This window comes from Amblyraja radiata, chromosome 3, assembly GCF_010909765.2.
Source record: "Amblyraja radiata isolate CabotCenter1 chromosome 3, sAmbRad1.1.pri, whole genome shotgun sequence".
NCBI lineage: Eukaryota > Metazoa > Chordata > Chondrichthyes > Rajiformes > Rajidae > Amblyraja > Amblyraja radiata.
Window position 1 is genome coordinate 91738946 of NC_045958.1, and position 72089 is coordinate 91811034.

General features: G+C 43.6%; 1 long non-coding RNA gene across 1 annotated transcript; it reads right to left on the minus strand.

The window, feature by feature from the left end:
• Nucleotides 1-24934: 24934 nt before the first annotated feature.
• On the minus strand, nucleotides 24935-38528 carry LOC116970695. The gene is made up of 3 exons (XR_004411271.1): nucleotides 38491-38528; nucleotides 30884-30885; nucleotides 24935-24944 (listed from the first exon to the last, which is right to left on the minus strand). It is a non-coding gene; the product is annotated as an uncharacterized LOC116970695 (long non-coding RNA).
• Nucleotides 38529-72089: the final 33561 nt, after the last annotated feature.

The following is a 72089-nucleotide window of genomic DNA, read 5'->3' on the forward strand; positions in this document are numbered from 1 at the left end:
AGCGGTAGAGTTGCTGCCTTACAGCGCCAGAGACCTGGGTTTGATCCTGACTACGGGTGCTGTCTGAATGAGGTTTGTATGTTCTCCCTATGGCCGTGTGGGTTTTCTCCAGGTGCTTAAGTTCCCTCCCACGCTCCAAAGACGTACAGGTTTGCAGCTTAATTAGCTTTGGTACCAATTGTAAATTGTCCCTAGTGTGTAGGATAGTGCTAGTGTAGAAATTAATGGGCCGAAAGGCCTGTTTCCATGCAGTTTCTCTTAACATAGAACCAGCGTAAACGGGTGATCAATGTGCAGTGCGGACTCTGTGGGTCGAAGGACCTGTTTCCACACTGTATCTTTAAATTAAACAGAACTAGTGTGAACGCATGATCACTGTTCGGCGCAGACTTGGTAGGCCGTAAGGGCCAATTTCTGCACTGTATCTCTAAAGTTTAAAGCCTCAGGGTTTTGCTGAGGTGTGATAAGGTGTGCTGTATGAATGCAAGGTCATTCTGTGCTGTGCTTGACTACTAAGTGCAATGACTTGGTGAACTCGACCAGCTGCCTAATGATACCAGGTGTTTGTCTGCTTGCAACATTTATATTGCACAAATATGATTATGACTAAGCAGAATAACATTTAGACTCATAGATAGAGTCAGAGAGTTATACAGTGTGGAAATAGGCGCTGTGACCCAACTTGTCCACACCGATCAACATGTCCCATCTACATTGACCCCACCTGGCTGCATTTGGCCCATATCCCTCTAAACCTGTCCTATCCATATACCTGTTTCAATGTTTCTTAAACGTTCCGATAGTTTCTGCTTCAACAACCTCTTCCGGCAGCTCGTTCCATGCACTCACTACCATCTGTATGAAAAAGTTACCCCTTAGGTTCCTATTAAATCTTTCTCCCCTCACCTTAAACCTATGTCCTCTGGTTCTCGATTCCCCTACTCTGGGCAAGAGGCTGTACCCGATCTATTCCTCTCAAGATTTTTTATACTTTTATAAAATCACCCCTCATCCTCCTGCACTCCAAGGCATAGAGACCTCTCCAAGGCCTGCTCGACCTCTCCCTTTAGCTCAGACCCTCAATATCCTCATAAATCTTCTCTGTACCCATTCCAGTTTGACAACATCTTTCCTATAAAATGGTGAACTGAACACAATACTCTAAATGTGGCCTCACCAACGTCTAACACAACTGCAACATGACCTCCCAACCTTTATACTCAAATATATTCTATGCTATACTTTGTAGCAAACAAGCAGAAACGTACGTTCAGAATCTGGTTTTATGGATTTTTTCACAAAAATAGATGAGGCTAATTGCTTAACCTGCAACAGTTCTGTGTAGCCTTATTCCTGGTTCCTTGATTTGTTTTAGTTTAGCTTAGTTTAGAAATACAGCGCAAAAACAGGTTGTGCAATCCCGTACACTAGCACTATCCTACACTCCAGGGACAATTTACAGAAACCAATTAACCTACAAACCTGTACATCTTTGGAGGGTGGAATGAAAAAGGAGCACTCAGGGAAAACCCACGCGGTCACGGGGATAAAGTACAAACTCTGTGCAGACAGCGCCCGTAGTCAGGATCGAACCCAGGTCTCTGGCACTGTGTGGCAGCAACTCTACCGAGAGCCCAGTATTTCCAAATTCCTGAAACAACCGAACAGCACAGGTGGAGTTTGCACGTCCTCCCTGCGACTACGTGAGTTTCCTCCGGGTGATCCGTTTCCTCCCCCAACCCAAAGATGTGCGGGTTTGTAGGTTAATTGTAAATTTCCCCTGGTGTGTCGGGAATGGATGAGAAAATGGGATAATGGGTTATCTAATTTGTACCGGTTTTTGATGGTGAGCCGAAGGGCCTGTTTACAAGCTTTCAACAACTTTCATCTTTCAAGATAAATGTCATAAACAGACCACCATTAAAAGCACACAAATAGAGTTATCATGTTTGTGCCTTACACGGCTCTGTACGATTACACATTGGATTATTTCAGTAACAGTTGGAGCGACACTGATGCTCAGGGCAACGACTGTTAATTAAGCAACAAATTCTTAGAAGAAACTCAACGTGCTGGAGATCAGGCAGGGTCTATATTTTAAACCTGCAAAGCCTGCCTGTCTGCCTGAGATGCCGGCTCTTTATCACCTGGTTCACATTAATGTGAAGTAATAAATTGGCTTGAATCAGTCGGAGAGGTTATTTTCGTGCGCGGAGATCACTCATGCAGACGATCACCACCCACCCCCGGTGTGGAGAGGTTCCCTAGTCTCTCCCTTCATGACCACGGAGGCTCCTGCAGCAGACAACACCTGACGACATCTTCTTTCATCTAACGACACGCCGCTTATTAAATTAGCGGATCTGGCACAAGAGCACTCCAATCGCAACCTGACATCAGTACGCCCGGGCGTGATTGATTCTGCAACAGTCAGGAACATTATTGCCATCATTTCAACTCCCTGAAAAAGTCCAAGGCAGAGTCTGAGCCCAAGGGAGTATCGGAATCATCTTTCTTTGAACTTTGATATCACACTTGATTAAGCTGTAGTTTTGGTTCTTTTTATATAAAAAAAAATCAAAGGCATAGTTTATGTGTAATACTCCTGTGACCATTACAGAGAATTAATTCCCATATTATTACACCAATATTTATATTAAAAACAAAAACCAGTCCGTATTTATTTTTTTAAATGGGGAGGAAGGTTATGGAAAATGCAACTCATTGTCATAGTTTGAGAAAAGCTCGCCTGTGATAGAAGGTTACAGGAAATTAAGTGGGGAAAATCAGAGAGAGATTCAATAGGTCATAGTCATAGAGCACAGAAACAGGCCATTTGGCCCATCTTGCTCATGCTGACCAATGTGCCCCATCTACATTAGTCCCACCTGCCCATGTTTGGCCCATCTCCCTCCCAACCTTTCCTATCCATGTACCTGCCCGAATGTCTTTTAAACTCTCCTTAAAGATAGACGTTCGATCAGATGTTCCAATCTCTAGGAGAGTACACCGAAAATAGACACAAAGTGCGGAAGTAACTCAACGGGTCAGGTAGCATCTCTGGAGAAATAGTATGGGTGATGCTTTGGGTCAGAACCCTTATTCAGACTGAAGGTAGAGGGGTGGGGAGGGTGTCGGGGGGGGGGGGGGGGGGGGGGGGGGGGATGGGGGGAGTGGGGGGGGGGGGGGGGGGGGGAACTGGAAATGTGGCAGAACAAATCAAGGCCACCAACATGACCTAGGAAGGGTGGAGCCCACATTGGCTCATTGTTGGCTGGGGAAGAGGCGATAATGAGAGGGATACAGAAATGCGACTGTGGCAGTGGTAAGATGATGTGTATATGTGTCCAATTAAATTTGCTTTTACAATATTTCAAGTGAAATTCCATCATATTTATAAATGTAACTGGAAATTACATTTTGAAAGGACCCATGGATGCTCCAGCACTTTGTGTTTTTCCTTGGTAAACCAGCATCTGCAGTTCCTTGTTTCTAGACATGACATCAATGGAATGACAGCAGGTAGATGCTGTGACAAGGTGCTTTTAGCAATGATGATGGATAATCAATTTCTGGGCACATGGCTCAGGCCCAAACATGAGGACTGCAGTCATACTTAGACCTACTTAAGAGAAGTATTGAAAGTGGAATTTATTTGCCCACATGTTGTGCATTCATTACAAACGCCAATTGCAAATTTAGATTAGTTTTGACATACAGCGTGGAAACAGAGACTTCGGCCCATCAATCACCTTTAGCACTAGTTAATCTACAAACCCCACGTTTTTGGGATGTGAGAGGAAACTAGAGCACCTGGAGAAAACCCACGCGGTCATATGGAGAACATGCAAACTCCACACAGCCAGCATCCTAAGTCAGCATTGAACTAGGATCTTTGGCACTGTGAGACAGTGGCTCTACCAGCTGGGCCACTGTGGCTGGCGCAGGTAATTTCCCCTGGCCTGAGTGAGTTCATCTTTTCAGAAGGCAGTTTTTTTGTTGTTTTTTTTTAAATATTTTATTTTATTAGAAGTAAGTACAGTCATATGGCACCAAAGTGCCTAATATATATTTTCATAATACATTTTATGTACAACTTCTTTTTTTTTTTTTGTTACACTGAAAAAAGATTAGAATAAGAAAAAGAAGTTAGATAGTAAAGGATAGAAAGATGTGAAATATATAGTGTGTGAAAAAAGAAAACGAGTAAATGAAGAAAGTTGAGAGAGAGAATAGAGAAAAGAAAATAAAATAAAAAAGAAAAGGAGATCATTATTTATAATCTTGACCAACCCTCGTCCAGTCCTGAAACAGTTATTTTTTACAATTGTGTTGCACCATATGATTCCAAAAAAACGACGAATGGAGACCAACTCGTTATGAATTGGTCTGATTTATCCATTAGGAGGAATCGCATTTCCTCAAGATGAGCGGTGTCCAACATACTTGCAATCCACATTTTAAGCGTTGGTATTGATGTACCCTTCCAAAATTTAAGAATTAATTTTTTTGCTATTATTAAACCATAGTTAAGGAATAGATTTTGAGATGTGTTCAATTTATTCCCATCTTCCATTACGCCAAATATAATCATTTCAGTATTAGGTTCCATTCTTGTCTTGAATAATTTTGTAAATATTTCAAAAATATCATTCCAAAATCTATAAAGTTTTATGCAGGAAACTAAGGAGTGTGTTATAGTTGCCTTTTGGGCTAGACATTTATCACAAGTGGCGGATATATTTGGATAAAATTTGTTCAATCTTGTTTTTGAATAATATAATCTATGTACAATTTTAAATTGAATTAGATTATGTCTTACATTAATTGAACATTTGTGAATATATATCAGGTATTTTTCCCATTTAACCTTCGTAATTTTTATCATTAGTTCCCGTTCCCACTCTTCTCTAAGTACCTCTGTCGATGGTAGGTCTATATTTAGAATACTATTATATAAATATGATATTAATTTTTGTGAGTCAGCTTCAATATTCATTGCTTCTTCCAATAAGTCAGGAGTTACTTTTTGATATCCTTGTATATATTTTTTCACGAAATCGCAAATCTGAAGATATTTAAAATATTGGTTGTTTTTCAATTTAAATTTTAATTGTAGTTGTTGGATTGATAGTAAGTTTCCCATTTCGTACATATCCCCGATCCTTCTAATTCCGAGACTTTCCCATTGGTTATATGTCTTATCAATAAGAGATGGTTTAAATAAAGGGTTATTCGCTATTGGCATTAACAGTGATAGATTTCTTAATTTTAAAGATAATTTTATTTGTTTCCAAATTCTTATTGTACCATATATAATTGGGTTCTTCTTATATATTGTGTTATTCAGTTTTTTTGGGGAGAAGAGGATCGTTCCTATATTACAAGGATGGCAATCCTCCTTCTCCATTTGTATCCATTCTGTCTGTTGGGTAGAACAATCCAACCAATAAATCATATTCTTAATATGCACTGCCCAGTAATAATACATAAAATTCGGAAGTGAAAGTCCCCCGACCTCTTTTGGTTTACATAAGTGTTTTTTTTGTGATTCTATGTGATCTATAATCCCAAATATAATTAGTAATACCTGTATTAGAGTCTAATTTAAAAAAAAAATATTTTGGTATATATACCGGTATAGATTGAAATAGGTATAGTAATTGTGGTAGGAAGATCATTTTTATTGCATTTATTCTACCTAATAATGATAAGGGAAGTGTTTTCCAAAATTTAATCAACGTATTAAGTTTATTTAATAAAGGCATGAAATTAGCATTGAATTAGCAGTTGAGTCCATTTTATCGCAATGGGTCAGGAGTTACATAAAGTTCAGACTGGAATTGGTTGACAGATTTCAGTCTCTGAATGACATTTTAAACCAGACAGGATATTTAAAAACTTTGATATCTCAATGTTCAGTGTTGCAGATTCACATAGCTTGAAAACAAAACCTTTTTTTTTAGTGGCGAGGAGGGTTATAGAAGGTATACAAGGATTAGAATATGAGTCAAATGCGGGCCGATCGGATCAGAGTAGATGGTGCATCTTTTGGTCAGCATGGGCAGGTTTGGCCAAAGGGCCTGCTTTCAAGCTGAATTACTATAACTCTATTACATCTTAATTCTAGATTTGTTTATTTACTTGAAATTATACTCCCAGCAAAGTGGTAGGATTTGAACGTGTGTCTCTGGGTGAAAAGCCAAGAGCCCCAGGTGTGGTACCAATAAATTAATCACTAACTTGGAATGTTCTGGACATAAGCTTCAGCTGCCTGTAGTTTAGATTGGACCCATTGTACATTTGTGCTTGAGGTCTGCATAAGGCAGTGACTCTACTGCTGTGCCGCCTACAACTTATTCTCTGCCACTCATGCCCATCAACATTGCCAATAATGGAGTAAATTACAACAGCCAATTAACCCATCTTTAGACTTTAAACTTTAGACTTTACTTTCGAGATGCAGTGGTGAAACTGGCCCTTTGGTCCACCGAGTTCACGCCGACCAGCGATCACACACACTAGGGACAATTTAAAATTTACCAAAGCCAATTAACCTACAAACCTGCACATCTTTGGAGTGTGGAAGAAAACCAGAGCACCCGGGGGAAACCCACGCGGTCTCAGGGAGAATGTACAAACTCTGCATAGAGGTCCAGAATACTCCCTAAAGCAGACAGCAGAAAATACTCAAAGCAAGCCAACCCTTCACTTGTACAAAGACTCCACCACAGAGGTAAGTGGTTGGGAAACTGTATAGACATAAGTGACATGCGATTGAAAGGAAGGAATGTTGTCCAAGTTTGTATACAGTAATTACAACCACATTCTTTCCTTGTGCAAACGTATTTCTACAGGTGTGGCTATTGCATGGAAATGTAACAATGTACCGATCTCCAGGACCATCACATTAACTATGTGCACACTGAAATATGGCATTGTTGTTTGACTTCCTCACACAAGCTTGAAACTCCATTAAAGTTGTGCTACACCAGAGTAGCAAGTCATAGCCCCCTCACCAACAACACGCACCACTGCTGGAGCATGGAGCAACCTAGATTCTTCGATGGAATTGATTATAGGATTAAATAATGTAGATCACTACATTCTCCGGGGTGGGGGATTGCAACCTTCACGTGGTCCACCCTGTTTCGACTAATGCAATGAACCCGACGTACACAAACAAGATCAAATAGAACAACTTTAGGCCGTGCACGCCATACGTAAGAAGAAGACTACATTCATCTATTGATCATCCACATTATTTAAGGTTTAAGTCAGGAGTGTGATAGACTTGTCTCAGTTTACCTGGGTGAGTACATCTCCAATGAGGAGCTTGAGGCCCCCGACCGTGGGAGAACAAAGAATGAATGAATAATGCATGAATTAATTATTCATTCATTCATTCTTTGTTCTCCCGCGGTTGAATTTTCTTTGCCTTCCATCACAGTGAGGAATGTGGAGGAGTCATTGTGGTGGATGTTTATGTTAAAATGTATTTTGTGTGTTCTGTTGCTTTTTATTTGTATGACTGACTTGGCAAATGAAATTCCTCATATGTTGCAAAACATACTTGGCTAATAAAGTATTATTGTATTGTATTGTGTTGTAAATAGCTCTCCAGTGGTTAGGCGGCACAGTGGCGCAGCGGTAGAGCTGCTGACTCGCAGCACCAGAGACCCGGGTTCGAAACTGACTACAGGTGTTGCCTGTGTAGAGTTTGTACGTTCTCCCCATGACTGTGTGGGTTTCCTCTGGGTCTTCCGGTTTCCTCTTACATCCCAAATATCTGCGGGTTTGTACGTCAATTGGTCTCTGTGAATTTCTCCTGGCGTATAGGGAGTGGATGATAAAGTGGGATAATGTAGAACTAGTGTACGGGTGATGGGTGGACTTGGTGGGCCGAAGGGCCTGTTTCTACACTGTATCTCTAAACTAAAACTAAACTAAACTGGAGTAAACTAAACTATGTCCTACACCATGCAAAACAAAGCAACATGCTTGACTAGATCTCTATCACGACCTAATTTACGACCTCTGCCGAGTTTGCCCTTGACTCATACTCGCAGCATGGTCGTCACGAGGTCGTAGGAGGTCGTAGGTAGGTTGGTTGTAGGTAGATCGTAGCAGGCCGTGATGCTAGTCGTAGGTACTCGTGGCATCAAGTAGGTCGGGGCGTTTTTCTAGCCTGATGAAAAATGTCCATGAGTAAGAAAGGTTGTGAATTAGGTCGTGAAAGTGGGAAAGGCCCTGAAGCATTAATTCCCTTTATCACCTGGTACACCCTGCTGGAGTAAGGCAGTTACTTGGTTAGTCTAGATAGCTCCTCATGGATAAATCCATGACCTTTACTACAAAGGCAGCAGGCAGTTGGGAACATATCATTAGTTGGTTCACCTCAAAGTCACATTCCACCTTCCCTTGGAGATATATTGCTGATCTTTCTTCATTGTTGCTGTTTCTGAATCCTGGAACTCCTTCCCCTAGATATCACCTTTTCCAGAAGGACTGCAGTGGTTCAAGAGACCACCCCATTACCACCTTCTCAAACGTAGGTAAGGATAAGAATCAATGTCATCTCAGATCCTAAAAAAAAGAATTATATTGTCAAGTGCATGGGATTGACAACTGAGGAAAGGTTTGTCCTTATGGTTTGGTTTAGTTTAGTTTATTTAGTTTAGAGATAGCATGGAAACAGACCCTTCTGCCCACTGTGACTAGGCTGACCATGGATCACTCCATACACTTAACACTATCCTATACGCTAGGAACAATTTTTACACAAGCCAATTAACCTACAAACCTGGAGGGGGGGCACGGTGGCGCAGTGATAGAGTTGTTGCCTTACAGTGCCAAAGACCCAGGTTTCATCCTGTCCACGGGTGTTTTCTGTACGGAGTCTATGCATTCTCCCCATGACCGTGTGGGTTTTCCTAGGGTGCTCCGGTTTCCTCCCACACTCCAAAGGCGTACAGGTTTTTTAGATTAATTGGCTTGGTATAATTGTAAATTGTCCCTATAGTGTGTAGGATGGTGTTAATGTGCGGAATCGCTGGTCGGTGTGGACTCGATGGGTTGAAGGGCCTGTTTCCGCGCTGTATCTCTAAACTAAACTAAACTAAACCTAAACCTGTACGTCTTTGGAGTGTGGGAGGAAACCGGAGCACCCGGAGAAAATCCAAGAAGTCACAGGGAGAATGTACAAACTCCATACAGACAGCACCCGCAGGCAGGATTGAACCCCGGATTTCTGGCATTGTAAGGCAGCAACTCTACCGCTGTGCCATTGTGCTGCTCATGACATGGTATCATTGCCAACAGTTATACTTCCCTGCTGCCTGATAGCTTAGGAGCTGGAGAAGTCATGTTGGAAATACATCCAAGAAAGTCCAGAAACATTTCCAGAGTAATTGTGATTCCACCCAAATTATCGGAGAAAATAAATATCTCAGCAAAGAAACAGGTGATTTACTGTTCAAACAATCATGGAGTCCTAGTCATACTTACATGGTCTTGATTTAATTGTTCCTTTCTTTCATCTGCATATCCTCAGTGTTGCTTGAATCAATAAACTAAGAGAGAATTCCATATCCTCGTAATTTAAGTATAGAAGCTTTAAAGGTTATTAAAAAAAATCATTCTCAGGATCTGGATGTTACTGGTAAGACCAGCATTTGGTGCTCATCCCTGATTTCCATTGTGAAGCCTATGGAGAGTCGCCTTCTTGAAGCCCAATGGTCCTTCTAGTGACATTCCTTCTACAGTCCTAAAGGGTGGGGAGGTTCAGGGATAAGACTCAGAGACATAGAGCCACAGTCATAGGCTGGAAACAACACAGTCATAGACTTTGACCCAACTCGCCCACACTCGCAAATACACATATGGGCCTGCGTTTGGCCCATATCCTTTGAAACCTACCCTATCCATGTACCCTATCTAAATGTTTCTTAAATGTTGCGATAGTACCTACCTCAACTATTTCCTCCGGTAGCTCATTGCATACACCCACCACTCTTTGTGTAAAAAAGTTACCCCTCAGGTTCCCATTAAATCTTTCCCCCCTCATCTCAAACCTCTGTCCTCTTGTTCTTGATTCCTCTACTCTGGGCACAAGACCCATGCAGTCATGGGGAGAATGTACCGACACCGTACAAACAGCACCCGTGGTTACGATTGAGCCCGAGTCCATCCAAAACAAAGAATTTCACTGTATCTCACTATATGAGATAATAATGTGGCTACTGAAGTATTACGTGTAACTCTTAACCGACCACTGTGATAGATACATTATTGACTTTGCTTCTGGTGTCCATTAGTGATTAGTCCTTTGATATCTGAGGAAGGACGTGTTGGCGTTGGAGGGGGTCCAGAGGAGGTTTACAAGAATGATCCCAGGGATGATTGGGTTAACGTATGATGAGCGGTTGACAGCACTGGGCCACTGCTCACTGGAATTTAGGATGAGGAGGGCCCTAATTGAAACCTACCTGAATAGAGTGAATGTGGAGAGGATGTTTCCACTCGTGGGAGAGTCTTGGACCAGAGGCCATAGCCTCAGAATAAAAGGCCGTACCTTTAATAAGGAGATGAGGTGGAATTTCTTCAGTCAGAGGTTGGTGAATCTGTGGAATTCAGTGCCACAGATGGCTGTGGAGGCCAAGTCAATAGGTATTTTTAAATGGGTATTTTGACAAATTCTTGATTAGTAAGGAAGAAGGGCAGGGGAATGGGATTGAGAGAGAAAGATAGATCAGCCATGATTGAATGGCGTAGTAGACTTGATGGGCCGAATGGCCTAATTCTACTCCTATAACTTATGAACCTGAGCCCAACGGAGTGCCGGATAGGGAGAGGCAGGGCAGGCTGAAAATTCCACCAAATTGTCTTGTGCCTTTGGCAAATTGATTCAAAGCCTCACAATGATTTAAAAAGTATTTCAAGACCAGCACTCAGCATGTTGACCATCTGAATTTACAGTTTGTTTTAGAATCAATAAATCTTTAAAACACCTCTTGTAACACTTTTTCAATAATATACACAATTACTTGCCTTTGCCTACACCAAAAAGAGTAAATCCATCATGCACTGTGTAAATATAGCACTTAGTGCTGTAGCCTGAATGATCACCATCAGGGAACTGAGGTCTGTTGGGTCTGCCAAGATCACTCTTTACACTATTTATGCCCCATGGAAATCAATCTGTCCAAACAAAGTTATTGAAAGAGGATAAAAATGTGGAGATATGGCCAGCTCACATTGTCATTTTAATTTACCGAGTATCCATTAAAATATCCAAAATAAATTGCACAAGACTGCACCATATTGCTGCTAATTACTGTTCACTCGTTATTTCCACTGTTGGATTGTCTTTCGTTGCAAAAGCTTCATTTGAAAACATGATGTACAAATAATTGCTTATGATTTTAATACCCTCTTCATTTCCTGCAACTTAGAAAATACAAGAACATTTTATAAATGATTCACATTGGATTCTGTGAAGAAGCTCAGACTAGGGACATTGATACACATGAGATGGTGACGTTAGTAGAGGACATGACGCACTAGACCAAATGGTGGTCTGAAATATAATAAAAAGTTAAATCATGGTGTTAAACGCAAAGGCTAATACAGATCTGTATTCTTTGGCATTTAAGAGAAAGAGAGGGGATCTTGATGGAACACATAACAGGTAGATCTGGTGACTCACAGCACCAGAAACCTAGTGTAAGTAGGAACTGCAATGCTGCTTTAAACCAAAGATAGACACAAAAAGCTGGAGTAACTCAGCGGGACAGGCAGCATCTCTGGAGAGATGGAAAAAGGTTCTTGACCCGAAACGTCACCTATTCCTTTTCTCCAGAGATACTGCCTGTCCCACTGAGTTACTCCAGCTTTTTATACAATAGACAATAATAATAATAATAAAGCTTTATTTCAGACACAGGTCCATATAACACATCATACAGTATAAGGAGATACAAAAAATACATTAAAAATTGCATATTAGCCTATAAGATATACAAGCTATTGCACCAATGCCATCTTAGCCTAGAAGTGAATCTATAGCAGCTTTTCAGAGGGCTGACTAGGGCTTCAATTATGTGGTTCTCTGACTTGTCCAGGCGACACATAAAACTAAACATCAGCTGTCTTAAGAGTGCCTCACAGGTTGGCACTCTAGTGGACACAAACAATTGACTGGCACTATGTCACCTAGGGACACGAAGCAGCAACCTCATTGCATCATTGTATGCTACCTTGAGCCTCTGCATACTCTTTTTCTTATAGTTAGACCACAATTGAGCAGTATATAACGGTGTGATATAGGTTCTGAACAAGGAACACTTCACAGAGTCAGAGCACATAGAAAACTTCCTTATAAGCTTGTTAACTTGAAAATAAATTTTACAGCGCTGTCGGTAGAGGTCTTTGTCATCCTTCCAGTCATCGGATATGACATGACCTAGGTATTTAATTTCCTCACACACAGCAAGAGGACTGTCTGACAAATAAAAGGTCGGAAATGTTGATTTCCTGTCCTCAGCGCTTCTAACTATCATTATGCGGCTTTTCTTAGCGTTATACTTTATGTCATAATCAAGGCCATACTGAGAGCACACCTTCAACATCTGCTGCAGCCCAGCACTATATGGACAGAGCAGGACCAGGTCGTCTGCATACATAAGATGATTAACAATAGTGTTGCCCACAAGACAGCCAGTTTTTAACCTATTTAACTGATTTGATAATTCATCCATATAAACATTAAATAAAATAGGAGACAAAATTCCTCCTTGCCGCACTCCGTTACTAACACAGAATGGAGCAGATACAACATTGTCCCATTTAACCTGAAACGTTTGATGGGCATACCAAAACACTAAAATTCTCACAAAAAATTTAGGGGCACCTCTATCTAGCAATTTTACAAACAATTGTTCATGATTAATTCTATCAAATGCCTTGGACGCATCAATAAAACATAGGAATACAGATGAATTCAGGCTTGTGTACCTGAACACAATCTCTTTAAGAGCATAGATACACTGGTCAGTTCCATGTTTTCTTTTGAACCCAAACTGATTGTCAGTAGTAAGGACATACATTTCTAGCTTTGTTAACAGTATTCTCTCCAATACTTTAGACAAGATACTGGCTAATGCAATAGGTCGATAATTGTCAATACTGTTGAGCTTACCAGCCTTGTCTTTAAGCACAGGCACTAACATTACAGACATAATAGCATTTATAGCATATAATAGCATACAATAGACAATAGGTGCAGGAGTAGGCCATTTGACCCTTCAAGCCCTTCAATGTGATCATGGCTGATTATCCACAAATAGTAACCCGTTACTGCCTTCTCCCCATATCCACTGACTCCACTATCTTTAAGAGCCCTATCTAGCTCTCTCTTGAAAGTATCCAGAGAACCGGCCTCCACTGCCCTCTGAGGTAGAGAATTATACAAACTCCCAACTGTAGATCAGTGCATGCTCCTTTAACATAGTGACCTCACCACTACTAACCACTCCCCATTATCTCCTGTATAACTGTAGCCTCCCCACGTCTCTCTCGCTCTCTAGCTCCAGTGACAGACCACGGACAGCTAGGGCACAGTGTGTGTGTTTTATACCAGTGTCTATAATAAAACATGTAGTGAAGACATCACGTGTTTGGAAGTCATTACATGGTGTCAAGAAGTCGTACTTCGCGCCTCCTGTCTATCGGGTTTTTTTTAACTCTCCCCCAGTTCCAATTTCCCTTTTATTTGCCATGGCTAACTCGTGTCGTAAACCTGACACGCTGGTGTTTGACTCAGACATCGCGCACCGTTGGGCGGTCTTCAAACGCGATTTTGAGCATTACATCGCGATCGCCCATGCCAATGCCACCCCGGAGGTGCGGGCACATCTGCTACTTAACCTGGCTGGCCCGGAGGCCATGGAACGTTTGGAATCGTTCGAGTGTGGCGCTGGTGAGGATGCTGAGGACCCGGTATGTCTTTTGGCTAAATTCACCGCGCTCTGTGACATTCCTACTAATTGCATCATTGAGCGGTTTAAATTTTTCACCAGACGCCAAAACCCCGGGGAGCACATCGACTCTTTCATTGCCTCGTTGCGTCACCTGGCTCGGCGTTGCTGCCTTGACACGGTGACCCCCGACCAAATGATCAGGGATGTCCTGGTTCACGGTCTACAGGACGAGAAGTTACGGGCTGAGCTCTTAAGGAAGCCCGACCTGACTTTAAACAAGGCTTTGCATTCCTCTCGCATGGCTGCTGCTGTTGCCTCTGTATCTACACCTGCTGCTCAGGACATTCACTATGCCAGTACTGCTGGGCGCAGGCGGTACGATGGCCCGCCATGCCAGTGTAGCGCTCCCGCACCTGCGAGGGACGGCCCGCGCCGTTGCCCCAACTGCAACTTCGCTAGTCATCAGTTTAATGTTTGCCCCGCGCTGGGGAAAACTTGCAATTTCTGCCGAAAGCTCAATCACTTTTCTGCAGCCTGTCGTTCCATTGGCAGGCCGGTCCCTGCTCCACGGAGGAGCCTAAACAACCTTGCTGAGACTGATAGCGCTGTTGGTTCCCAGCACCATTCCAAGGTTAATTCCCGGAATGGCAAGACTGTCATATGCTGAGAGAATGGAGCAGCTGGGCTTATACACTCTGGAGTTTAGAAGGATGAGATGGGATCTCACTGAAACATATAAGATTGTTAAGGGTTTGGACACGCTAGAGGCAGGAAATATGTTCCCGATGTTGGGGGAGTCCAGAACCAGGGGCCACAGTTTAAGAATAAGGAGTAAGCCATTTAGAACGGAGACGAGGAAACACGTTTTCTCACAGAGAGTGGTGAGTCTGTGGAATTCTCTGCCTCAGAGGGCGGTAGAGGCAGGTTCTCTGGATGCTTTCAAGAGAGAGCTAGATAGAGGTCTTAAAAATAGCGGATATGGGGAGAAGGCAGGAACAGGGTACTGATTGGGGATGATCAGCCATGATCACAATGAATGGCGGTGCTGGCTCGAAGGGCTGAATGGCCTACTCCTGCACCTATTGTCTGTTGTCTATTGTCTATTATCTTTCACTCATGAGTTCAAATCTCACGTTGACGGCTGAGGACTTAAAGTCAAGTAATTAAATTAACGACAGAATTTTAGCAAATGGTCATCATGAAACTGCAGGATTGTCATACAATTCCGTCTTGATTCAGTAATGTTCTTCAGCGAGAGAAACCTGCCAACTTTACCAAGTCTAGCTTACATGTCACTGCAGGGTTGTATGGTGGTGTAGCGGTCGAGCAGGTGGGCTGCTGCCTCTCAGCACCAGAGACCCGGGTTCTGTATGTGTGGAGGTTATACGTTCTCCCTGTACGTTTTGTCCAGGTGCTCTGGTTTCCTCACACACCCCAAAGATGTGCAGGTTTGTTGTCTAATTGGCTTCTGTAAACTGCCCTAAGTGAGTAGGATAGAACTAGTGCATGGGTGGTCGCTGGTCGGCATGGACTCAGTCGGCCGAAGGAGCTGATTCCATGCTGTATCTCTAAAGTCTAAAATCTAAATAGAATATTCAGCCTTATAGAAACTTACACAATTCTTAAGGGGTTGGACAGGCTAGATGCAGGAAGATTGCTCCCGATGTTGGGGAAGTCCTGGACAAGGAGTCACAGCTTAAGGATAAGATGAGAAGAACTTTTTTCACACAGAGAGTGGTGAATCTCTGGAACTCTCTGCCACAGAGGGTAGTCGAGGCCAGTTCATTGGCTATATTTAAGAGGGAGTTAGATGTGGCCCTTGTGGCTAAGGGGATCAGAGGGTATGGAGAGAAGGCAGGTACGGGATACTGAGTTGGATGATCAGCCATGATCATATTGAATGGCGGTGCAGGCTCGAAGGGCCGAATGGCCTACTCCTGCACCTAATTTCTATGTTTCTATGTGTCTATGTTTCTAACAAGCCCATCACAGGATAAACTAAATTAAACAGTTGCACCAATATGTTGACTCCTAACTGCTCTCTGAAACTACTTGATGGATAATAAGTAACTGTTTAGCCAGTGACATCCCTTGAACGCTGAAAGTGGGTATGGTCTTCCATCATAACCAACCTTTGTGTAGGAAGGAACTGCAGATGCTGATTTACACTGAAGATAACTCGGCAGGTCAGGCATTATCTCTGGAGTAAATTATAGGTGTCGTTACGGGTTGAGACCCTTCCTTAGACTGAGAGGATGTCTGAGAGGTCTGAAGAAGGGTCTCAACCTGAAATGTCATCTATTCCTTTTCTCCAGAGATGCTGCCTGACCCGCTGAGTTACTCCAGCACTTGGTGGAGGCCAAGTCATTGGATATTTTTAAGGCAGAGATTGACAGATTCTTGATTAGTACGGGTGTCAGGGGGTTATGGGGAGAAGGCAGAAGAATGAGATGAGAGGGAGAAGATAGATCAGCCATGATTGAATGGTGGAGTAGACTTGATGGGCAACATCGAAGGTAGACACAAAATGCTGGAGAAACTCAGCGGGTGTGGCAGCATCTATGGAGAGAAGGAATTGGCGCAGTTTCGGGTCGAGACCCTTCTGAAGGGCCCTGAAGAAGGGTATTGACCCCAGATGTTGCCAATTCCTTCTCCCCATAGATGCTGCCTTACCCGCTGAGTTTCTCCAGCATTTTTTGTCTACCTTCGATTTTTCCAGCATCTTTCTTAAACAAAGAGTACTGAGAGTGCTGTCTTATCTTGGCCTTAAAGGCCCGTTGTCGTGGTGGCACTGATCCATTGACAGGGAGCAAGGTGAAAATTCTTCAGCACGCTGCAATGCGAAGCAAAACAAAGTGAGTAGCACCCCCTGTTAAAATGATGCCTGTTGCACATTTTATCTGGTGCAGGCTTTTCTGCCGTGGGTGTGGGAACCGCGAGATGCCCAGTGTCTGTTCATCCTCCAGAGTGGGTGACAAAGACACATGGAGCTTGCTGATTTATCGTGTCATAAACCAAGTCTTTACTGTTTACATAAGTACACTAATCCTCCATAAGCCTCCAGGCCCAGGACTGTAGACCTTCAGACCGCAGCCTTCCCAATAGTCTGCCTTCCCATCATCAACAACAAGCCCTTTTTATTGCTCAGCGGCACCATGCTGTCATCTGCTTTCCCCCAGCACCAAAGTAAATGCAAACAACTTATTATCGCCCAACTGATATGGTATAAACAAACAAAGATAAGTCCGGTGTGTGCCAACATTCTCCACTACCAGAGACACAAACCACAGACCATCAGGACCTCTCTCTCACCCACTCTATCAAGTAGCTGTTCAGGTTGCTCATTAGAAATAGAATCAGGGTGAGACCTTTTGCGTAGGAAGGAACTGCAGATGCTGGTTTACACCAAAGATAGACACAAAATGCTGGAATGACTCAACCGGGACAGGCAGCAACTCTGGAGAGAAGGGATGGGTGACGTTTTGAGTCAAGACCCTTCTTTAGACCATTTGGCCTGTTGTACTCGCTCTGCCATTCAATAAGATCGGCTGATCTTTTACTTCTCTGCCAATTCTGTGCCAAGTGCGGCATGGTGGCGCATTGGTAGAGTTGCTGCCTTACACTGTTTGCAGCGCCGGAGACCCGGGTTCGCTCCCGACTATGGGTGCTGTCTGTATGAAGTTTGTATGTTCTCCCCAGATGGAGGGCAATGGGAACTGGCATGCCCACCTGCAATTAGATAATTCAACACAGATCCTGAATCAAACCCAGCATCCCAAACTTCCCAAATACTCATCTTCATTGGGGCATTTTGGTTGGCATGGATCAGTTGGGCCGAAGGACCTGTTTCCATGCTGTTTGACACTATGGCTCATTGCGTAAAGCCGTGAGAAAAGTTTGGTGTTGCCATTAATTATTTTGTGGAATCAAATCATTAATAATTAGCAAATAATTAAATAATTTTCTTTAGTCAAAGGGTGGTGGGTGTATGGAACGAGCTGCCAGCGAGGTAGTTGAGGTAGGTACTATCACAACGTTTCAAGAAACATTTAGGTAGGTACATGGATAGGACAGGTTTGGAGGGATGTGGGCCAAACACAGGCAGGTGGGACTAGTGTAGATGGAGTATGTTAGTGTAGGTGGGGCTTGTGGACAAATTGGGTCGAAGGGCCTGTTTCCACTCCATGTCTAAACAGAATGGACCCCTTAATTGTGGGTTTAATGCCCCTGTCCCACTTAGGAAACCTGAACGGAAACCTCTGGAGACTGCGCCCCACCCAAGGTTTCCGTGCGGTTCCCGGATGTTTTTTTCAGTCTCCCTAATGGTCAAAAGTGGTTTCCGCTTCTTCTATGTTCCGGCAATTATTTCAAAAAATTCAAAACCGGCCATGACTAAAAATAGGTTGCCGTTTTAAAAATCGATAATTTATTAGTCGAAGCCGGTTGCGATGCTAGTTGAAGGTGGTTGCTGGAGGTTGCAGGTAGTGGGAGGTCTTACCTTCCACTACCTGCAACCTCCGGCAACCACCTGCAACCGGCAACCACCTTCAACTAGCATCGCAACTGGCTTCGACTAAAAAATTACTGATTTTTAAAACGGCAACCTATTTTTAGTCGCGGCCGGTTTTGAATTTTTTGAAATAATCGCCGGAACATAGAAGAAGCGGAAACCTCTTTCGACCATTAGGGAGACTGACAAAAACCTCCGGGAATCTCCGGGAACCGCACGGAAACCTTGGGTGGGGCGCAAAGTCTTCAGAGGTTTCCGTTCAGGTTTCCTAAGTGGGACAGGGGCATTAGGTACAACCGTGGTGCGGAATTTGTGCAGTTGCTCAGACAAAGTCTGTCCCCACAGCACCTCATGTTCCCCGAGTCCTGACCTATTACTCCACACAGAGGAAATACTAACATTCTGGAGAAAGCAGGGCCCTCGACCATTTCCTTGCGCTGATCCTCAATTTAAAGTAATCGCCACTCATTATGAAGCAGACAAGCTCAAAGGAACTGAGATTTCCTACAATGAATTATTTATTGATTCAGGCTCTGCTAAAGGACAGATCTCTGACTAAAACCATCAAGCAACGCATTGATTGCAGGAAACCACACTGCAAGGGAGGAACTTCTATTTTTCAAAGTTTATGAGCAGCAAATTATCACTCATTAAAGAACGTAGACCAAGTTCCAATTTAGCAAAACAATTTTCTGAATTAGTTTTAGGATTAAGTTGTGTGATTTGTGCTGTTCTGAAATCCCTTTGATTACAGAAAAATACTTTGATGATACTAACTATCAGATTAACAGATTTAACTACATTTGTTTGGATTTATTTAAGTCAACTATTCATTAGGGCTCAGTGTCGATGCAAGTTAAGTTGCAAGGGCAGACACAACGTGCTGAAGTAACTCAACGGGTCAGGCAGCATCTCTGGAGAACATGGGATATCATTGAATGTGGGTTGAATGATACTGACCTTTCGGTCCTGGGCCTGTTCCACTGTCAGAGTGAGGCCAAAAGCAAATTAGAGTAAGCAGCACCTCATATTTCGCTTGGGCAGCTTAAAATCCAGCATTATCAATATTGATTTCCCTAATTTCAAGTAACCCTTGCATTCCCTCTCTCTCTGTCCATTCCCAGCTCCAGTCATCCTGCTAGTTTCACTGTCGTCCCGCTAATTCCTCGTTATCACCTCGTCCACAGCCAACAATGGACCATTGTGGGCTCCACCTTTCCATGGTCCTCAATGCCGGCTCTAACTTGTTCTTTTCATGCCTTTCATTCATTTGTTCTTTGCAGCTTATCATACCTCTAGTTTCCCTTTCCCCTGACTCTCAGTCTGAAGAAGTCTCAACCCGAAATGTCACCTACTCCTTTTCTTCAGAGATGCTGCCTGACCCACTGAGTTTCTCCGGCATATTATGTCTATCCTTTGGTAGACAACATTGGATATTGTTGAATTAGAGTTGGGTCCTGAAACGTCTCCTATGCATGTCTTCCTGAGATGCCGCCTGACCCACTGAGTTACTCCAGCACTGTGTGTCTTTTTTTGTAATCCAGCGTCTGCTGTTCCTTGCATCTACATCTGAAATGGCGCTGAGGCTCATTATTGGAGGAGTGGACAGTGAAGAAATGCAAGATTTAAGGAGGATCATCTGGAGTGGGAAATGGACGCAACAACAATTTTCTTAGATGCCTGTGGTGCCTCTTTGTTGTGGGGCAGCCAGTAGAAATGCTATTCAAAAAGGCAGCCAGCATCATCAGAGACGCACACCACCCTGGCCATGCTCTCTTTTCACTCCTACCATCGGGAAGAAGTTATACTTCTTCCCTACAACCGTCAGGTTATTAATTACTACAACCTCAAATAGACTCTGAACTATTTAGAGTCGCAGCTATTTTTGATTTTGCACTACTAAAACCCCTGTCTCACAATGCGAGTCCACACATGAGTGATCCCGAGTTTAAAAAAAAAAAAACTCGTGGTAATCTCGTTGAATTAACGTAGCGGGAACGTCGGGAACTCGTAACGCTAACGGCAGGTACTCGGGAAACTTGTTAACTCGTAAAAATCTTTCAACATGCTGAAAGATTTCCACGAGTCAAATGTACTCTTGAAGTAAAAATTTTAAACTTTTAAACTCGTTGTAAGAACGTAGTAGCCCGTGAGTTTACCGTAGTGACTCGTGAGTCTACCGTGGGCACTCTTTAACTCAGCGGGATAGGCAGCATCTCTGGAGAGAAGGAATTGGTGATGGGATGACGTTTCCAAAATTCTGCTGCGTCTTTGTGTTACTCCAGCACAGTGTGTACACTTTTTGTCAACCAGCATCTGCCCCGAGTTTGCCACGAGTTTGATTTGTTTTAATCACTGTTTAATCGGAATCACTAGTGGGTGGACTCGCACCGTGAGACAGGGCCATAATTATTTGACTGGTTTTTATGTATACTGAACTTGTTGCTTATTATGGGTCTTACAGAGTACTATGTTTACATAAGTGTGGTGCTGCTGCAAGTAAGAATTTCATTGTTCCGTTTCGGGACATATGACAATAAAACACTCTTGATTCTTGACTCGTGAAGCACCAGAGATCCGGGTTTGATCCTGACATTGGATGCTCTTTCTTATGAGTTCCATGCTCTCTTGGTTTCCTTTGGGTCGTCCGGTTTCCTCCTACATTCCAAAGGCTTGGGGGTTGGTCGGTTAATTGGCCAGTTTAAACTACCCCAAACTTGCAGGCGCCACAGTGGTGCAGCGGTAGAGTCGCTGCCTTACAGCGCTTGCAGTGCCGGAGAACTAGGTTCGATCCTGACTATGGGTGCTGTCTGTGCGGAGTTTGCACATTCTCCCCGTGACCCGTGTGGGTTTTCTCCGAGATCTTCGGTTTCCTCCCACACTCCAAAGCCATACAGGCATGCAGACTAATTGGCTTGGTGTATGTGCAAATTGTCCCTAGTATGTGTAGGATAGTGTTAATATGCAGGAATCGCTGGTCGGCGCGGACTTGGTGAGTCGAAGGGCCTGTTTCCGCGCTGTATCTAAACTAAGAGTGATGGAATCTGTGGGAATCAATAGGATCAGTGTAAATGAGTGCTTGGCACAGACTGAGCGGGTTGAAGGGCTTGCTTCCTCACTGTTTGACTCCGCAACTCTATTTCTATTGTGTGGTTAATGTTGCACCAAGTGCACAATTTGTTTGGACTGAGTAGGTGTTAAGACACAGTTATTCCATGGAGATAAAAGGAAGGGCTTCAAAGTATGGAGTAAGGAGGTACAGGGTCTATGAAGAATCTTCTGGGCAGATACTGGGCTGGGTTGATGGGGAAAAAGTAAAGAGAAGGAGCAGTGGGTGGAAGGATCCAGGGTACAGAGGGAGCATGCAAGGTTCATTAAGTCCAATCCAATTTTCTAGAAGATAGAACACATAATGGTACAGCACAGGGACAGGCCCTTTGGCCCACATCGTCTGCTTCAAACATGACACCATGTTAAACTAATCTCTTCTGCCTGCACATGATCCACATCCCACCATTCCTGTATATCCGTGTGCCTATCTAAAGCCTCTTGAACACCACTATTGTATCTGCCTCCACCATCACTCCCGGCAGCTCATTCCAGGCCCCAATCACCCTCTCTTATGGTGGACTTCATAACTTCATAAGTGATAGGAGCAGTATTAGGCCATTCCGCCCATCATGTCTACTCTACCATTCAATCATGGCTGATCTATCTCTCCTTCCTAACCCCATTTTCCTGCCATCTCCACATAACCCCTGACACCTGCACTAATCAAGAATCTATATCTGCCTTAAAAATATCCATTGACCTGGCCTCGGCAGCCTTCTGTGGCAATGAATTCCACAGATTCACCACCCTCTTCCTCCTCATCTCCTTTCTAAAGGATGGATGAAGAAGTAATAAAGTGGTCTTTTCTCCGCAGGTGCTGCTTGACGGTTGTTGGAGCCGCACTCATGAGACAAGTGGAGCATATACCATCACATTCCCAACTTGTGCCTTGTAGACAAACAAAGGATTTGGGTATCAGTAGTCATTAGCCATTGGAAACCCAAACCTTGGTCCTATCCTTACAGTTACAGTGCCTGTATTGCTAATCCACTTGAGTTCATTCTCAATGGTGGCCACATTTGTTAATATTGGCTAAATTAAAGGCACCATAAAATGGAGGATCCCTGCACTTGTCAGAATTGCTTAACCCTTGTCAGCTGAACTTTACAGGCTTTGATTGGCGCCAGCCAGTCTAGGCTCAGATTGATATGCAGGATGGTAAGGGGTCCAGGTGTTCTCCAGGTTTCTCTTAAATTGATAGCATGTATAGTGGTTTTGCAAACTAACCTTAAATGCATCATTTCTATTTGGTCGCTGCAAAAGCATTGTAAAACAGTATACATAATGTTGCAAGATGGTCATCCTGTTAATTGATGATTGGTCGAACTGTTGAGCCTTGGAGAAATTGTTTGATTCCCAGGGCACATGTTTCAATGTTTGTTCTTGATAGCTTCTTTGGAGAGCTTTCTTTCTTATACAATGTATGAGCTGTTGTATTATTGGGTTAGGGAAACACGTGCTATGATGGGGTTAATCGATATCTGTAATTGGGTTATTAAGAGACCACCGTGTGGTTCGGCCCCTCGCGGTCCTGGGACATATAAAAGTCCGCGATCACGAGGCTCAGCGTCGATCTTCTGGAAGAACGCTTGTTACTGCGTGAACTTCCGGAGTGTCTCTGATTGAGGCCTAGAGGGCTTGAACAGGCAGACACAAGGATCGAATCTGCGGTGGGGTAGGTACAGTAGTTGATCTGTAACGCGCTCATGGTAAAATAAAATTTAGTTGTTCCAAGTGCTTGATTCAGTGTTTTTACTGAAACTAGACTGGGGGGAACTTAGAAACTAACAATTATCACATTGATGGTGGAATTCGACATTGTTAATACATTAAACATCGAGGGCAGGTGCTTGGACTTTGTATTATTAAAGTGCTATTGTATGAAGCCTCCACTCCATGTGATCACCTTTGCTTCTCCATGCTTGACACCCTTCTGAAGCAAAGAACTATCTTTGCTTGCATGGCAAGCTGTGGCCATACACCGACAGCAGGCCTGAGTCACCCACCATGGAACTGGGAGAGTGAAGTCACAGAGCCCAACCCAGCCCCAACTCACCTCGAAGACCAGTAACCAGAGAGGAGGTGGAGGGAGTTGGTGACGGCAGCTGATGCTGGACAAGGGATGCTGTATGAACCTGGGGGGGGGGGCTCTTATCTTCAAGGGCGGCTGTGGGAAGTGCCCCGGGCAGGAAGGTTGAAGGTGGCCGGATGAGGGGAAGGACGATAGTTCACAGGACCACCGGATGGAGGCAACATCTGCAATGGGCCTTTATAGCCAGCTGCAGTGGGGACTGTGAAATGGTGGCAAAACCTGGCGACTATTACATATAGACTCAGTGGGCTGTTTCTTTGCATTGTGTGCTAACTGGGTATTGGACTTCTGCATGGCAATAATTTCACTGATCTGAATGTAAACAAAGAATTTCACTGTACTTTGATACATGTGATAATAAAGAAACCATTGAAACTAATTCAACCCATGCTTCTTGATGTAAAAGAGAGGTATACATGAAATATGAAGAATATAAAAGTGACACTCAATTCCCAAAGTCACCAATTGTTTCGGTATTAAGGAAGAAAATTCAAGCTTTTCTACAACCCTTTGTGTGAGAAATTCCTCCCAAATTCCGTCCTAAATGGCCAAGCATGAAGATGTGTTTTACAGTACATCAACTGTTCATGGTTAAAACCGGGCCGCGCATCTTTAAAGTGAGAGATTTACCAGAATCGTGAAGTTCTGCATATAATCCCACCCTTTGTTTGCAAACTTTCCACCATGAGAATTCTGCTGCTGGTGAATTTGCTCTTTCTGATGCAGTTTTCGTCTTGAACAGTGTTTGACGTTGTTAATGTACCAGAGCCAACTCTTCTCGATTTACTTATGTCAAATTTTCCTCTCGTTAGCTTAGTTCCGATATTCAGTGCAGAAACAGGCCCTTTGGCCCACCGAGTCTACGCCGACCAGCGATCCCCGCACACTAACACTATCCTACACACACGAGGGGCAATTTACATTTATAGTAAGCCAATTGACATACAAACCTGTCCATCTTTGGAATGTGGGAGGAAACCAAAGGTCTCGGAGAAAATCCATGCAAGTCACGGGGAGAATGTACAAAATACGTACAGAGAGCACCAGTAGTCGGGATCAAACCCAGGTCTCTGGCGCTGCAAGCGCTGTAAGGCAGCAGCTCTCTCTTTGCGCCACCGTGCCGTTCTTTAGGAGACAGTGTCTGTTCCCTGGGTCATTTTGACTCCTGCTACACAACATTTTTACAGGTTTGGGCTTGTGGTTTGAGGTTGGGGCAGTGGGAATAGGGGAGGAGTGGGTGGAGGATGGGAAGCTGAGGTTAGGCAACATCACTTATGGATCCAAATGCACTTTGAGGAAAGACTTCCTCAGGATTCAGGACATCTTTAATGCCAACAGTGGCACCAACCTTGTTGTGTAATGGTTCACAGTCTATTCACTGCAGAGAAAAAGTGATTTAATCTACAGTTCAACCGGATGGTTTAACACTACTTCCTGCTTTACAACTAAATGAAGAGCAAGTACAGTTGGCAAAAACGTCAGTAAAGCAATGGCAAGGCATTTCACCTGCAGACCACAAAACCCTTAATGCCCAACTAGAATATAATCCTCCTCTATCTTGAGGAATATGAACCCAACTCCCTCATCCTTGGTCCATTAGGAATTCCTGAAAGCCAGACTCCCTTTGCGTAATTCAAGACAAAGACATAAAAATTAACAATTAAACTCTGGCAAAAGAAACATACAATGAATGCAGGGTATCTGAAATAAAATTGGTGGAAATGCTCTGCAAAATTGGCAGCATCGACGTAGAAAGAAATAGAGTTCAGGATTTCAAGTCCTGTTAGGGGAATGTTGGGGAAGTCCAGGACAAGGGGTCACAGCTTAAGGATAAGGGGGAAATCCTTTAAAACCGAGATGAGAAGAACTTTTTTCACACAGAGAGTGGTGAATCTCTGGAACTCCCTGCCACAAAGGGTAGTCGAGGCCAGTTCATTGGCTATATTTAAGAGGGAGTTAGATGTGGCCCTTGTGGCTAAGGGGATCAGAGGGTATGGAGAGAAGGCAGGTACGGGATACTGAGTTGGATGATCAGCCATGATCATATTGAATGGCGGTGCAGGCTCGAAGGGCCGAATGGCCTACTCCTGCACCTAATTTCTATGTTTCTATGTTTCTATGTTAGCGGCTTCTGAGGAAGAAATGATTTAATAAGGGCTGAGGCATTGATTAAATCGATTGAAAGATAGGTTTAGGTTTAGTTTATTATTGTCACATGTATCGAGATGTAGTGAAAAGCTTTGTTTTGAATGCTATCCAAACAGATTAGTTATCTATATTACTAAAACTCCGTTCTTGACCGGTTTTGGCGATCTGTGCTGTGATTTCCGAGAGAACGCCGCCACCTACAGCCGTCATTTTTGGCCACCTCGCTCAGAGCCCCCCACCGCCGCATGTGTGCCGAGGATTTTTCCCGTCGATGAAATATGGCAGAGGTATTAATGTTTTTACCACATTCCCCATTCTCTCTGCTGCCCCCGCTGGCAGCAGGGGGAGCGAGGGACTATAACACCCGGAAGTGTCCTGCTTCAATCACTTTGTTCCGGACCACGAAGTGAAAGGGTCACGGCTCTCTGAGCTGCAGCTCTACTCCAAGGTGAGTCCCCTCCGTATGCTTTTTCAGCCAATTGATATGCATGTTGTTCACCATTCACCATGGTCTGAAGTTTCTTGGCATTTTGTTGGAAAAAGTTTGCAAATTTGTCTGTCTATATTGTCTTTGAAATGTGTATTGAACATGAAATGCATTTGTAAATTTGTCTATCTATATTGTCTTTGAAATGTGTATTGAACATGAAATGCATTTGTTATTGTTATAAAGCGTTTGCAAATTTGTGTCTCTTGGGTTTTAAAATGGTTGCAACCGTTTTCAGGTGACTAAAGCATGATGTCTGTATTGTCTTTGAAATGTTCATGTAAATTGAAATGGATTTGTTGCAATGTTTTCAGGCGGATCAAGCACGAATAAAGCTTTTTATTTGGACCAGAACTGTGTTTAAATTTAAAATTGGCGCTCATTTTGTGATTTTGGCGGTTGAAAGATGGCGGCGATGACGTCATTTCCGGTGATCGGCAAGCCGGCGGCGATTACGTCATTTCCGGTCGGAGGCAAGATGGCGCTGCCCACAGAGTGCACGAGGTGTTGAAAAATTCTACAGAACTGGTAAGTGTTTGTTTGTTGCAGCCACAGCGTCATTGTGTTTCAGCAAAAGCTGCCATTGTGTTTCAGCAAAAGCTGCCATTGTGTTTCAGCAAAAGCTGCCATTGTGTTTCAGCAAAAGCTGCCATTGTGTTTCAGCAAACGCTGCCATTGTGTTTCAGCAACAGCCGCAATTGTGTTTCAGCAACAGCTGCAATTGTGTTTCAGCAACAGCTGCAATTGTGTTTCAGCAAAAGCTGCCATTGTGTTTCAGGAAAAGCTGCGTGTGTGTGTGTGTTTGTTGCAGCATTATGTTTCGGCAAAAGCTGTGTGTGTGTGTGTGTGTGTTTGTTGCAGCATTGTGTTTCAGGAAAAGCTGTGTTTGTGTGTTTGTTGCAGCATAGTGTTTCAGCAAAAGCTGTGTTTGTGTGTGTTTGTTGCAGCATTGTGTTTCAGCAAAAGCTCTGTGTGTGTTTTTGTTGCAGCATTGTGTTTCAGCAAAAGCTCTGTGTGTGTTTTTGTTGCAGCATTGTGTTTGAGCAAAAGCTGTGTGTGTGTGTGTTTGTTGCAGCATTGTGTGTCAGCAAAAGCTCTGTGTGTGTGTTTTTGTTGCAGCATTGTGTTTCAGCAAAAGCTGTGTGTGTGTGTGTGTTTGTTGCAGCATTGTGTTTCAGCAGGATTTGAAGATTCAAATATTCGGCTGCTTTCTCTACGGTAAGTGTGTGTTGGACGTTATTTAAAAGCAGCATTTTGTTTCAGCAAAAGACTCTACAGCAGGATTTGAATATTTGTTTTACACACTGTATTTTAGTGTTTGTGTGTGAATATGTGTATGTGTGTGTGTGTGTATATATATATATATATATATATATATATATATATATGTGTGTGTGTGTATATATATGTGTGTGTGTGTGTGTGTATATGTGTGTGTGAATATATACGCATGTGTGTGTGTGTGAATATATACGCATGTGTGTGTGTGTGAATATGTGTGTGTGCGTGAATATATGTGTGCATGGATATATGTGTGCGTGGATATATGTGTGTGTGCATGGATATATGTATGTGTGCGTGAATATATATGTGTGGATATATGTGTGTGTGTGTGAATATATATGAATGTGTGTGTGAATATATATGTATGTGTGCGTGTGTCTATATGTGTGTGCGTGGATATATGTGTGCGTGAATATATATATATGTGTGGATGAATGTGTGTGTGAATATATAAGTATGTGTGCGTGTGTCTATATGTGTGTGTGTGTGTGAATATATATATGTGTGTGTGTGAATATATATATATGTGTGTATGTGTGTGAATATATATATATGTGTGTGTGATTGAGTCTGTGTGTGCGTGTGTGTGTGAGTGAGTGAGTCCGTGTGTGTGTGTGTATGAGTCTATGTGTGTGTGTGTGTGTGGATCTTTGTGTGAATGTGTGTGTCATTGAGTTTGTGTGTGCGTGAATGAGTCTGTGTGTGAATATGTGTATGAGAATGTGTGTGCGTGTGAATACGTGTGTATATCTGTGTGTGTGTGTGTGAATATGAGTGAGTATGTGTGCATATGCGTGTGAGTGCATGTGAATATATATGTGTGTGTGAAATAATATAGTATTTCGTAGTTCAGAGCTTATTTGTTATGTTTAATAGCGTGATGGCTGTCAGGAAGAAGCTGTTCCTCAATGTAGATGTTACAGTTTTCAGTTTACAAAAGTCGGACGTGACTCCAGAAGTCGGGCATCAGTCAGTCCACAAGCCGTGAGAGTCAGTCAGTCTAAAGGGCATGAGTTAATCCCAAGGCAGTGAGTGAGTCCACAGGTCATGAGTAAATCGCTCACTGCCCCCCTCCTCCACTGACATCCCCCACCTCAAGACGCTGCCCACCGCCTGGCTATAGGATGCACCCCCTACTGAAGCCGCCCTCATCCCCTGCACGAGCCCCCCCCCCCCCCCATTTCTCATCAGCTCACGAGAACCCCCACCTGAAGCTGTGCCCATCCCTTGGCTGCATGATGTTTACCACCCCCCACCCCACCCTGACAGCTCCCACCTCAAAAAAATGTTTTGCACAAAATCTTCAGTGTTCATTAACAACTGAAATTGTCTTTCGGCTGCTTTTTCAACATCATGTCAGGAAATGTTAGAGGTCAAGGTGATGTGGCTATTGCTGTAGTATCCTCTGGGATAGCAGCTACATTTCTGCCTGGTGGAAGAACTACACATTCTCGATTCAAGATACCCATCCAAGTGGCCGAGGATACATTGTGCAACATCGAGAAGAACTCTAAGACGGCACATTTCACGAGGCAAGTGAAAGTCATTGTTTGGGATGAATGTCCAATGATTAGGAGAGAATGCTTTGAAGTTGTGGACAAAACTCTTCCAGATGTCTTCAGCAACACCAAGCATTTTGGTGCCCCCCCCCCCCCCCCCCCCCCCCTGCCAGTACAGGCCTCAGTGACTGAGCTGCCAGCCCAAAAATCCATTCCGCCCACAAACTCCATACTAGCCCTCTGGAAACCAGTACCTTTGGCCCAACACACTAGCTCAACAGAAATATGAAGGGAAATGTCAAAGGTTTCCTGAAGGATGGAACATCGCCCAAGAATGTTGTCATTAATAGCGTGCTTCGTTGACTGATGACTTCTGAGATATTCTCAGATTTTCCTTCTTAAAATGTGACCGCTGACTTTCTCTATATTAAAATTGTCTCTTTTTATCAACAGGAAATAGTTATCAAGAGGCAGTGAGCAGCAGAACACAACAAGACGCAACAAGTAAAAACTTAATAAATCTTATCTTTAAAATTTAAATTGTTCTTATATTTTAAGAGTCATTCACATTTTAAACTTTAATAAAATATTTTTGCACTTTTAATGCTGTGTGTTCTTCATCACAATAGAAACTAATAGGCAGGAATGGCTGCTCTGTGGGAGAGCCACTAAGAGTGCATGGAGGGGGGGGAGGTTGTGGGGAGATGCACTGAATGTGTGGGTGGGAGGGGAATGGCAAAGAGCAGAGTGGGGGGGGGGGGGGTTGAAGGTAGGTGGGGTGACTGAGTGAACTGCCAGCGTACCAGGCGTGAACGACTGCACTGCCAGCCCACGAGCCGTGAGTTAGTGAACTGCCAGCCCACCAGCTGTAAGTGACTGAACTGCCAGCCCAATAATCCATTCAGTCCACCCTCTTCTCCCTACTCTCTTGCAGTCTGTCACCTGTTTTGGGCAGAATTTCTGGCAGTTTCTCAGCCGCCAGCCTGCCAGGTCCGAGTGATTGTACTGCCAGGCCTCAGTGACTGAGCTGCCAGCCCAAAAATCCATTTGGCCCACTAACTCCATACTAGCCCTCTGGAAACCAGTACCTTCGGCCCACAACACTCATACTAGCGCAACAGAAAGCCCCCCCCCCCCCCACTGGCCAGCAATATTGGAATTGGTGGAGAGGTGGAATATTGTGTAGGGTGTCTAGCCCTCCCGTGTGATGCTGGGACCCAAATAGTCTAGTACCATATATAGATACATCAGTCCAAACTCAAGTTAAATAGATAGAGCAAAGGGGAAGATTCAGGGTGCAGAATATAGTTCTCAGCATTGTAGCACATTGTAGCGCATCAGTTCCTTGGACAAAGTCCAGTCCTCAATGAGGTGGAGGAAAATCAGACAGTATCCTAGCTTATGAAAGGACCGTTCAGAAACCTAGTTATGGAGGGGAAGGAGCTGTTCCTGAATCTGGTGGTGCACACTTCCAAGCTTCTGTACCTTCTGCTGCATGGGAGCAGGGAGAAGAAGGAATGACCAAATTGGTGCAAATATTTGATACAATATGGAAGCAGGCCCTTTGGCCCGCCAAGTCCATGCCGACCATTGATCGCCCGTTCACACTAGTTTTGTCTTATCCCACTTTTGCTTCCACTCCCTGCATTTGAGGGTCAAATTATGGAGAGCCAATTAACCTGCAAACCTGCACATGTTTGCGATGTGGGACGAACTTGGAGTTCTGGTTAAAGCTTGCGCTTTGATGGTCGGGCAACAAAGAGGCAAACAAACGTCTTCTGCCCATGTGTACCTTCTTTAGTCAAATGAATAATTGTTAACACAATACTGAGATCCACTCATTTCTGAATCCCAAACAACTGACATGGTGAATTAGAATTGCATACTTTGGGAGGAAGTCACTAACAGGATTTCGGCTTGTGATAAGGTAAAACAACCGCCCAGGATAAAGAAACACAAAAGAAGGCCTTCAATTAGTTGAAATTGGAATTCATTTTTATGCGGTACATCACACTCAAAATGTGTCAGCAATTAACATGCACATTTTTCCATCTTTGATCAGTATAAACAGAACAGCTCGCTGCTGAGAATTGTTTATAATCAGTACAATGTGCCTTCAGCGAGGAACTAAATATCATTGGCAAATGTTGAGATAAAAAAAATGATGACATGGAATGTTAATGTGGATTTAAGAACAATGATAACAAACAATACACTTCCTATATTACAATGGCAGCTATGCTTCAAAAGGGGTTGTAAAGCACTTCAGGATAACCTGAGGCCATGAAGGGGCTCTAGAAATGCAAGAACAAGTGTTTGTTGTGTCTCAGCTGGTAACATTCAGGCATCCAAGTCAGAATCTTCAGCACAATAATTAAAGCTGATGCTCTGGGAAGGCTGCACTGTTGTAAGTACCATCTTCCAGGTGGGATATTAAACCAAACCAGTCTTCAAAGGGTGACCGAAGGAAGACACAAAAAGCTATAGTAAACTCAGCAGGGCAGGCCGCATCTCTGGAGAGAAGGAATGGGTGACGTTTCGGGTCAAGACCCATCGTCAGACTAGTCAGGAGAAAGGGAAACGAGAAATATAGATGGTGATGTAGAGAAATAAAGAACAATGAATGAACAATGTGCAAAAAAGTAACGATGATAAAGGAAACAGGCTGTTTGTTGGGTGAAAATTAGAAGCTGATGCAACTTGGGTGGGGGAGGGATGGAGAGAGCGGGAATGCCGGGGTTACTTGATGTTAAAGAAATCAATATTCATACCACTGGGCTATAAAATTCCCAAGTGAAATAAAGATGCTGTTCCTCTAATTTGCGTTTAGCCTCACTCTGACAACGGAGGAGATCAGATTACTATCTAAATGGCATCAAGTTGGGAAAAGGGGAAGTACAATGGGATCTGGGGGTCCTTTGAAAGTAATCATGCAGGTACAGCAGGCTGTGAAGAAAGCGAATGGCATGTTGGCCTTTATAACAAGAGGAATCGAATATAGGAGCAAAGAGATCCTTCTGCAGTTGTACAGAGCCCTAGTGAGACCACACCTGAAGTATTGTGTGCAGTTTGGTCCCCTAATTTGAGGAAGGACATTCTTGCTATTGAGGGAGTGCAGCATAGGTTTACAAGGTTAATTCCCGGGATGGCGGGACTGTCATATGCTGAGAGAATGGAGCAGCTGGGCTTGTACACTGGACTTTAAAAGGATGACAGGGATCTCATTGAAACATATAAGATTGTTAAGGGTTTGGACACGCTAGAGGCAGGAAACATGTTCCCGATGTTGGGGGAATCCAGAACCAGGGGCCAAAGTTTAAGAATAAGGAGTAAGCCATTTAGAACGGAGACGAGGAAACACTTTTTCTCACAGAGAGTGGTGAGTCTGTGGAATTCTCTGCCTCAGAGGGCGGTGGAGGCAGGTTCTCTGGATGCTTTCAAGAGAGAGCTAGATAGGGCTAAAAAATAGTGGAGTCACGGGATATGGGGAGAAGGCAGGAACGGGGTACTGATTGGGGATGATCAGCCATGATCACATTGAATGGTGGTGCTGGCTCAAAGGGCCAAATGGCCTACTCCAGCACCTATTGTCTATTGTCTATTGTCTATCTGGGACTGAAAGGTCAGTGTGGGAATGGGAAGGAGAATTAAAGTGTTTAGCAACTGGGAGATCAGGGAGGTTCAGGTGATATACTAAAAAAAACAGAGACTTACCTCTACTTCCAAGCCACAACTTAAAGCTCGACTAACATTACTAAAATGATTCACAATTATAGTTTAGTTTAGGTACTATGCAGGTACTATCACAACGTTTAAGAAACATTTAGACAGGTACATGGATAGGATAGGTTTAGAGGGATATGGGCCAAATGCAGGAAGGTGGGGTTAGCATAGATGGGACATGTTGGTTGGTGTGGGCAACACTGTATTCCACGCTGTCTGACTCATAGCATGGAAACATGGATTTGCGCCGGCCAATGATCACCCGTACATGAGTTCTATCCTACACACTAGGGACAATTTACTGAAGGCAATTAACCTACAAAATGCATGTCTTTAGGAAACTGGAGCACTCGGAGAAAATTTACACTGTCACCGAGCGAGCGTACAAACTCCTGTAGTCAGGATCGAACCTGGGTCTCCAGCTCTGTAAGGCAGCAATTCTACCGCTGCGCTACCATGCTGCTCTAATATTCCGATAATCTGCTATCCCCTTATTCAAAAATCCCAATCGTTCGGCATCTGGCATTTGGCATCGGCATGGAACCTATGATGTTGTAACCATCAAGGAGTCTTGATTTCAGGAAGGACAGGACTAGCTGATGAACATTCAAGGATTCATTTCTTTCAAATGCAATAAAGAGGAATGCAATTAAACTAGTATGAGTGACATCACTGATCAGGGAGAATGTCATGGTGGTACTTAGAGAGCAGAACCTGGGGGGTTGATTCCATGTGGTCATATGAGAGGTGCTCAGGAATAAGTAAGGTACCATCATTATGATGGAGCTAAGCTAGTTGCTTCCCAATAACCCTTGGGAGGTAGAGTTTTACAGATATGCAGCAGATTATGGAAAAGTGTAAAATATTGAATCAGGGAGCAGCTTGAATAATACATACATTTCCTTTCTCATATCACAGGAGATATGTGATGGTACTCAGAAAGGTGCAGTGAAGATTTACAAAGCTGTTACTAGGACCGTGAGTTTTAACTCTGAGGAACCATGAGATAATATGAGGTTGCTTCCTTAGGAATAAAGAAGATAGAGAGGTAATTGGGTGTATTAAATTATGAAAAGCTTACAGAGAATAAACAGTAAGGATGCACTCCTTGAGTTGTGGGGTCAGAGGTTAAAGGGGCATAGGTCTAAAATAGACACAAAATGCTGGAGTAACTCAGTGGGACAGGCAGCATCTCTGGAGAGAGGGAATGGGTTACGTTTCGGGTCGAGACCTGAAACGTCACCCATTCCTTCTCTCCCGAGATGCTGCCTGATCCGCTGAGTTACTCCAGCAATTTGTGTCTATCTTCGATTTAAACCAGCGTCTCCAGTTCTTTCCTACACATACTGCAGGTCTAAAATAATTGATTGAAGAATAGAGGGGCTCTGAGGAAAATGTTTTCAACAAGACGGTGGTGGGAGGGAACACACTGTCTGAAAGGATAGTTGAAAGAAAAATCCTTAATACAATTAAGTAGTTCTTGGATGTGTAGGAAGGTACTGCAGATGTTGGTTTACACCAAGAATAGGCACAAAAAGCTGGAGTACCTCAGCGGGTCAGACAGCATCTCTAGAGAAAAGGAATAAGTGACATTTTGAGTTGAGACCCATCTTCAGACTGAAAGTCAGGGGGAGATGGAAACGAAAGATATGAAATGGTACATAGAAAAAATGGATGAAACGTATGCAAAAGAACAAATCAAAGCCAGCAACGATGATCAATGAAAGGTGGAACCCACAATGGTCCATTGTTGGCTGTGAGGAAGGTGATAATGAGTGGATAAAAACAATGAAACTCAGCAGGTCAACAGTGATACTAGTATGACGACTAGGGTGGGGGAGGAACGGAGAGAGGGGATGCAAGGGTTACTTGAAGTTAGACAAATCAATATTCATACCACTGGGAGTAAGCTTCCCAAGTGAAATATGAGGTGCTGGTCCTCCAATTTGCGTTTGTCATCACCCTATCAGTGGAGAAGGCCCAGGACAGAAAGGTCACTATGGGAATGGGAAGGGACATTAATGTGTTTGGCAACCGGGAGATCGCGAAGGCCATTTGAATAGTCAAAGGACTATATGTAATGGAAAATGGGATCAGATTTAGCAGTCCTTTTTCTACTGGCATAGACTTGATGGGCTGAATGGCCTTGTATATCATACATTTTTTATAATTGCATGGAGTGTTTAGACCAACACAAACTTAACTCAACAATGATTTAAATGGCCTGTTGCAAAATCCAATGTGGTTCTATGTGTACGGGAGAACATACAAGGAGACACAAGTAACTGCAGATGCTAGAATCTTGAGCAAAACGCAAAGTGCTGGAGGAACTCAGCACGTCAGGCAGCATCTGTGGAGGGAATGGACAGACACACTTTTCGGGTCTTTAGACTATTGTGGTAGGGAATTGGATAACTGAAAAAAGAGAGCTAGGAGGGACAGGGCAAAGCCTGAAAAGTGATAAGTGGATACAGGTAACATCACCTAATCATTCTCTCCACAGATGTTGCCTGACCCACTGCGTTCCTCATGCTCGTTGTGATTTGTATAGTTCATAAGTTCATAAATTCTAAGAGCAGAATTAGGCCATTCAGCTCATCAAGTCTACTCTGCCGTTCCCTCTCAACCCCATTCTCCTGCCTTCACCCCATAACCCCTAACACCTTTAGTAATCAAGAATCTGTCATTCTCTGCCTTAAAAATATCTATTGATTTGGTCTCAACAGCCGTCCCTGGCAATGAATTCCACAGATTCACCAGCCCCTGACTGAAGAAATTCCTGCTCATCTTTCTAAAGGGACGTCCTTTTATTCTGAGGCTATGACCACTGGTCTTAGACTCTCCTACTAGTGGAAACATCCTCTCCACATTCACTCTATCCAGGTTTTTCACTATTCGGTAAGTTTCAAAGAGGTCCCCCCTCATCCTAATCTCCAGCAGCGCAAGCCCAGAGCCTTCTATCATGAGGATAACATACTTGGGAGAGATACAAGTAAATATATGGTGCAACCTTCAAGTTGTGTGACAAAATAAGCACATCACAGCCACTGGTGGCATCGTAGACTCAATTATTTGCTTCCCTGAAACAGTCGGTAACAATTCAATAGTCAAGAGTGTTTAATTGTACCAAAGCAGAACAATGAAATTCTTACTTGCAGCAGCACAACGGATGTGTAAACCTAGTACTCTATAAAACCCGTAATAAACAAAATTATAATTAAAATATAGTGCAAAGTGAAAAAACAATGCCACAATCTATATAGTTCGGAGCCTATTTGGAGGTTGTAGTGTTTAATAGCCTGATGGTTATAGGGAAGAACTGGACATTGCTGTTTTCAGGCTCCTGTACCATCTCCCCGATGGCAGGATTGAAATGAGAGCGTGGCCAGGATGGTGTGGATCTCGGATGATGCTGGCTGCCTTTGTGAGGCAGTGACTCTTGTAGATTAATGGTGTTAACGGTGAGAGGCAGGGAAGTAGAATTTCATCAGGTTATTATGAAGAAGGGAGGCAAGTGTGTTTCCCAAAGTAAGCATGGATGCATGTGTTCCCATCAGTGTACAAGTTTGTACCTGTATGCAAGTATGTGTGCAATGACTCATGGAATCATAGGGTCATAAAGCTATAGTCATAGTCATACAGCATGGAAACAGGCACTTCAACGCAACATGTCCACTCCGACCAAGATGTGGGTCGGAGACATTAAAGTTGAATTGAATTGAATTGAATGCCCGAGCTACACTAGTCCCACCTGCCCACGATTGGCCTATATCCCTTTAAACCTTTCCTACTCTTGTACCTGTTCAAATGTCTTTTATGTCGCTATAGTATCTGCCTTAACTATCTCTTCCAGCTGCTCATTCCATATACGCACCTCCGTCTGAAAACGAGGGTGAAAAAGTTGCCCCTCAGGCGCCTACTAAATCCCATACTTAGGGTAAAATACTCTATGCATTTACCATATCTATTCCCCTCATGAACTCATGCATCTCTATAAGATCATCCCTCATCCTCCTGCACTCCAAGGAATACAGTCCTAGCCTGCCCAACTTCTCTCTGTAGCTCAAGCCTTCGGGTCCTGACAACATCCTCATAAATCTTCTCCGCACCCATTCTAATTTAATACCATCTTTCCTATAACAGGGTAATCAAAACTAGTTGCTTCTTTCATATCTTCTTTTTAGTTTAGTTTAGTTTAGAAATACAGTACAGAAACAGGCCCTTCGGCCCACCAAGTCCTCGCCGACCAGCGATCCCAGCACACTAACACTATCCTACATACGAGGGACAATTTACAATCTTTACTGAAGTCAATACAAACCTGTATGGTTCTATAAACCTGTATGTCTTTGAAGTGTGGGAGGAAGGCGGAGCACCCGGGGAAAACCCACGCGGTCATTGGGAGAACGTAGAAAGTCCACACAAACAGCACCAGTGGCCAGGATCGAACGTGGTTCCCAGGCGCTGTAAGGCAGCAACTCTGCCACTGTGCCACTGTGCCACTGTGCCACTGTGCCACTCTCTTTGTTTCTCTCACTTCTGTCATTCTTTCTTATTTTTCTGTCTGGTAATTTCTCTTAATTTTTCTCCTTTATTTATTTTTCCTTTAGTTAGTTTCTGTCTGTGCCATTGTTCTTTCCCCTTTCAGTCTTTGCCTCTCTCACTGTTTTTCCTTTTGTACACATATAAACTACTGGCATTAGTCTTAAAGCTGTCAGAGAGATGCCACTGACAATCCAACCCAGGGTGATAACTTCAGCAAAGCTCTTGACGTGGAGGAGCTGATTAATGTTGGTCCAGAATGAGCTGTCACTCCATCTTAGATGGAGACAGTTACAGAAACATTGTTACATCGGAGTCATGGCGGCACAGAGGCGCAGCTGCTAGAGCTGCTGCCTCATAGCACCAGAGACCCGGCTTCAATCCTGACCTCATGTGCTGTCTGTATGGAGTTTGCACATTCCCTCTGTGACTGCGTGGGTTTTCCCCGGGTGCTTCGGTTTCCTCCCACACTCCAAAGACGTACAGGTTTGTATGTTAATTGGCTTTGATAAAGATTATAAATTGTCTCTAGTTTGTAGGATAGTGTTAGTGTGTGGGGATTGCTGGTCGGCGCCGGCTCGGTGGGCCGATGGACCTGTTTGGCCAGTGACCATGTGGGTTTCCTGCAGATGCCCCGGTTTCATCCCACATCACAAAGATGTGGGTTTGCAGATTATTTAGCCTCTGTAAAATTGCCCCTCGTGAGCAGGGAGTGGATGAGAAAGTGGGATAACATAGCATTAGTGTGTATGGGAGATCAATAGTTGGCGTGGACTTGGTGGGCCGAAGGGCTTGTTTCTATACTGCAGCTTTCAATCAATCAATCAATATATCAGAATTAGTGTGCAGGAGGGAACTGCAGATGCTGGTTTAAACCGAAGATAGACGCAAACAGCTAGAGTACAGTAACTCAGTGGGACAGGCAGCATCTCTGGTGAGAAGGAATGGGTGACGTTTCAGGTCGAAACCTTTCTTGAGAAATTAGTGTGAGTGGGTAATTGATGGTCGGCGTGGAATTAATGAGTCGAAGGGCCTCTTTCTGTGCTATATCTTTCAGTCAAATCAATCAATCAATAAATAGGCCTCTCTAAATTGCACCTTGTGGATGCAGAAACGGGATAACATAAAAACAAGTGTGAAGGAGTGATCGCTGGTCGGCGTGGACTCGGTGGGCCGAATGGGCCGGTTTCCATGCTGTATCTTTCAATCAAATCAATCAATCTCCAAGTGGAATGGATCTTACAGTGCAACCTGGAAATAAATTGTGATGGAAATAAATGAGTTCTCCAAGGGAAAGCACTTTAAAAATCATACTGTATGTTATAACAATCATGCTGGATCAATGGGCCTCCTTTGGATAAGCAAAACTTTAATAGCGCCCCAAAGGCTTGTACATTCTCTTCTCTTGGCAAAAAAACTCAATATATTTTGGGAATTCAGTTAATGATTTCCTTTACAGATGTTTCTGTGTTACTGAAGAAATGTTCTCATTAGATCTCGCTGCAAACAAAATACCAATAAAAAGGACCATTTATTACAGCAGGATCATTTGCAGAATTTTCACCGCTATTTATAGTTTCTTTCGCCACATTCTTCTCAAGAGTAAAGCTGAGTTTTCCTCGTGCCGCTGTGCGCTAGTCTGGACCACACACTGAAGCAGACTGCATCACGTCGTATTGAGTGGAGAGAGTCCTTTGCCGGTTGAATGGAGTTCAGAAACAGGGCAGGCAGGCGTCAAGTATTAACAATTGGGGAATGGCAGTAATTAATGATGAGCATTCAGATCAATTAGGATTTTCATTTGTCTCCCTCTCTCACACATCGTAAACCGTGTACAAAAATACGTGCCAGTCGATAATGATTGAATTGAAAAAGCCAGCGGTGGAATTTTGGACAAAGCTCTTGTGGGGGGATTGCCATCGTGGGCCAGATATCGCCACCATGCACAACAACGTCTTGTATTTATCTGGTGCCACTAACATCCCAAGCCATTTTTATCACTCCTGGACAATCAGCTGTGGAGTCGTCAGCTGGAGATGCAACCGCAGGGAGCCTGATGGCCTGACCTGCACTGGACCACCGGGGAATTGACAGTATTTCTTTCGGTGGAAGCAGATGTGAGCCAGCAAGGAGCTGAACGCCTAGAGCGCACTTCACCGCGATGCACCACTTCCACCAGACTGTCACAGAAAGCAGCCATAAAGTCCGTGGACCACCAGGGAGAACACCTGCAGAACTGTTTGGCCACTGCGCAAAACAGATGTGTGGCCACTCGGCTAATGCAGCAAGGAAATGAGGTGTGCAGCCACTGTGGTTGCCACAGAATAGAACCCTTCACTGGCGCGGTGGGGCCGCCGAGAGAACAAAGGGGGACCTGGCATAAGGGGACCACCGAAAACAACAGGAGACTATTGTGGACTAAATGGCATATTTGTAACTTTATCGGTGCCCTGTATGTAGCAACTCTTTGCATACCTTGTGTGTGCAGAACAAAGAATCTCACTGCATCATGCCACATGTGATAATAAAGTATCATTCGTTCATTCATTCATTCATTCATTCATTCATTCATTCATTCATTCATTCATTCAATCATTCAATAATTCTTTCCAACTGCAGAAAGCAGAAACACAGGCACAGATATTGTCACCAGATAAGAGAGGTTGAGCAGGCTGGGGTCTCTATTCCTTGGAGCGCAGGAGGATGAGGGGTGATCTTATAGAGGAGTACAAAATCATGAGTGAAATATTGTAGATCGGGGAGACGCATTGAGTCCCTTGCCCTGAGAAGGGGAATCGAGAACCAGAGGACATAGATTGAAGGTGAGGGGGGGGAAAGATTTAATGGGGACCTGAGGGGTAACTTTTTCACACAAAGGATGGTGGGAGTATGGAACATGCTGCCAGAGGAGGTGGTTGAGGCAGGGAATATTGCAACGTTTAAGAAACATTTAGACAGGTACATGGTCGGACAGGTTTAGAGGCATATGGGCCAAACACAGGCAGGTGGGACTAGTGTAGATGGGACATGTGGTTGGTGTGGGCAAGTTGGAACAAAAGGCCTGTTTTTACTCTGTACGACACTATGACTTTATATTATAAATACCCAAAATTCAAGATGTCAACCTGGTTCGCCAATGTTAGCTATTGTCTCTGGGTCGGATGGTCATGGGTTCAATCTGTACTTCCTAACTAGGTTTTTACAGTTTTTCTGCTTTGTCAGGAAAATAGTCATAGAGTCATAGAGCACGGAAACAGGTCTTTTAGCCCAACTTGCCCATGCCACGATGCCCATCCACGCCATTCAAACCTGCCCGCGTTTGGCCCATGCCCCTCTAAAGCTCAAAATGCTGGAATAACTCAACGGTTCAAGCAGCATCTCTGGAGAAAAAGGAATAGGTGACGTTTTATGTTGGGACCCTTCTTCAGCAAATAGATCCGTAATGCCACCTATTCCTTTTCTCCAGACATGCTGCCTGTCCCTCTGAGTTACTCCAGCAATTTGTGTCTATTTCAGTATAAACCAGCATCTGCAGTAAAACCTCTTACATATATGTCCTATAATCTTCTTCTATCCATGTACCTGCCAAATGTTTTAAATGCCCGAGACATCAAAACAATGCACCGAGTGATGAGGTGGATGGGGCAACCAGCTGGTGTCCAGGCTATAGGGTTAACCCTCACACATCCTCAACTCCAACAGCGCATTTGGTGGTCTGAACCTGAAACATCACCTGTCCATGTTCTCCAGAGATGTTGCCTGACCCATTGAGTTACTCCAGCATTTTTGTGTCCCTGCCGCCATCCTGTTAAGCCACCTTCAAACCCTCCTCAGTAACAACGAGAACCTATTTTGTTAGGTAGTTTACTTCTACTGGCAGTGCAGCTGTTTTGGATATCAGTAGTATTTTAAAAATGGATCTTTTCCATTTAAAAAAAGAATACAAAGTGCTGAAGTCACGTAGCAGATCAGTCAGCATCCCTGTAGAGCATGGATAGGTGACGTTTCAGGTCAAGACACTTCTTCAGACTCCACAAAATGCTGGAGGAACTCGAGCGGGTCAGGCAGCATCCCTGGTGAACGTGGATAGATTAGCTTTCGGGTCGGGACCCTTCTTCGGACTCCACAAATCTATCTAAAAGAGAACCATTTTAAGTCCCTTACTATTTAAAATAATTCTTGACCGTTTGAGGCAATGTTATTATGTCAGGCTTTGGCTCAAGTTGTTTGAGTTGGTAAAGGCTACCAATAAATCGAAGGCGATATGTGTACCTTTAATTGGACAAAAAGTGTAAGCCCACACACTATCACAGAGCTGATTTCGGGGGAGCAGGGGTGAGGGGTGGGGAGTCTGAAATATATATTACTTTTTGAAGAATATCCATTTAAGGAATCAAACAGCATGTTTAATGAAAACCTTCCTCAGAAAGTCCAGAATCTGCTGAATGACCCATTTAAAATGACTCATAAAACAGGCATGCACATTGATGGCAATATCAGGATTAGGATATCCTGACAAGTGGCAAAAAATAAAGCATAAATCATAGATCATAAAGGAGCCTATTACAACAGATGTAGCACCAACTTCAAAAGCTACTCACAGGGAAGTTGTTATTCTTTTCCCCCCATCACACAAAGTATTTAATGGAACATTCAAATTGTACTTATTGTAAAATAAGCTATTTCTTATGTTTTCTTCTTTTTGCACAGAACCTCAGCTAATTTGCTTGCATTGAACAAATCCCTCCAAAGGATGATTTGTAAACTAAAGAAGAGGCTGCAGTCATTTCTGTCCCATTCTAGATTCAACACGCTTCATGTAAAATATGTAAGTTCTCAATTTGTATCTAACGACCAATTGAACACATGCTAATTACAAAATGTTCCACATGTTTGAATCTATTCCACATGTAAAACCCTCCAAACATTTGGATTTGTGTTCTTTAATTGGGAAGCATTAACATTAAGTGAAGACATATGAAAAATATCTGGTGATAAATCTCAGCAAACCTGCTAAAAGCAGGGACACAATACGAGGGGTGTCTTTGGGGAACTAAACAATAGCTCTGATATTGGACGCTAAGAACTGAAGTGCTCCATTTTCCCAGATGGAAATTGTTTAGACAGATGTGATTACCTACTCTTCAGAGTATAAAGGACAGAGCCCCAGCACAATGAGAGAAGGAAAAATCTGCTGCTCAATTTAATGTGACAGCAATTCTGATCCAAACAAGGCAGTGTGCACTTATGCCTGAGCTGAAGAACGTTCTGCGTCCCTACACGTTATTGTTTCTCCTTTTAAATTTATTGCGTAAATTTTTCTTAAATTGAGTAATGTCATGTCCGAAGAAGGGTCCCGACCTATCCATGTTCTTCAGAGATGCTGCCAAATGCATCCCCTCAGTTTAGGGGAATCGAGAACCAGAGGACATAGGTTTAAGGTGAGATGTAATAGGAACGAGTCCATTTCTGAGGTCGACGTGGCAGGCCCATATCCCGGCATCTTGGCTGCCGAGGCGAAATGTTCTGGTATTGTTGGACTCCTCTCCCCTGGCAAAACAGATAGTCCAGAAAGGCTCTGGACCCAGAGATGCCGGAAAATCAGTGGAGGTCCTGTACTTGGAATTTAGGAGCAAAGAATTAATTAAACTGTGTCTTATCTCCCTGCTATACATCAAAATATTATTAATTTCAATCATGATAGCTTTGATATTCTACAATCTATAAATATTGAAGGCATTGAAATTCAGGTTCTTATTCTCCTTCAGTGAAAATTTGTTTCCGATTTCCCCTTTTAAACGGGTTAGAATTAATGTAATGTTTCTCCATTCTCCCAAACGAAGGAAATAATTTCTCCCTAACCTGTTAACATTTCTGCCATTTAGTCAAATTATCCATTCAATTTCGAAGTTTGCTCAGTGTGTTCAGATCAGATCATAGTCTCATATACCTGGGCACAAAGACATTCTCTGTTCACATGAAGCTGATGGGATCAACTGTATACCGACAGCAATGATAAATACAACAATGAATACAACAATGAATGCAAAACAGCAGAATGGTGCAAGATTGTTGTGCAATCTGAAGACCTGAAAAAAATTCCAGCATAAGCGAATGAGGTAGAGTTATTAGTAAGAGTATGTGGCAGAAACGCTGAGAATGAGGGCATGAGAGAGGTGATCAGTTCAGGAGGCTGATTGCAGTGAGCAAGAAGTTGGGACCAAAAAGACACCAAGTGCTGGAGTAACTCAGTGGGTCAGGCAGCATCTCTGGAGAACATGGTTAAAAGACAAGACCCTTCTTGGGACTGGAAGGTCCTGACCCAAAATGTCACCTTAGTTTAAGATAAACACAAAATGCTGGAGTAACTCAGTGGGATAGGCAGCATCGCCTAATGGATGATGTTTCGGGTCGAGTCCCTTCTTCAGACTGAGCATACATCGAAGATAGACACAAAATGCTGGAGTAGCTCAGCGGGACAGGCAGCATCTCTAGAGAAGAGGAATGGAAGATGTTTTGGGTCAAGACCCTTCTTCAGTTTAGGTTAGTTTAGTTTATTGTTACGAGTGCCGAGATTCAGTGAAAAGGTTGTTGTTGCATGCTATCCAGTCAACGGAAAGGCTATACATGATTGCATTCGAGCTGACAAAAGTGTACAGATATAGGATAAAGGGAATAACTTATAATGCAAGATAAAGGCCTATCCATGCTCTCCAGAAATGCTGCCTGATCTGCTGAGTGACTCCAGCACATTGTCTTTTTTTTGTAAACCAGCATCTGCAGTTCCTCGTATCCATATTTTAAGCCTGGCTATTTGGGGGTATTTTCCTGTATTTTCTTTGGAAGATAGAAGAGGGAAAAGAGAAAAGTGAATGTCTAAGGTGACATGTGTCCTTAATGATTCTTCCAGCTTTCTTGTGCAATGCACCATGAAGATCGACTCGATGGAAGGAGGTGACAAGCCTCTGATGGACTGGGCTGTGTTCACTGCTGTCTGCAGTTTAGTTTAGTTTAATTTATCATTGTAACGTGAACTGAGGTACAGTGAAAAGATTTTTTGTTGCGTGCTATCCAGTCAGCGAAAAGACTATACATGATTACAATCAAGCCGTCCACAGTGTACAGATACAGGATTAGGGAATAACGTTTAGTGCAAGATAAAGAACAGTAAAGTCTGATTAAAGATAGTCTGAGGGTCTCTAATGAGGTAGATGGGAGCTCAGGACCGGTCTCTAGTTGGTGATACGATGGTTCAGTTGCTTGATAACAGCTGGGAAGAAACTGGCCCTGAATATGGAGGCATGCGTTTTCACACATCAGTACCTCTTGCCTGATGGGAGGGAGGGAGAAGAGGGTGAGACTGCTCCTTGATTATGCTGGTGGCCTTGCTGAGGCAGCGTGAAGTGTAGACGGAGTTAATGGAAGGGAGGTTGGTGTCAGCTGGTCTAGAGCAGAACTGTTGTCATTCCACTTTGAGATACATCCCATGAGAATAAATTATCTCGTGTAACTGTAGAAGTTCGAGGGAATGCTCATGGACATGCTGAACATTTTCAGATGCATAAGGAAGTAAATATGCTGATAGACTTTCCTGATCACAGCATCAGTGTGAAGGGACCATGTTACAAAGCTGCAAACTGTGAATACAGGCAAGAGCGGAACTCGCTATCAAAACATGGAGAGGACGGGGGACACAATTTTTTGGCGGCCATGCGCGCATGCACACACACACACACACACACACACACACACACACACACACACACACACACACACACACACACACACACACACACACACACACACACACACACACACACACACACACACACACACACACACACACACACACACACACACACACACACACACGCGCGAGGCTTCGGAGGCTCAATCCAGCACTAAAAGCGGAGATTTTTAAATCGGGATTACAAATACTTGGGGGGGATGTCCCCCACCTCTCAAAACATGGGGGGGACGTGTCCCCTCTGGCCCCCCCGGGTTTTCCGCCCCTGAATACAGGAATACAAGTGTGAATACAAGTCTACTTTGCATTGCAATGTATATGAGCTCTACATTTTGAAGGATAGCTTACTTATATTTGCACGGTCTTTTGATTTCTAAATAGCCATATCTGAAGCTCCCAAAGTGAAAGTCTGTAATAGGTATTTGAGCCGGTTCACGGACTCTTCCCCTGCTTGTCATTTCTGCGGTGAAGAAGAGACCGTGTTCCATGTGTACATAGAGTGTGAGAGGTTGCAGCCACTGTTCGAATATCTGAAAGGGCTGCTCCTCAAGTTTTGGCTACATTTTAGTCCAACACTATTAATTTATGGGCACCCGGTGCAGAGGGGGGAAGGATGGGAGGGAGGAGGGGGTCTCCCTGTCGGTCTGCTCCTGGGCCTGGCCAAGATGGCCATTCGCGGGTCCAGGCAGCGGGCAGTCGATGGCCGCACACCGGTTGCTTGCCTGCCCCTTTTCCGGGGTTACGTCCGAGCTCGCGTGTCCCTAGAAAAGGAACACGTGGTGTCCATGGGGACTGTGGAGGCCTTCTGTGCACGCTGGTCACCACAGGAGGTTGAATACATTATCGATAAGAATGTTAATATTTTAATTTGATAATTTTGTTTAAGTGTTAAGAGGGAACACGTGGTGTCCATGGGGACTTTGGAGGCTTTCCTTGAATACGGGTCGCCGTTGAAGGTCGAGTGTTTTGTTGATAAACGGAACACTCGACCTTCAACGGCCATTTCATGGATCCAGTTGATGTTGACGTTATTAATTTGACGATCATTTGTTTGTAAACTGTCAGCATAGGCAGTCTTTGATTGTGTTAATACTCTATGTTTATTTTTATTTTTTGAATAAAAGTAGTTTCATAATAAAAAATAAATAAATAAATTAAAAAAAGTGAAAGTCTTTAATGTGTGCAATGCACAGTGAATGTGAGGGCACTTTCTAATTTTGTTCACATTTCCACTGGGAATTGGCTGAAAACCATTTAAATCTACTTTGCTGGCAAACCATAAATACATAATTAATGGTAAACAATGGCATTCCATCGCAATAATTCCGTGGTCTCATTTCCTTCTCACTGATTTGCAGTTCATAATTTAACAGTTCTAAATTGATGCTTTAACTGATTAATTACTTGCAAAATAAAAAAGAAAAATAATGCTTATACAAAGATCTTTCTTCCCAATAACCATCAGTCTTTAGTTTAGTTTAGTTTAGTTTAGAGATACTGCGCGGAAACAGGTCCTTCGACCCACCGAGTCCGCGCCGACCCCAGAGAAACCCGTACACCCGTACACTATCCCACAACTAGGGACAATTTACCATTTACAGAAGCTAATTAACCTACCAACCTGCACGTCTTTGGAGTGTGGGAGGAAAACGAAGCACCAGAAGAAAACCCACGCGGTCGTGGGGAGAACGTACAAACTCCGTACAGACAGCACCCGCAGTCAGGATCGAACACGGGTCTTTGGCGCTGTGAGGCAGCACCTCGACCACTGCGCCACCTTGCCATCAGCCTATTGAACACTTTGAACTCCTACTAAATACCAAACTCCAAACTGCCTGGGTTGCACTCAGGACTTCGTACTTTGTTTTTGCTTTAGCAATATATTGTTTTTTCAAATTTATTGAACCTCTTTTTGTTGTTTTTTATGGTATTTACTGAGTACTCTGTTACACATCTGTCATGATGTTGCAAGTAAAAATGTCATTGTTCCTTTTCGGGACATATGAGAATAAAACACAGCAGGTCTATTCGTGGTGTTTAAGAAGCGTTTGGATATGCAGGGAATGGAGGGAGGGATGGTAGTCAGTGCCTAACATCGAGCCACTGGTAATATTATTCTCATTTTTTATTCTCCCCATCAAATCCACCCAGTTTTCAACATTCACCTGCAAACTAAGGCAAATTAATCAACTAAACAACAAGTCGTTAAGATAACTAGATTACCAGATGGGAACTCCTGCAGTCACACAGAGAATGTATGAGCTCCACACATATAACACTGGAGGCCAGGATTTAATTTGGGCAACTGGAACTGAGGAATACCAACTCTATTAGCCGGACCACTGCTGCCCATGACATCAAAGGTATGAATGCGTCGACATTATACCAGGCACCCCTGGAGCTTGATCTGCTTTGATCTGTCATTTTCACACCTTACCCTTCCATATCTCTAGTCTCCATCTCCTCTGACTCTCAATCTCTAAGAAGGGTGTCGACCTGAATTGTCACCCATTTCTTCTCTCCAGAGATGCTGCCTGTCCCGCTGAGTTGCTCTTGCATTTTGCATCTATCTTCGGTGTAAACCAGCATCTACAGTTCCTTCCTACACCTGAATCTTGAGTAACTGGTTGTCAAGTTCATAACCACATTTTTTTAATCTTCCCTTTTTTTTGAGACACTTGACCATGAGGAAGAATTTCTTGGTGATGAATCTGTAGAATTCATTGCAAAGTCATTGGGTATTTTTAAAGCGGAGATTGACATGTTCTTGATTAGTAAGGGCGCTAAAGGTTACGTAGGGAAGGCAGGAGGATGGGTTTGAGAGGGAAAAATAGATCAGCCATGATTAAATGACAGAGCAGACTTGATGGGGCCAAATGGCCGAATTCTGCTCCTATGTTTTATGATTTTTATGAGTGGGTACTCAAATGAAGAATTGGTAGTCAGGTAAGGTACCAGATTTTATACAAGAAAATAAATCACCTCCTTCAGCAGAGTAGGAAGAGATGAACCAAAATGTGGGGGACAAAAGGCAGAAAACTAGTAGGCAATAATCATATCCAGCATTTAATATGCCAATAAAAAGCAGTTGTCATAAAAAGCTTCTCTGAACAGTAAGCCAGACCAAGGAGACGTTTAACGAGTTAGCAAATCACAATTAACGCTACCCAGTCTGAAGTGTTTGTCTCTTTTGTTGGCCAATCCACCCATCATGATTTTACAAGGTTGCATGGCCACTTTCACCTGAGACCACGATTAGGCACTGGGATCCTGATGGGGGTGTCACAAGTGGAAAGTGGCAGAACTAGCAAAGAAATTAATTTAATAAAGCATAATTCTTAAAGTAGGATTTTAAGTGAATACAAGAGAAGAATTTACTGCCTGACACTGTAGTTCTACATTTTCTTACTGTGTGCATTGTGCATCCCACATGTTTATACATTTTGATAACAAGCAGATTAAAATTGACACTGGCTTCTGGATAAAGTCCATGGGAATTTTTTTATATATACCCCCCCCCCCCCCCCCCTCCCTCTTGTGAACTAAACTTTTATGCTCTCTTCGCATAAAGTGGTAGTGATATTCCACTTTGCTATATTTGGCTGCACAGACAAGTACAAGAATGAAGACATATTTCCGAGATGTTCTTTTATATTTCCCGACATGAAGGATGAGACTCATTTCCCTGGAGTGGAAAGTGGCAGCTTTAGAGTTGCTACGTTAAGTTATTGGAAATAACTATTGTCATGTTTCATTTTAGCATAGGAGAGAAAAAAAAACAAATTGGTCTGCCCCATTTACTTATTTAACCGTGACACCGTTTACGAGAGCGTTGGCTGAGAACACAATGACTGAGAGTGAGGATCTATAGCTCAGTCCTTACAGTAATGGGACTGATGGCAAGTAGCCAGGGCTCCTTTTACCAAGTGAAGGTTTATTTAAAAAAGACAGGACAATTTCACTGACCTGCGTCTTGGCTGGGATGAACATTCTGGGTCGGAATTTCATTCTTATTAAGCATTGATGTTGTTTGTCGTTCTATTTCCTGGTGTAAAATAGCCACTCTCCTTGTTTTCATTCTTTTCTGTGGACACTAGAGTGCCCTGGTTTTCTGTGCAAACTGCTGTACAGCCAAGACGATAAGAAATAGGTGCGGGGTGTGTCGATCTTCCCCTCAAGCTTGCCCTGCCTTTCCATGGAATTGTGACTAATCCTTTGTCTCGATCCCTTTTCCAGATTTCCTCCGAAAATGCTGCATCGACCCTGGTAGTTCTAGAGAGATACAGCCCGGAAATAGGCCCTTCGGCCCACCGAGCCCGTGCTGACCAGCGATCACCTGTTCATGCTAGTTCTATCCGACACACTTGGCACAATTTACAGATGTTAATTAACCTACAAACCTGCACGTCTTTGGAATGTGGGAGGAAACCGGAGCACCCAGAACCCATGCCTTCACAGGGAGAAGGTACAAACTTCGTACAGACAGCACCTGTAGTCAATTGACAATTAGTTAAAGAACATGGTGTCAAGAGGACTCAAAGTGCTGGAGAAAAACCCATCGGGTCAGGCGGCATCTCTGGAGAGTATAGAAAGGAGAAGAGGGAGTGACCGGGCTTAAATATGCTGGTGGCCTTGCCGAGGCAGCATGGAGTGTGGATGGAGTCAATGGAGGGGAAGTTGGTTTGTGTGATGGTTTGGACTGCATCCACCACTCACTGCATGCAGCATTTTTGACTCAATATTCCAGTGAGACTAATAATGCCTTGTGGCACCTCAGAATATTTCACAGTTAACAAAATTCTCATGAGTTGTTCAAGAACCTGGGCGGCATAGTGTGCAGCGGTAGATTTGCTGCTTTACAGTTCCAGAAACCCGCGTTCGATCCTGACTTCGGGTGCTGTCTGCATGGAGTTTGTATTTTCTTCCCGTGACCGCGTGGGTTTTCCCTGGGTGCTCCGGTTTCCTCTCACACTCCAAAGATGTACAGGTTTGTAGGTTAATTAGCTTCTGGCTTAATTGGCTTTGGTAAAAATGATAAATTGTCTCGAGTGTGTAGGATGGTGCTAGTGTATGGGGTGATCGCTGGTTGTCCATGTCTCATTTGGCTGAAGGGCCTGTTTCCACGCTATATCTCTAAAACTAAAATTAAATAGAAGGAAACAGAGCAACAATGAGCACACAGTGGGAAAAAGAAACAGCATAGTATAAGATGGCCAGGTAATGTTTTCTCGTAATGTTGGTTGGGCGTATTTGTTGACCGGGACACAAGGGGAACTCCTCTCTCCTTGTTGGAGGGCAGACACAATCTTAGTTTAACATTAGGGTTAAACCAACTCTGTAATGCAACGAATCCTCCTTACGAACCTTTCACGTCCATGAGGATTTCCTGTATCATTCATGAAATAAGTAGTGGCCTCTTATCTCTCCAGATGCAAGTGATTTTAACCAGGTTCATTGAATATCCAAACTGCCTAACTCTGTCACTTTTTAACCTTTCAAATCACAGTAGAGTATGGTTCTTAACTTGAGAGTCAGGAATATTGACAATAAGGGGGATGTTCATTTGACAATGCTGTTATCTATTAACATACAAACAATGTTATATTTTCTGTACTATTATTTGAAGTATTTCATGTTAATTAACTGTATCCCGAATTGTGAGTTTTCTTTTCCCTCACATGTTTTGATGGTTTTATGTATTGCACCCTTCTTTAAAATTAATTATGAAAGGTGGCGGATACTGGCAACATCACCTGTCCAGGCCGACCTAGCAGCTCAAATCCAGTGCTGTCACTAGGACAAAAGGCCTTTCTGGTAAAATTAAGATCTACTTTGTTAACAGCAGAGTATCAGGGTTTATGGGGCAAAGGTAGGAGAATGGGGCTGAGAGGGAAAGATGGATCATTTATGATTGAATGGTGGAGTAGATTTGATGGGCCAAATGGCCTAATTCTGCTCCTAGAACTGATGAACTTACAGTATGAGCCAATTTCGCATATCATTCCTTTTGAGTCTTTTCTGTTCAATCGTTGGTTATAAAGATTGGAAGGCTTGAAAATAATCAGCTCATTGAAAGGTTTTCCACAAATGTCAACTTCTGAGGATAGCTAATCAGGGTTTCAGTTATCTACCAAGATGAATAACCTCCCATACAAATAGGACAACATTGGAAGATAAAGTTGCCTTAAGAGTCTGGTAGAATATGTGTCTGGAATAGGTGATAGACACAAAATGCTGGAGTAACTCAGCGGGTCAGGCAGCATTTCTGGAGGAAAGCAATGTGATGTTTTGGGTCGAGACCCTTCTTCAGACTGGATTTGGTGGTTCTCAATGGTATTCATATCGGGAATTTGGTCTATGGTACTGAATGAGTAAAACTAGTGGAGAGAATCTCACGTGCATTTAGATCCACCGATCCAAGACAAATTTCTCCCACTTTTCCTTATTCTACAAGATAATTGAAAAGAAGAATTCTTCACTGATACTCATGGGGGAACAAGCACGGTCCTCAGGATGTTTTAAATATATATTTCATTTTTTATGTTCAATTATAAATAATTACGATTGTGTTTGCAAATATTTATACTGGTACAATGCGGGCATTTGAAAATGGATTTAACATAAACAAACCTCTAAGACACTTTAAAACTTTAACACCTTTGCCAGCTCAAACACTTGCTGAGCAATAGCCAGCAATGTGTTAGTTTTATTAACATTAACTGTTTAGAAGTGTCAAGGACTCGGCTCAAAGACCCAAAGTGTAACCAATGTTGCAAGAAAGGCAGAGAGAAAGATTTATCAAAAACATTGGATTCAAAATTACTCCAAAATGGGGTGCGTTCGAGTGAGTGGGACTTTGCTCCCTGCTCTCAGATTACTGGCAGGATTTGGAATTAATTCCGTGTCAGGCATTGTTAGCATCAGTAATTCTCAGGTTATGCACCGCATATTTCACGCTTATAGCAGGGTTAACTTGGGAGAACAAATGCAAAACAAATTGGCTCTTGTTCCCCTATGTCTGCAACATTCATCTTCTCAACAAGCCAGTAAAATCCTTGCATTCTTCATTTCTGGCCCCTTCTCCGTCCAGGATTTTAACAAGATCTACCAATGGAAGCTAGACTTCCAACTGTCCCGAGCTTCAGAATTCCCTCCCCACACTACTCCACAGGAGTGTTTACACAGGATGGAATAAGTAGGATGCACATGAGTTAATAGTTCTTCATGTCTCTTTGTGATTCATTGTATTGATGGCTCAGCATACTACTGGAATAAGAACTTAGCACACACAGTATTAACTGGTGGCATGGATGTGAAAGTGGATTTTGCAGGAAAGAAAATATATATTTTTTAATTTCCAAAAATAAGCTTGATTCAAAATAAAAAATATATACTAAACAAGGACAGTGCAAAAACTCTTCTGACATTCTCAGTGACTATACATTTCCACGAGTATTTGCAACTATCTTTAAACCAAGCTCCCTTGTCATTCTGTGCCCCCTGCGGTGATATCCCTTCCCTTGATTGAGGGTATCCCCACCGGATACTGCCCCTCAATGTCATGTCACAAGAGCAGAAGTCGGCCATTTGGCTCACCGAGTCAACTCTGCCATTCAATCATGGCTGATCTAACTTTCCCTCACAAACCAATTCTCCTGCCTTCTCCCCATAACCCCTGACACTCTTACTAATCAAGCATCTGTCAATTTCCAATAGTGTCCTGCAGCAGAAGGACCCTAGACAGTGTATCCTCCCCCATGATGGAAAATATATATCCATGAATAGATGACTACAGTGGCAGATAGAGGAGGCAGGTTTACCCACAGATGCTGGAATGATTCGAGGAAGTGGTTCACACTACCCTCTTAAGGGCAACTGCAGATAGGTGATGCAAATGATGCCATCATCCTAAAAAGTGTTAAAGCAACGGATTATTCGGTAGTGTTTATTGTTATAATGTTAGGGCGGCACAGTGGCGCAGCGGTAGAGTTGGTGCCTTACAGCGCCAGAGACCTGGGTTTGATCCTGACTGCAGGTGCTATCTGAATGGAGTTTGTACGTTCTCCCTATGACCGCGTGATTTTTGACGCTACGGTTTCCTCTCACGCTCCAAAGACGTGCAGGTTTGTAGGTTAATTGGCGTCTATGATTGTAAAAATTGTCTCTCGTGTGCAGGATTGTGTTAGTGTACGGGATGATCACTGGTCGGCACGGGCACGGTGGGCCGAAGAGCCTGTTTCCATTCTGCATGTCTGAAGTCTAAAGTCTAAATTTAACATGGATGAGTGGATGACATGAAAATTGGTGGTACAGTGAACAGTGAAGAAGATTACAAAATAAGTTAGATGAACTGAGGCAATCAGCAAGCGAATGGCAGATGCAATTTAGCTCCGAGAAGTGACGAGTGTGATGCAGTTTGGGAAGTTAAGCCATGGCAGGATACACTCAATGAATGGCAGGGCATTGTTGAACAGGGAGAGCTTGATGTACAAATACATAATTTTCCCTGAAAATGGAAACATAGGTAAACAGGTTGATGAGAAAGGTGTATGGCACATTAGTCTTCATTGGCCGAGGCACTTAGTGTAAGAACTGGGACATCATGTTAAGCTGTACAAAACATTGGATAGGCCATGCTTGTAGTATTGGGTGCAGTTCAAGTCACCACACTTCAGGAAGGATGTGACTAAGCTAGAAAGGGTGCAGAAAAAATTCAGAAGGATGTATATCTGGATTGGCAGATTTAATGACAGATAACTTCTGAGGAGAGATGTGCTAGTGTTGGAGAGGATCCAGAGGAGGTTTACAAGAAGAAGGGTCTCGACCCAAAACATCACCCATTCCATCTCTCCAGAGATGCTGCCTGTTCCTCTGAGTTGCTCCAACATTTTGTATCTTTACAAGAATGATCCCGGGTTTGAGTTAACGTGTGATGAGCGTTTGACAACTCATAAGGTCATAAGGAACAAAAGTAGGCCATTCGGCCCATCAAGTCCACTCCGCCATTCCGTCATGGCTGTTTATCTTTCCCTCCTAACCCCATTCTCCTGCCTTCTCTCCATAACCCCTAACACCCATACTAATCAAGAATCTATCTATCTCTGCTTAAAAATATCCATTGACTTGGCCTCCACAGCCTTCTGTGGCAAAGAATTCCAGATTCACCACCCTGTGACAAAACAAATAGGTCCTCATGTCCTTCCTCTGGCCTGCAGCTCTAGTGGAGACCTCATTGAAACTTACTGAATAGAGAAGGGCTTGGATAGTGTGGATGTGGAGAGAATGTTTCAAATGGAGGTTGAGAGGTGACATGATGGAAGAATATAAAATTATAAGAGGCAGAGCTAGAGAGCATTTCCCTTGGTAGCGGTATCTAAAACTAGACTGCATGGGATTACGGTGAAAGGGAAAAGGCTTTAAGGAGATTTGAAGGATACATTTTTCATACAAAGTGTAGCTGATACCTGTGGTGCCACACAAAGTAGTGGAGGTAGGAACTGTAATGATGTTTAAGTTCCATCTGGACAGGTACTTAAATGAGAAAGTCATAGAGTGATATGCGATTAATATAGACAATTGGGATTAGTATGGATATGCATTATTGTTGGCCTAGACGAGATGGGCCGAAGGGCCTGTTTCTATTCTGTACACGTCTGTGACGTATGTTATGAGAATGTAGCATGATTCAGATAGAAGGTATAGATATAGATTCAGATATAGAGACTTGACAACTCAGTATAAACTCGATTTCTTTGCTCACCGTAACAAATTCTGGCACACAATACCTTTCTATCTGTTATTTATTACCTTCCAGCACCAGCCTGGCACATGCGCAAGCTTAGAAGTATCAAGATTGCAAAAAGCAATTGTATTTACTGGAGATTCTTGAATGTTACAAAAGGTTTGTGCTATGGTTGGGAAATTTAAAAAAAAACCACACAAGGTCTTTGGGCGTTCTGCGCATATGTTCTTCACTTTTGGAAAGGAACTCTAAAATAGGCTCCAGTGTTTCCACTTGGACCTCTCTCTATACTCTCATGTTACTCTCTATGTGAATGATAGAATGAAAGAATGGGATAAAAGCAGAAAGTGGTTAAAATGCACAACATTTTGTGGTGTCTGGACGCAGCCCAGCCCATCACACAAACCGGCCTCCCTTCCATTGACTCCATCTACACTTGATGTTGCCTCAGCAAGACCATTGGCATAATCCAGGACAAATCGCACCCGTCACTCTTCTTCCCTCTTACATCAGCAAGCGGTACAGAAGTGTGAAACGCACACTTTGGGTTTCAGGAATAGTTTCTTCCCAGCTGCTATTAAACAACGGAACCATTGTGCCAGCAACTAGAGAGCAGTCCTGAGCTACTCAAAAGTCAAAAGTCAATTTTATTCGTCACATGCACCCGAAGGTGCAGTGAAATGAATTTGCCAGCAGCGATACACTTAAAAAGAACACACGATACACAATAAGATTTAACACAAACATCCACCACAGCATTCTTCACTGTGGTGGAAGGCAACAAAGTACAGCCAGGTCTCCTCCTTTGTTCACCCGTGGTCGGGGCCATGAACCCTCCGTAGTCGCCGGTACGGACGGCCCGATGTACAGCCCTCTCGTTGGGATGATCCAAACTCCGAGGTCGGGACGATCAAACACACTCCACAGCTTGGAGTGCCCGAATCGGCACTTTCATACCAGAGACCACGGCTTCAGGATGTTATAGGCCGCAGGCCGGCGGTCGGAGCTCTTCTCCGGCGATCCCCGGCAAGGGAACCCAGACTCCGGATGGTGAGTCCACGCCACGCCCACAGCTAGAAGCTCCACAAACCACAGCCCCATGATGTCAAAGTCACCCGGCCAGCGATCAGAGCACTCCTCTCTGGCGACCCCCAGCAAGGGTTTGCCCGCTCCGCGATGGAAAAATGTCCACGCTACGCTGAGTTGCTGTGATACATTTTGCAGATGGAGCACCCAGCTTCCACGTTGCACCAGTGTATGCCTGCATGTGTTTTACCTGATTGGCTAAATTTGACAGGGATAGATGATGTCCATGTTTTTGTTTGCCTCCTGATACTCCCATTAATCGGGAAGCTATTCCACGCAGTATTATAATTGGCGGCACAGTGGTGCAGAGGTAGAGTTGATGCCTTACAGCGTTAGAGACCCGGGTTCGACCCTGACTGCAGCCGCTGCCTGTATGGCGTTTGCACGTTCTCCCTGTGACCGCTCGGGTTTTCTCCGGGAGCTCCGGTTTCGTCCAACTTTCCATAGACGTGCATTTTTTAGGTTATTTGGCTTCTATAAATTGTCCCTAGTCTGTAGACTAGAACTAATATTTAGGGTGATCACATGTCGGCACGGACACTTTGGGCCGAGAGGCCTGTTTCTGTGCTGTATCTCTAAAACTAAAACTAAAACTATAACCCGCTAACTCATCACTGTGATGAAAACAGATACCAGATTTACCAGAAAATTACCTCAAATCGGACTTCCATGAAGAAGATAAAAAAATCTCACAACTTTATTCTGAATGAGACTTGATGGGGACTGAGAGGAGACGACATGAATACACAATATTATGAGGGGCCTTGATAGGTTTGATGGTAGCAATCGTTTCCCAATAGCTGAGTAGCTTAAAGTTAAGTTTAGATTAGTTTAATTTCGTTTCGCTTAGTTTATTGTCACATGTACCAAGGAGCGGTGAAAATCTTTTTTTGTTACGTGCTATCCATTCAGCGAGGCTTAGAATTTGGCATCAGCTTAGCCCAGAGGTGGGGCCGAGCCCCGGTCCAACAGGCAGAGCAGACCATTAAACAATTCCGGTCCAAGCCTGCAAAGCTGACAAAATATCGGCTGCTTCTGTCGAATTCCCCTGGCCTCTCACAGCCAGTTCTCACCCCCAAGCAACACTTTTCAGCTCTCCCCACTTTGACTGCTGAGTACAATTGTCCAGCTGAGTAAATCAGCCATTAGCACGTAAAATCACTGCATCCACGGGGACTACTCATGCATGCAAACATATATATTGAAATTCTTTGTGAACATACCACTGCTCCACCCTTATTACTTTGAAGCGATTCCCCTAAAAATCAAAGAAAAAAAAATAACATAGATCTGACCCTCATCCTGAATCCAGTTATGACGTTGGTATGTTGCAGGATGGATAATGTGGTAGCATTGGATAGACACAAAATGTTGGAGTAACTCAGCGGGTCAGGCAGCATGTCTGGAGAAAAGGAAAAGATCTGAAGAAGGGTCTCGACACGAAACATCACCCATTCCTTCTCTCCAGAGATGCTGCCTGTCCCGCTGAGTTACACCTGTTTTTTTTATGTCCATCTTCGGTGTTATCCAGCATCTGCGGTTCCCCTCTTCACAATGTGGTAGGACACTGAAGTGTGTCGAGGACTATTGGAACAAGAATCAAGAGTCAAGAGTGTTTAATGTTGTACAACAACAGAGCAATGAAATTCTTACCACTGCAACTTAACAGATCCATTTACGCAACAACACACCAATGATACAGTTCCATCATCGGTTTTCTGGCAGCTGGTGGTTCGGCACCTACTTTAATTTTTGTTTTACTTATAGAAACACAGCACGGAAACAGGCCCTTCAGCCCACCGAGTCCGCACTGACCAGCGATCACCGCACACATACACTTATACACACACATTAGGGGTTCTCGCTTTTACAGTTCTGAACTACTGAATAATTTCTTAATCCGGCCTCTCAAAGGGGTCCTGTTGCTCACAGTTCCTCTTTTGACCATTCCCAATTATATTCCAATTCCAATTTCAATTCCCATTTTAAGTTCTAAGATTAATTCCAATTTTAATCCCGATTTTAATTCCAACTCTCATATTCCCTAAGTAATTCCATATTACCAGATCTTCCCAAGCTCCATCCTTCTTGATGCCCTTTGAGTCAAGTTTATTCCTCACATACACATACGAGATGTGCAGTGAAATGAAAAGTGGCAATGCTCGTGAATTGTGCAAAAAACAAACAAACAAACTACAAACAGAATGGAACAGAATCACATATTCACATATTACATATTTGTGGGAGGGAAGATAAAGGAAAAAACAGCAATTTTCGAAAGACACCTCACAACAGTAAAATGGTCCAGCAATGTTAGTCCCTGGAGAGATAGGAGTTTACAGTCCTAATGGCCTCTGGGAAGAAACTCCTTCTCATCCTCTCCGTTCTCACAGCATGGCAACGGAGGCGTTTGCCTCACCGTAGCAGCTGGAACAGTCCGTTGCTGGGGTGGAAGGGGTCTCCCATGATCTTGTTGGCTCTGGAGTTGCACCTATTGATGTATAGTTCCTGCAGGGGGGCGAGTGTAGTTCCCACAGTGCGTTCGGCCGAACGCACTACTCTCTGGAGAGCCTTCTTGTCCTGGGCAGAGCAGTTCCCATACCAAATCGTGATATTTCAGGACAAGATGCTTTCCACAGCCGCTGAGTAGAAGCACTGGAGGATCCTCAGAGACGCTCTGAATTTCCTCAATTGCCTGAGGTGATAAAGGTGCTACCTTGCCTTACTCACAAGTGCTGCAGCGTGTGATGTCCATGTCATATCCTCAGAGATCTGGACTCTCAGGTATTTAAAACAGCTCACTTTTCCATCAAGAGTTCAAGAGAGTTTATTGTCATGTGTCCCTGATAGGACAATGAAATTCTTGCTTTGCTTCAGCACAACAGAACCTAATAGGCATTGACTACAAAACACATGAATAAATAAACTGATAAAGTGCAAATAACAAATAATGGGTTATTAATGTTCAGGGTTTTGCCCAAGCCAGGTTTAATAGCCTGATGGCTGTGGGGAAGTAGCTATTCCTGAACCTGGTCGTTGCAATGAACAATCCTTTCCATCTTTGTCCGCCTTTCTGAGGACGACATAATAACAATGTCAGTTAATAATCAAACTCCAATTAGTCCTAAGTCAGATTCCACAAGTCTATTCCAAATCTTGAAATTTTTTAAAGTCCCTCCAATTCATCACCGCACAATTTCGAGACCGAATCTAAGATTTATAAATTTATTTCTAAACCCCATAATTTGGATGCAATTCAGGTATTCTACTCCAAACCACAGAAAAATATTTTATTTGAAATCAGTCCTTTAGAGTGAGGTTTGTCCCAGACGTCATTATAAGTCGTTGGTGTTGTTTCTTTCAAAGATGATTAAAGTGTTCTTTATTCTCCTTCCTTTTATTCTTCCAGTAGCTAGGTGATATTAAAGTTGGGCACTAGGGTAGGTCATTTTCTTCCCTCTTTCTGATGATGGTGTCAGTTACTAGGGAGTGGAGATACTGAGGAGCATGTTGCTCTGCCTGCTGGCCTTCCCAAATGTCTTAAAGGGGCAGGACAGTATCAATTCTTCCTGCTGGTCACCTTTTTCTGGGAAGCTACATTACCTTTCTCTGTCTTCTTCCCGTTCTTAGGTGTCTGCGCATTCTTTTACCTCACTCCCCAGATAGTTTCTTGTTCACATACTGTCCTGCAGGCACAAAACTGAGCAATACATTAGTTCAATATCTTCTTTCCCCCACTCCCATTACTCCTGCACGGTAAGTTTGTTTCTTCTCTCCCTAGTGCTATTTCCATTCCTCAGTGTTTAAGAAGGAACTGCAGATGCTGGAAAATCGAAGGTACACAAAAAAGCTGGAGAAACTCAGCGGGTGCAGCAGCATCTATGGAGCGAAGGAAATAGGCAACGTTTCGGGCCGAAACCCTTCTTCAGACATTCCATTCCTCAGTTGTTATCTCTTCCCACGCTAGCTACTATGTTTCCTTGTCGTACTTCCTCCTTTAGTGAGAGTTCTCTGAGAGTCAGATTCAATGTATCTTTGCCTGTTTGGAAGGGGTGATGTTCCTGTTTAATATACATTACTATTTCTTAGGTCAGGTGAGGACGCGTTTTAATTTTATTAGATGGTATTGCTGCTAACTGGCAGGTCAGGGCTACCAAAATGGGTTGGACTGTTGGAATGTCCCTTCCCCCTGATCCCCCTGCCAGTGTCCCCATCCTCTACCTTCAGGGTCACAGGTGCCCTCTTGGAATTCATCGGTTTCCGTGACCCCGTGGCCTCCTTCTCTGCCCCCTTTCTTCCTGATGATATTCATCTTTTAGGACCGAGATGAGGAAAATATTTTTCACACAGACAGTGGTGAATCTGTAGAATTCTCTGCCACAGAAGGTAGTTGAGGCCAGTTCATTGGCTATATTTAAGAGGGAGTTAGATGTGGCCCTTGTGGCTAAAGGGATCAGGGGGTATGGAGAGAAGGCAGGTACAGGATACTGAGTTGGATGATCAGCCGTGATCATATTGAATGGCGGTGCAGGCTCGAAGGGCCAAATGGCCTACTCCTGCACCTAATTTCTATGTTTCTATGTCTATGTTTCTCTATGGGACACGGCCGACTCCCCCACAACTAAAACACGGAGCCGGATTGCTCTACAACCTCACCAGCCAAACCTAGGAAACGTTGGTTCTGTAAATGGGAGGTCTATCCAGGCCTTGAGGTCTTCTTCCTCCTTATCTCCATTTGTTCTTATCTCTTTTTTTCAGACCTCTAACCTCCGTGCTGCCGTTGAACCAGGCTGCCTTGATGTCTGACTGTCTGTGGTCTGGGGAACAGTCATACCTGATGCGGGCATTTCCCTACAAACACATTGTCTACGGGGAGTTCTTACTAAATTCTCGTCCGTGGTGACTTTTTTCGACACCATAATATTATTTATGTCCAGACCAACCCATCCATATTCTCCCCTTATCTCACCACCTGAAAGGCTATTCTTTTTATCCCGGTACTTCAAGAAGGATTCTTTTATTCTTTTGCTACTGGAATCCCTAATTAATTTCGGCCCTCATGTCAATTAAGTCTTCTTTCTAGCTCCTTGGTTTCCCCTATTATCCTCCACCCATGGGGCAATCCCAGGAGATAGAAGATATCTTCCCGATGTTTCTTTGTTAAATTCAAATTTAGGGCGAGGAGCCAAAGTTAACGTTGACTCCTCCCATGTGCCCCACTCGCAAGCTGCGCACGCTTCCTCTGAATTGGGAACATGAGCGTTCTGTGAAGGACACTGTGACCCTATATCTACTCCGAAGAACTCTGCCCAGTTTGGCATGTAATTCCCTTCAACGTGTGCAGACCCTTTCTCATTCTTACCCAATTTACCCAATTTAATTTCCATCGGCACCTTCCCTTTAAGAGCCGTTTCAGCAGCCTCCTTTTTGAAAGACGACACTCGCTCCTGCTCTTGCTCCTGCACCTGCCGTTGGCTTATTAATTTTCCTTGTCTCCGCTCTGAAATGTCCTGAGAAGGATCAGTTCTATTATCTCATCTGATATCTCGTCTGAAGAAGGGTTTTGGCCCGAAACGTCGCCTATTTCCTTCGCTCCATAGATGCTGCTGCACCCGCTGAGTTTCCCCAGCAATTTTGTGTACCTTCGATATTCCAGCATCTGCAGTTCCCTTTTGAACAGTTCTATTATCTCGTCCTATTCCCAATTTACAAGCCGCCATTCTTAGGATGGACAGTAAAACAATTTCTTTATTTATTTTTCTTTTAGTGAAGAATACCTTCCACATCTGAATTAACTAATTTGCTTCTTCACTATTCCCATAATTTCAAACGATTGTCTCTATATATTATATCCCAATTAAAGACTTTATTCCCCCCAAAACCAAAGTTGATCTTTCAAAAGTGCGATTAATTTCCCCGATAATCTCCTCAGTCTATCCGCTTCTTTTGGAAGTTCCCCGCAAATTATCCTTATCGGGCTCTCCAATCTGTTTGATCGATCTTTCTCAGAGACATTCCCCATCTCGGAACAATGGACATGACACAAATTGCAAAATAAAAGTTCCAGACACTAGCACCTCTTTCTCTCACTACTCTTTCCAGTCTCCAAGGTCAATGGAATCTCTCCGCACCTTTTCAATTCACGCTCCCGGCAGTGATCCGATCGAATGCAAGACCTGTCTTTTAATACCCCACCAATTCTGATACCAAGTCTAACCCTGGGCCACTCCTCGTCCGATGAAGAGCGTTTGGCTCTCGTTAAAGGCAGCTGCAGTCTTCCCAACTACGACCAGTTTTGGGCGTCTAACCCAGGAAAGGGCCTCGAACCCAACCCCACCAGGGCCTCTAACCCCAGCCTGGTTTTATGGGCCTCCAACACAAAGGCATGCTAATCACTCCCCTGTGCTTACTAGACTCTGTTCTAATGATCTCGATTAGACCCTTTCCCAAGCCCGCGAATGATCGATCCGCTCCGACTCACGAAGTGCCAAAATTCAATGCGAAAACTGCACAATGGGCCCAATTTCTGCACTCGCAATCGAAACAGCTCAATACCCTTGATCACAAACTTGTCTTTGGGGATCTTTTGAGATCCCGGATGAGCCCCCAATGATAATTGCTCATTTCTAAGCTTTCCCCCAGTCTAGTTTCAGTAAAAGCACTTGAAACAACTACATTTTATTTTACCAAAAGCACGTCACAGATCACACACTGTACCTATCCCACCGTGGGTTCAATCATCGCGTTTGCCTGTTCAAGCCCTCTAGGCCTCGCTCAGTCAGAGGCACTCTAGAAGGTTACGCGGTCCTGAGCGCTCTTCCAGAAGATCGACGCTGAGCCTTGTGATCGCAGACTTTTATATGTTCCCTGACCTTGAGGGGCCGAACAACATGGGAGTGGTCTCTCAATAACCCAATTACAGATATCGATTAACCCCATACATACCAGACATTTCCCTAACCCAATGATACAACAGTTCAACACATTGTATTCACAACGGACCTCGAGATGAAGTCAACTTGGAAACATTTACCCTGATTGACAGAAAACCCAGCCAAGGCTCAACACCTCATCCAATCAACACTTGGCAAAGTCAGACTCTGCAACATTATTTACAACTATTTACAAGGTATATATGTCTGGTTTGCAGCCATCCAATCCATTCTATGCATTTTACACCAGATTGACAGGGTTTGCAGAGCTTCCCATGCTTTGCTTGCAAATTGTATCTAAGCTCCAGACACTCTGCCACCTCTTCGCAGCCTGTCCCAGCTCTGCAGAGAGTAATTCCATTTGACCAAATCTCCCACAACCCTGAAGCTTGACCCCATTTTGAAGTCCTAGCTGGTCCAATTTAGCCAGGATTAACAGAAACGGATGTTTTCTCAGTGAAAACTCACGCAGGTCACAGGGAGAATGTACAAACTCTATACAGACAGCCCCTGTAGTCAGGATCGAACTCGGGTCTCTGGGGCTGTAAGGCAGCAACTCTACCGCTGCACCACTGTGCTGACTTAATCTGGACAAAACTACGAGAGCACACTTGAAATCCCTCTCGGAAGACATGCCGGAAATGTGGTGCCAGGCTGGGCGAGGCCGTCGATCTCGGCCTCATTAGGACTTCTGCAGTTGGTCGGCGAGTCGAATTTGCCCCCTGTGTCTGGGACTCTGGAACTCCTCCCCGGTTAGGTCAACATGTGTAGGTAGGAACTGCAGATGCTGGTTTAAACCAAAGATAGACACAAAAAGCTGGAGTAACTCAGCGGGTCAAACAGCATCTCTGGAGAAAAGGAATAGGTAATATTTCGGGTCGAGACTGAAGAAGGGTTCAACCAGAAACATGGAAGGCCAATGGATGCAGGTACGGACAATTAAATGCTACATTTCTCTGTGAATCCAATTTAAAGTGTGAGAACACAGGCAAAATAACATAGGAGTTACAAAATGGGAAATGGGACTGGGAGCTCCTCCCATTCATTCATTGAGCAGATAGCTCTGTTTACAGCTTATCACCATGGTCACCCTGGCTTTACCCTCTCAGAGATATCACTGCCACCCCTCACACTCCTGGCAGTTTAACAAGCTGCTTTTGTCCCATAGCCAGTTCTGATAAGGATCTTCAACCAGCAAGATTAACGTTGTTCCTCCTCCACAGATACAGCCTACAGTAACGAATATTTCCAGCATTTTCTGTTTTAAATTTATGCAAATAGAACATAGAAGGTGTAGCAGAGGAACGGCCTACAATGTCCATGCTGACTATGAAGTTTAGTTCAAACGCAAAGTGCTGGAGCAACTCAGCGGGTCAGGCTGCATCCTTGGAGAATAGGACTAGGTGACGTTCCGGGTCAGAACCTTCCTACACATGATGTTTTGTGTAGTTTTGTTTAGTTATGTTTAGGTTAGGTTAGTTTAGTTTAGTTTAGTGTCACGTGTACCAGTGAATAGCTTTTTGACGCCTGCTAACCAGTCATTGGAAAGACTATACATGATTGCAATCGAGCCGTCCAAGTTAACAGACATCAGGTGAAGTGCCAGAGACCCAGGTTCGATCCTGACTGCAGGTTCTGTCTGTACGGAGCACGTACGTTTTCCATGTGACCACGTGGGTTTTCTCCCGATGCTCCATTTTCTTCCCACACTTCAAAGACACACAGGTTACTGGGTTAATTGGCTTCGGTAAAATTGTAAATTGTCCCTAGTTTTGTAGGATAATGTATGTGCTGTAGGGCCTGTTTCCACGCTGTATCTCTAAATTTTAAAGTCTAAAGAAGTCTAAAGAAGCCAATCAAAATAACTTCCTTGTCTAACATGACAGAATGCATCCTCCTTTCTCTTTGTACAGAGACACATGACCTCAGTAACAGCAGACACAGAGATGGTTGTCTGCCGATTACAGCAACTAGACAGACGTAGCAAACATCTCAATCTGAAGAATTTGGCTCTAATTCAGTCTCCTAGATCAGCCCCTTCTTTTAACCCTTGAGGTTTTGTCAGTCGGAAGAAAAAACTTTTATATTAGTGCCTGCTTGCTACAAACCCTTAATGGACTGCATAATCCAACTTGGTATACCTTCATAGGGCTATGAGCAAGACCAGGAGAGAGAGAAAGGGGGAGCTAGTTGGATAACTCTAACATGGGTCAAACCACCTCTTCCACCCATCATCTCTTGTGATTATTTTATTAAATGCAGTCCTTTCTTGAAAATGTTTTCAAAGCATTCCTTAAATGTTACAGCTTGCTCTGATCAAAGATGTTCCCAGAATCCCACAGTACCGTGAGATTACCTGTTCCTCATTTTATAAAATATATGGATGCCATCCAGCCCATCAGCTAAAAGCCTGAAGTCTGAAGGGTCTCGACCCAAAACATCACCCATTCCTTCTATCCAGAGATGCTGCTTGTCCCGCTAAGTTACTCCAGCATTTTGTGACTATCTTCAGTGTAAACCAACATCTGCAGTTCCTTTCTACACAACTCCAAGCCAGCTACTGGGGTGGGACAGCACTCCCAATGCTGGTTTCCGAAATAGGGCACAAAGTGCTGGAGTAATTCAGCGAGTCAGGCAGCATCTCTAGAGAACATGGATAGGAGATGTTTCGGGTCGGAACTCCCATACAAGGAACTGCAGATGCTGGTTTACAAAAAAAGGCACAAAGCTCTGGAGTAACTCAACGGGACAAATGCTGGCCATTACTAATGATCCCAACCTGTAACATCACCTGAAGAAAGGCTGAAGAAGGGCCTCAATCCAAAACGTCCACCCATTCCTTCTCTCCAGAGATGCTGCCTGTCCCGCTGAGTTACTCCAGCATTTTGTGTGTAACATCACCTATCCATGCTCTCCTAAGATGCTGCCTAACCCTTTGAGTTACTCCAATACTTTGTGTCTTTTTCACAGAAACATGCCCTTTCACTGACCTTCAAGTACCTGTTTATACTAGAAACACAAGAGACTGAAGCTGCTGTCATCTAGAGCAAAGAAACAAACTACAGGAGGAGCTCAGTAGGTCAGGCAGCATCTGTGGAAGTAGATGAGTGAGTGACATTTCAGGTTAAAACCATGCATCAGTCTTGCCTGACCTGCTGGCTTTCTTCAGCAATCTGTTGTTGCCACCCATTTACATTAATTGCTTCTCTTAACATTTGCATCAACTTCAGCCCAGATTCTACCACTCATCTATATACTGGGAACAATTTAGTGACCAACTAAACTACCAACCAGTAAGTAGACACAAAGTTCTGGAGTAACTCAGCAGCTCGGGCAGCATCCCTGGAGGAAAGGAATAGGTGATGTTTCAGGTTGGAACCCTTCTTCAGACTGAAAGATAGAGAAGGCCCCTTCACCAGTATGACTTTGGCTGTGGGAGGGAAACCAGAGTACTCAGAGGACTGAATCATCCTCCCATAACCAGAGAGCAGTCCTGAACTACTATCGACCTGATTGATGAACTCGGACTATCCATGATCGGACTTTGCTGGCTTTACCTTGCACTAAACGTTATTGTCATCCTTTTATTGTCATCATGCAAAGCAACAATTGTACAGTGCAAAATGAGAAGACGTTTCCCAGGGAATACCAGAGCATTGCACATAAAAACTTAAACATTTCACGCATAAATAAAAACAATCCAGTTCCTGATAAAAACAGTACGAATAGTTAAAAAAAAGTGCAGGTGAAAAAGCAACATTAAAATACAAGTTAAAAAAAAAACACAGTCATAAAATGTCCAGGGCAGCTGATTTAAGTGGCCTGAGCCAGTGCCAGAGTTATTACTCAGTGCCAGTTATTAAATTGTCAGTGCAAAAGCAGCAGAATCAGGTGGAGTGACTGTTTAGCAGCCTCACAGCCTGGAAGCTGTTTAGCAGTCTGGTTGTCCGGGCTTTGATGCTGCAGTATCTCTTTCCTGATGGCAGGAGATCTAGATGTGTGTGGAGTGGGTGCTGTCTGCCCTTTGCTATGCTCAGTGCTTTTTTCAGGCAGCGGCTCTGGAACAGTTCTTATCATGTATCTATACACTGTAAATGGCTCGATTGTAATCATGTATTGTCTTTCCGCTGACTGGATAGCATGCAACAAAAGCTTTTCACTGTACCTCGGTACACGTGACAATAAACTAAACTGACCTGAATTGAACTGAACTAAACTGAACTGATCTGAACTGAAACTCACATAGTCACAGGGAGACTCCACAATGTCAGGTACTGGAGGCTTGGATTGAATCCAGGTTGATGGATCTATGAGGCAGTAGCTCTACTAAATGCACCATTTGTGAAAAGCCAGAACCAAAGTCGGGATATGAAGGCGGGAGATGACGCAGAGAACTTGACGGGAAGGGGGAATTAATCATCACTTAAGATGAGAGGGGAAAGATTAAATGGGAACAGGACGGGCAGTTTTTTCACACACACACTTATGTCGTGGGTGTATGGAACAAGCTGCCAGAGGAGATAGATGAGGCAGGTACTATAACACCATTTAAAAGACATTTAGTCAGGTACATGGATAGGAAAGGGCTAGAGGGATATGGACCAAATGCAGGCAGGTAGGATTACCTTAGATGGGGCATCTTAGTTGGCATGGATGAGTTGGGCTGAAGGGCCTTCTTCCATGCTATATGACTCTATAACCCAAACATTTCTTGTCCAATTGTGGACAGTGGATTGAGTTCAGTATTCAGTGTTCGTGAAAACTTGTCTATCCATCTTGTGGAGAGTTGGAGGCAAGAAAAGACCAGGCACAATCAGGCCAGCTACAAATGACCTCAGGCAAGGTGGTGCCCTGATGGGCCCATTGTTCGCTCAGGAAGGTGTGCAGTAATTCATAAGTTCCTAGGTTCTAGAGGCAGAATTAGGCCATTCAGCCCATCAAGTCTACTCTGCCATTCAATCATGGCTGATCTACAGGTATCTTTCTCTCTAAACCCCATTCTCCTGCCTTCTCCCCTTAACCCCTGACATCCTTACTAATCAAAATGTTGTCAATCTCCACTTTAAAAATATCCATTGCTGGCTTCCACAGCAATGAATTCCACAGACTCACCACCCTCTGACTAAACAAATTCCTCCTTATCTCCTTTCTAAAGGTACGTCCTTTTATTCGGAGGTTATGGCCTCTGCTCCTGAACTCTCCCACTAGTGGAAACATCCTCTCCACATCTGCTCTATCCAGGTCTTCCCTGTTTGGTAAGTTTCAATGAGGTGTCCCCTCATCCTTCTAAACTCCAGCGAGTAACTCAAATTTCACTGTATTTTAATTGGTACATGTGACAATTAAATTGAATCTTGAATCTTGAGTACAGGCCCAGTGCCGTCAAAAGCTCATCATACGTTAACCCAATCATTCCTGGGATCGTTCCCGTGGCCTGGGGTTTGGTGGATGGAAGGAGATAAAAGCATTCAGACCATTTTCCGTCTCGTTCACACAGATATAAAAGCTTTTCCCGTTGTCTATTATCCACCCCACTCTGCTGGGTCTGGAATGCACTTTCCTGTCCATATCAAGAGACACACCACCCACCCTCCCTTTATCAACGTGAGGAGAGTGGTTATTTAATACAAAACATGATTCAGCTCCATTGGCAACGGCAATAAATTAGCTTTTTATCTTGCAGTCTTCAATATGCTGGCTCTTACTATTTTCAGGGTGACCTCACTGTACCAGTACTTTGTAAACTTTGCACAATACTCTAGACTTTATTGACAACATTTTTGGCTTTCACGCAGGCCTGAGTCCCAGTAGCCAGGAGCTTCCACAGAAAAATGCTGCCACGCAAAAAGAGTGAATAAATAAAACTGGAGAGCCGCTAAGAGGATTTCCTTTTAAAAGTAAACGTCTTCAACTAGAGAGATGCTCAAAGTTTGGACAGACAACTACTACAGCCCTTGAATATCTTCAGACCTTCTGCCAAAAGCCAGCATTTCTTAAGTGTGAGGGGTGCGGAACATTTAATGAAATTCATGGCAGTATTTTCCTATTTCATGGGAACCGGGAAGGTTTCAGATGAATCCTAGCCCTGGCTAAACGTTTCGTAATGCCTTGGTTAGGGGAGGGGAAATCTGAGAAGGTCCTTGCTTCTAATCCCAAGTGATGCTACCCAGGAGTGCTTGCATGTAGGGGTTCTGGGGTTGATACAGGTGCTACTACAGGCTGATGACAGGAACATAAGCACGGACTGGATTTACTCCTACAGGCGGATTGGTGCGGACACTCACTGTCAACACTTGATGAACCGTGGCCATTTGGGGAAGGTACAATTCCATTGATGCCAACAAGTTATGTATGGGACCTACAGTCTGCAATTCAGGGTGACTATATGGATCCTTTCTTGTGTTGGTGGAAACTTGCATCAGTAAGGAAATGCAAGATTAAAGCATTAGATTAGTGTTTAGAGACACAGTGTGCAAACATTCCCTTTGGCCCACCGAGTCCATGCTGACCAGCGATTCTGTACACTATCTACACACTAGGGACGATTTACAATATTACCAAAGCCAATTAACCCACAAACCAATCAACCTACAAAATGTGGGGGGAAACTGGAGCACCCGGAGAAAACCGATGTGGTCAAAGGGAGAACATACAAATTCCGGACAGACAGCACCCGTGGTCAAGATTGATCCAGGGTCTCTGGCGCTGTAAGGCAGCAACTCTACCGCTGTGCCACGGTGCCACCACAAAGCATGAAAGCAAACAGATTCGAAGAGAGCTGGCCATTTTTTTTAGGAAGGTTTATATTAGTAAAACTTGCTGCAAGCAAAAAATGTTGTCAGAAATGTTGCATCTGATTAACATGCAGCAAGCACTTGTAATGAGCAGGAGATGTGACTTTTCAAGAATGTTAGGTGAGATGGCCTTCACTGCTCCTCAGGGGTCGTTTAGGTTGATTTAAGAGCAGCGTACTCATATCCTGCAAAAGGTGAACACTGCCCTATTCCAGTCCAACATCTGACAGCATTACAGACTGGAGATAAATACAAAGTGCTGGGGTAATTCAACGGATCAGACAGCATCTGTGGAAGACATGGATAAGTGATGGGTCAGGTCGGGACCCTTCTTCAGACCCACTTCTTACACAATGGGGATACGATATTAATCTTTTAGATTCCCAGGTTTAATGTGCCATTTATTTGGTATTAAAATACTAAAAGGTAGAGAAAAAAAAAAATATCTAAATCAAAAATTATATTGGAATAAAGGTGATGATCCCCTGGAGTTCAAACAAACCCAAGGTCAATGACTTTTGGAATAAAGTACTTGCAGGATTACAGATTTTAACTTCCAGTTACACCAAGACTAGTTTTTGTCTTGTGAAGCCCTAATGAGGCCTTGGTTTTGCAATCCAATTGTGGGAAATGTGGCAATTTGATTTTTAAAAAGCTTTGGGCTCTTGTACCAGTGAAGAAACAAATTGGAGCCAGTGGCTTTATCTAAATCAATGGGTGTGTAAGTGATAAATAGGTCTATATGGACTCGAACCACTGGGCTGCTTTCGACCACACTGTAAAATTAGAGACTTCAATGGAGACACACTTTGCACCTCAGACACGTGGAACCAAGAACCAACAAGCAGAACAAGAGAGGTTTCACTTCACCATGGAAACGTGCTCTCTGAACTGTTGCCGAACCACCAACAGCTCCAACTAACATAAACAACAGCATAAAGCTCTTCACTGACAAGGCCCACATTATGATAAATAACTCGGCCATTTTGTCATTACTCATGCAACACCATTTTATACACAATTCATCTGACTGGAAGCCTAATGTGCCAATTATTGAGTTTACATGCCCACAATCCCCCTCCAATGGTAATACTAATAGATTTAATGGAATGTGAGTGAATTTTAGTTTGACCAGCAGGAATAGTTCAGCCATTGCCTAATGTCACCTGATAGTGGTCAGTCTCATATTAAAATGTTCCACTGATCCTATGGTTAACTAAATCCAATAACATTACAGAGAAACATTTATTGCCTGCCTCTCTTTTTTAAGAAGATGATAAATAGAGATCTTCAACCACGAAATGGATAAAAGTAGATTTTCTGCAAATATAACCAGGGTTCCCATTGCTGCCAAAGGTGCAGCCATCTCCCCACTCAATGCTGCTCCTACCAGCCCTCCTCTTAATTAGACTTAAGACTTTAGAGATACAGTGCAGAAACAGGCCCTTTAGCCCACCGAGTCCATGTCAACCAGCGATCACCCTGTTACACTAACATTATCCTGCACACCATGGATAATTTACAATTTTACCAAAGCCAACTAACCTACAAACCTTTGGAGTGTGGGAGGAAACCGGAGCACCTGGAGCACCCGAATAAAACCTACAGGGAAAACATGCAAACTCAGACATCACCCGTAGTCAGGATCGGACCCGGTTCTCTGGAGTTGTAAGGCAGCAACTCAACTGCTGCACCACCATGCTGCCCATTAGGTGATGTCTGTCAGCCCGATACTTACGTTAGCTGACTCTTGCTGGGATTTGTGAGTGAAAGAGGTTTGAGCCATTGCTGGTGTGTAGTTGGATGTAGTTGGCGGTGACGGATAGAGAGGGGGAGGAGCGAAGCTGGTAGGAGAGAGAAGGGACCGGGGTCTTGCCTACTCCACCATTGCTTGATCGTTGCTGACCTTTCATTTGTTTGTTCTTTGTAACTTTTCATCTCCAGTTTCCCTCTCTCCACTGACTAAAAATCAGGTCCCAGTCTGAAAATCGAACCATTGAACCATTGAAGAAGGGTCTCGACCCGAAACGTCACCTATTCCTTTTCTCCAGAGATGCTGCCTGATCCGCTGAGTTACTCCAGCTTTTTGTGCCTAAACTAACATTTTGGTTAAACTGTGTAGGGAGAAATGCAAAACAAAGCTGGAAGTTGAAGTCTGTTTTTTAAAAGGCTGTAGACTGAAGGAGGATTGAAAGATCAAGGGCGGTATTGAGTGCTGCATGTTTGAGGTTGTCAGAAATAACCTGTCAGAAAAGGAGAGGAGTAATGGTTTCATTTCAAAGGAAGGTGATCATGTGGGATGTAGCACGAGTATAGAAGAGGGGGCTGATATAACACCGAGGAGATAAACAGTGTTGACTGTGTAGAAGTGGCGTTCACATCTACTATTAAGAGATTGCACACATCCGCACGT